The sequence below is a fragment of the Cinclus cinclus genome, chromosome 2 (genome assembly GCF_963662255.1).
Source record: "Cinclus cinclus chromosome 2, bCinCin1.1, whole genome shotgun sequence".
In the NCBI taxonomy this organism is placed as follows: domain Eukaryota; kingdom Metazoa; phylum Chordata; class Aves; order Passeriformes; family Cinclidae; genus Cinclus; species Cinclus cinclus.
In genome coordinates, this window is record NC_085047.1 from 47,692,774 (window position 1) to 47,753,721 (window position 60,948).

At 37.2% G+C, this 60,948-nt stretch overlaps 1 protein-coding gene across 1 annotated transcript; it reads left to right on the top strand.

The window, feature by feature from the left end:
* The first annotated feature begins 19,735 nt into the window (after positions 1-19,735).
* TNFRSF19 (TNF receptor superfamily member 19) lies at positions 19,736-60,214 on the top strand. Its single transcript, XM_062514667.1, has 8 exons — positions 19,736-19,801; positions 20,354-20,464; positions 29,489-29,667; positions 32,265-32,350; positions 55,441-55,605; positions 56,844-56,969; positions 57,658-57,760; positions 59,821-60,214. The coding sequence occupies exons 1-8, from the start codon at positions 19,736-19,738 to the stop codon at positions 60,212-60,214; spliced, it is 1,230 nt and encodes a 409-aa protein (XP_062370651.1).
* Positions 60,215-60,948: the final 734 nt, after the last annotated feature.

Sequence of the window (60,948 nt, forward strand, 5' to 3'; positions counted from 1 at the left end):
TATAACCTCTGCTCTTTTGTTTATATTTTTCCTTATTCGTTTGGTATTTTGATGACTGTAGCTAATATGGAAGATTTCTTAAGGACAGTAGGATAAAGCTGTGAATACTTCATACAGGAAAAGTATACTTTATCATCTATAACCAGGAAATGGGGAAAGAAACCCAAAAAGAGCTAATCTATCAACCCTTTCAAAGTAGAATATGTGGGGAAAAAAATGATGTATTGCAACTGTGACTGCAGACAATTGCTTAGGGATTAGATCTAGTTAATATTTCTTCTGAGACATTGATTCTGTTCAGATGTCTTCTTAATGGTAGTGCTATTTATCAAAGCTGCCTGTTTAAGAGTGATGACAATCTGTATATCTTCTTGTCTTTAATTTCTACAAATAAACATACTCTTCTCTAGGAGGTGAAACTCAGCCAAAAATTATACTAATGCTGCTCTTTGAGTCAGTTACTATATCATCATCTGAGGACAGGTTCTTTATGTCTGAGTATCCAAAAATAACATGAATGCCAGGCCTCAGTTCAGAAATATGGATTTATTTATGTCCTATTGACTGTCTCCTATTAAAGATATGGGCATATAAGCACTTTGCTGTATGGATGGAATTAAGAAATCTCAAGTCTCTCCCCCTTTTGACTTCTGACTATGATTATAAGTTTTTGAGTGACTAAGATTAGGCTCTTGAGTGCAGAGGGAGTAAGTGCCTACAGTTTGCAGTCATTCCATAAGGAACTTGAATTGCTCAGCACAGAAACTTGGACTTTTGTTTGCAGCATGTGTATTTTGGAATATAGTATTTGATATAGGCAGTACAGGATTTTTCATTTGAACTACTAAAGTGAACTCCCAGATGCCAGAATAATGACAAACAAAGGGAACTAGAATTGTGTCATTAAGGGCTATATTAATGCAATTTACAGGAAACTACAAGTATTATTTGAGCATCTTGACTACTGCATTCCTACAGGTTCGTGCCTTTCCTAAAAAAGTACTGAATCAAGTAAAGTGCTGACCAAAAAAATCCACCAATTTCAAGTAAAACACTGACCAAAAAAGAAGTCAATAAACTTGTTCTCAGTTTGTTCTTGAATAGTTGTGGGGAAAATAAAGATTGGGAGAAAGGGCCAATTCTGAGTAAGATGGGCAGAAATAAGGGGAGAAGAAGGGAGAAGTAGTACAAGATCTGTGAAAATAGAAATAGACTGAAAGTGTTTGATTTAAATGGGGGAAATCTGAACTGTGAAGTGAGAATAAAGGGCAAAACTGAACAAATGCTTGAAGAGAGAAGTGTGGTGATGTGATTGCAGTGTCTCTATGATGATACATATGTATTTATAAACATATATATTTTGTCTAAAATAAGAACATTCTTTTTAGTTGCAACTAACTTCATCATCTTTTAGAAATCATTTTGCTAGAGTTTCCTTAAGGGAATTCTTCTGAAACTCTGTGTTTTGATAAGAGCTAGGCAGGTGGCCAGCTATGATCTCTACTCTGGATCACTGAATTGCACATCCCAGATTTGTTTCTCCATTCCCTTTCTTTCCACTTAGGCTGATTTCATTGCATCTTCTATTGAGCAGTTAGAATTGGATTTGGAGTTTGGGGGGTTTCTATTGTTTTCTGCAAAACATGACGCCTCATGGATGAAACCTCAGTATGCTTTAAGAGTAAAGGTTGGATAATAAACTGCTTTGTAGGAAAGGGTGTGCTTCAAGGTATGTAATTTTTCTTTAAAGTAGGATGAGAATACAGTGCTTCAAAAATATCTGCTGGCTTCTGAAATACAAATTACAAAATCATCAAATGTCCCATTTCAGCTGCATGAGCAATATTTCTAATCAAGCTTCAGCAGCCCTGGGGAAGTCAATTCACTGACAGAGCTCCACCTGCACCTCTGGAAAGAGTACCAGGTTATTAAAGTTTGCAGGGTGGTGCAGAACTTCTGCAATCCTAACAGGCAGAAAACCACAGTAGACCATTTCAGTAAAAGTGAAAAACTCAATGTAGAAGAGGGAAGAAACTTTGTGTTTTAATTTAATGAAACAATAAAGAATGAAGACATGACAGAAGCTTCTTTCTTCAGCTCTTGGATGTGTGTGAGGACAGATAAGGGCTGTGAAACTTCAGTGCACAGTAAAGTGAGAAGCACACTGTTGCCCTAGGGATGCTTGTTATTCTTATTAATCTTCAAGAACACTTTCAATATAGGAACTTCTGAAGTTTCAGAACCAGATTATTTTGGTTTGGAATGCATGAAGAATTGCTTTGCATTATTTCAGGTATGGTATTACAAATAATTATTTTTACATAATTCTAAATGGATAGGAAAACGTACTGAGGAGAACTGGATGGCCAGAGAGCATAAACTGACACTATTCCTTTGATTTCATTTTACCTAAAACTTACACGACTGAGGATCTAACACAGTGAGAAAAAGTAACTTGCCTCCAGTCACAGCCATGTAATAGAACTTGGAATAAACCCACAGTTTCTGACTCCCAATCACAGGTAAATTAGTTATTACTTCCTACAGCATGCATCTACATTATCCTTGAGGACAACCTCAAAGCCAAATTCCCAACCTACCACGTTATCTAGATGTGGCAATGCCCCTGAGGCTTCCCTTAGAGTGATCCACCTGGTGAGCCAAGAACTAAAAATCTCCATTTTGCTTAGATCTTCAGGTACTCATAAGGGAACTAGTCAAAGCTGTCTCCTGTGAAGACCCATGGAGGGGAAAACCCACAGGCAAACTGCAATAAAAATTGAGGACCAGAGACAGGCAAAACAAAGCTGTTTTCTCCACCCAAATCATGAAGTCAGAGACCTGCTATTGCAGAACACATAAATGACAGACAGAATTTTTCTCCCTGAAAGTAAAAAACTGATGGAACTACATCCAAAGCTAGTATTAACTAGAGCAAGTTGCACTGCCATTGCCTGTGCAGAGTGTTGCAGATCAGGGTGAGTCTGATGACACACTAGGCGATAACAGTGAGCCAGTTTTTCAGGAAATGCCAAAGGGTCTTGATTTTTCTGCCTAAAGGTGCTGTATCTGAAGTTCTTAAACATTATGACTCTCAAGGAGCTTGTAAGTGCTGAAGCAGGAAGTGGGAGTAGGTATCAGCAACACCTGAACTAACAACACCCATGTGATACAGCAGAAACAGGATGTTAGCTTTTATCAGGGTGGCAATGCAGATAATGCAGGAGGTTGGATTTGGGTGTTCTAAAGCACCTCTCCTGACCACAGGACTGACTTGCCTCAAGGAACAATATCCCCCTAATGCTTTAGGAGAGTGATGATCAGCACTTCTGACATCAGCTGGGACCAGGATAGATAAGCATTGCTTCAGAGATAATGCTGATCTGCCATAAAAAGTTCTGAAAATGGTCTTCCACCTCAATAAATCAGCATCTCACCACTTATCATCAGAGACAACAGCCACAGTAGATGTGCACGTTGAAAGCTTGTAACTGCAACATTGCTGGCTGTGTGATATTTATAATAGGGTATCCAGCATTTATGCCACATTTAGAAAGGCTGCAGCTAGCACAAACAATGGCTGCATGGCCAGTGACCTCCTCTCTGAAAGTCTTTTGGAGCTCCTATGTACTGAGGGAAAGCAAAGGGAAGAGGTGCAGCAAAGAGGTGCAGATAGGATGTGTATAAAGCAACATGATAAATCATTTGATGTATATGATACAAGCGTATAAGGCATAGTTTGAATATTAGATACGTTAAGAACGGAGCAGGGGTACAAACCCCTTTATTTGGTTTCATTGTTTCTTCTACAAATAATTTTTCCCAAGACTTTAAGAAACATCTTAAGGAACATCTCCAGAAAGTTCTTATTTCTATCAACTGACTATCTTTTATGGCTTTGACCCAGTTAAGCCCTGGCTATGAATAGCAGCCCTGGACTTTGTTCTGTTTCCCTAAAAATTCCTAAAAGAGGAATCTAAGAGCCTGAGATCCTCACATGGTAAAAAGAGAAGGATAAACCCACTAAATGTTTCTCAAGGAAGATTCTGTCTGGATTTAGAAAAAATTAAGCAATTAATTAGGAAGAGAGCATCTCCCTCTGCAGGACTTCAGAGAGACCTCTCTGGTTTTGCACAGGAATCACAAGTGCTTCTTCCAGAAAAGATTTTCAGATACCTGAAGAGTGAGTAAAAGTTGAGTCCTCAACTCCAGTGTTCTCTGTTCATACCTCAGTAATTTGAGTGATTAGTATCAAGTATCTAGAGAGGAACCTAAAATTTTCAGACCAATTGTGCTTTAATGCCTTGCTAGGTTAGTGACTACAAGAGAAAGCATGAGCTGATGATCAAAAAGTGTACAAGTGAAGTGTCATCTTAGGTAGGTTCTGTTTGTGGCTCTGATCTGTCTTGTGCTTTATACAAATCACATTATTACCTTAATTTTATGTAAGGAGAAAAAATTTTTATCATCTTTTGGAAAAAATATTTAGAGACAACCATGACTGTTATTATTACACACACCTGGCCAAATTTTGAGGAGTCATAGAATAGGAAATAGCAGATAGTTCAGGCTGACAGGTTCCCCAGTGAAAAGTGGTGCCATAAATGCAAAATGAAATGCTTAAGCTGTAGAAGGTTAAATTGGCAAGAATCAATCTTACTTCCCTTTTTCATACGTATGAAAAAAAAGATTGAAGACCTCTAATAAGCCCTCAGGACTTGCTTTTGCTTAAAATACAGAGAAATAAGAGGTGCTTTCTGAAGGGCATTGGTCTTAAAGCACCATTGAAATTAAAGGGGTTATTTCAATTCTGCACAGCTCACTCATAGATTTTATTTCAATACAAGCATTTCCAGTTTTATCACAAAAGCTACAGATGGAATCTTGTCAAAAAACCTCCTGGTGATAGAGGGTTGTATGTCAGAAGAGCGCAAATTAATGTTGAAAGAGAAGTAGGCAGCATGGATAATTTTCTTTTACTTAAAATAGATGGAAGTGGAAATTAGAGAAAGAGAGAAATATATGGTTTGTTCACGTTTTTTTTTCCAGCAATGTATACCTGAAAGTCAGATTCATGACCTGCACCATACTCCTTTGTATATGCATCACCTCTCCTCCATCTCAGTTACCAGAACATCCCTCAAAGGCCTGCCTGGATAGGTGATCCAAACCAGTATTTAAACTTCCTCCAGCTAGCAACAAAATTACATTCTGCATCACTCTTTGTGAGGTTCTCGAGTCTTTCTGGAAACGCTCCTTGCCATCTCCGGGAGGCAGAGCGCTCCTTGCCGGCCCGGCGCTGCCCACAGTGCGCCATGCCACCAGCAGAAGGCTCTCTATCCCACCGAGTGCTGCGGGAGCATCATCCCCGGGAGCTGGAGCGGGAGCGGCAGCGGGAGCGGCCGGGGTGCGCAAGGCGGGGCGAGGAGCGGGGGGCGAGCGCGGAGAGCGAGGAGGCAGAGCCGCAGGCAGAGCCGGAGCCGCACACGAGGGGCAGAGCGAGGAGGGATCGCCACCTCCCCCGGGCTCTCCATCGCTCCAGCGCTGGGCTACCCAGCACCCCTTATCCGCTGACTGCTTGCTTTTGTCTCAACGCTCAAGGCAGCCGGGTCTAGCCTACTGCCTCTTTTTACTTTTGCCTTTTAAATGAATTCTCGGTTACTCGGTGTGCAAATATTTGCATGCGTCTGCCAGTTGACAGGCTCGTATCGCTTTCATCTTGCACATGTGGTGCGCCAGAAGTATGGTGTGTGCGCGGACGGGAACTTCATTGACATCTTCAATACGGCTGATTATCCTAAAATCCATCCCGCTCGATATCTGTATGTTTTATTAACAGCTGTACTACAGAGGGCTGAATTGATCTCTGTGCCAAAAGCTAAGTTAGCCTCAGATCACAGAATATGAAATTCAGTAATACATCTCTTCTGCCTTTCCTCTGCACTGCAAGAAAGTCGCAGCAGCCTTGAGGATTCCCCTGCTCGCCAGGGCTACGCAGGAGCCTCCAGCAATGCTCGGGACCGTGCCCTGCAGCAGAAGCAGCAGCAGCACACAGAATGTCTGTCCATACACTTTCATGCCCCCAAAAGCCTCCCTCTGCGGAAGCACAGCGGTGACCGCTTCAAATCTGCTCTAGCTAAAAAATGCCTTTACACCGAAAGACATTTCTGTGAGTTACTTATGGCTGCTTCGCAGCTCATTTACGTAAACGAATCACGAGCCACAGATGAACCAGGCTCAAATAAAATGATTTGCAAAAGGTCACACAATAAGCAGCAGGGAGGACGTGAGCCAGGGACTAAGAGCATGCTCTATTATGCTTGGTTTTGCCAGTGCAAAAATTCAACGCCAGCCTGCAAAATACACCATTTTCCCTGCTCCAAATCTGGACAAAGAGACGAACAAAAGTAGTTTTCTCTCATGTCTTACAGCTGCCTAGCAAACCGACCTTCATGTCTGACTTTCAGAACTTTATGGAAGATTGTAACTTCCTTTTGCAGACGAAATTATAAAGCATCTTTTAAAGAAAACTTTATAGCTACACTATTCTCCCTTCTCGGGAGGAAATGTAGTAGAGACTTTGAAGTGAGCCTTGAGTTTGTTACAATGGACTAACCTGATTAGAAATCATGCAAATCCTTGCTGCTCTTTAGCTGCATTCCCCCACAGGCTGTATTACAGCTCTCTAACCAGTCCCACAGCATTGAATGATGTCATGGGATCTGCAGCTCAGCGAGATGAAAGGGATAAAGCGGAACCCGCTGGCACTGGGGAAAGCTTCCAACACACAATCCACAACACAGCTTGGGAACTCAAAAGCTACAGATCCAGCCACTCAACCCCAAGCATTTCAGAATCGTGTGCATTCTCCCAGCACAAGGAACGAAAGAGGGGAAAGAGCTAGTGCAGAGCACTGAAAGGCAGAATTTGTGTGCAACTACCTGCTGGAAAAGGAGCTCTTTTTCCTCGCCAAAGCACTGCCTTTGATGTACGGCAACTGATCACTGATCAGATTACAGGCATTTGGTCTCAGTGCTCGTCTGCCTTTGATCTGCATGGTTAATTTTATTTTCCCGGATTTGGAGTTTCGTCTGGGCTTGTGCCGACATACTTTTTTTTTTTTTTTTTTTTTTTTTTGAGGTAAAAGCATTTAATACAGAAGCTCCGGCGGTGTGAAATTAAGCTGCAGAAACTCTGGCACTGGAAAACTGCATCAGATAACAGGTACTGAATTTCGGGGTTTTTTTCAGTTTTGTGGTGCAAGATTTTAAGAAAAATTACAAAGTTCACATAACCGATAATACTACACATCATTGTCTGTGCAAAGTTCAAAAGAATGTTTGTAATCTAGGCAGCATTTTGTTTGCAGCTCTTGGGCAGAATTATATTGAGAAAAGACTATCTAGAATAATAGAAAACTGAAGCAAACCCAGTATTTTTCAATGATTTGGGAGTTTGTAAGATTTTGGGTTGCACTGCTCATTCATACCCTCTATAGGTTTGTAAAATTATGTTTGAATATATGTATTACATGACTAAGGGGAGTATTTATTTTCTAAGGAAAGGCCAGCTGTATCTCCTGCACACTGTAATACTTTGCTCTCAGCATGTTTATTAAACCGTGTCTTCTTCAAACAACATTTTTAAGCCTAATAGTTCCATACTTGAGATGAAAAAAGTCTCCACTTCCACAAGTTATTAGAAGCAAATTTATAAACGTAACAACCTGATACACAAAAGGAAATCGTTTTATTTTGAGATTGAAGAGATTATAGTTCAGCTGTACCATATGAAATCTTGAAATAAAAGTAATCTTTTAACCTGATGATAGAAGTTTCCTCTAAGGCATTTTAATAAAGGCATTAAAGAAATCTTAGGTTTGTCTAGAGCCAACAGCTAGTTTTGTTGAAATTTGTATAAGTTTTGATGCATTTTAGTGATGAAATTTCCATTCACAGTGTTTTGTATTCTGTTCCTCAAACTCATATTTATGATGAGTATTGTGTTGAAGAAATTTTAAGACATCTACTCCAGAAATTCATTATAAGGGAACAATCGTTTGAAGGATTATTCACACATTTGCAGTTTTAAAGGGCCAGATCTTTGTATGAGTTTGGGCCAAATCCATGAGTGTTCTGTGCCTGCAGCTGGAGTCAGATTGTTAAAATAAGGCTCAAACTCCTTCTGTAGTATTTAAACATAATTTAGATTTTCAGAAGAATTTAGAACCCATAATTGGGACCAGACTTGCAAACATTCCAGACACTAAGGTCTTTGAAGATCTAGTCTTAATGGTGGCTAGTAATACTGACATATATATTCTTAAGTCTAAATTTAAGTGTTTATAAATCTTAAATATGTTTATTAACAAATTGCAACTAAAAGTCACCATAAATTATGGCTGTTAAGCATCACTTGAAACCTACTCTTTGAGAGGTCTACCAGGCCACAGAACCTTCAAGAAGTTCATATTTCAGTGTGTATCATAGTGCAACATGCAAACCCAAATTTTAACAGTCTTCTTACATCTGAGTAAGATCAAGTTATCAACAGTTACAGATAAATGTAGTTAGCTTTCATTAGTCAGTCTTCAAAATTTGTTTCTTGTAATTAAAACTGTATTTGTATAAAACTTCTATTTACTGAATATCAATAGATAATATGCCAGACATAGATTAACTAGGCCTGACTTGGTATCATTTAGTTTTCTCTGCCACCAATTAATTCATATTCTTACCTAACAAGTCAATTACATTATAAGGAAAGTAATTAGCACTGTATGAATAATAATATGTGTATAGCTGTCAAGGAAGAATATAATTTAAGGCATAGCCAAGGCAAAAAACAATGATGTACCAAAACATGTTCTTGTAACCCTGAGAAGACGGCTTTATTTATTAATTCTATGCTTCACTGATGAGCTTCTCTGCCTTTCCAGTCCCCTCTTGCTTTTTGCTTGTTTTCCAATATGTACATTTATTTTCTGAGAAAAATTGTTTCTAGACCTTACCTGTGTTTTGTGTAAAGTAGCAAGGGAAGCAAATTTTTTAAAATAACACTAGGAGTCCTTTTCTTCAGAAGTCAAAATAGCTCTGCAAGTCTAATACAATGAAACTATCACTACAAGGATCTGACCTATCACACAAATGGGTGAAGTTGTACACAGAAGGAACTCTGGTTAATCAGATAGATTACACTGTTGAGTAGGATTTGCATAGATAATTATTTACAATATTTGGGCCCTGAAAATGCATTTAAGAAACAAAGTTTTTCATTTTGTAAAATGTCCCTAGGATTTTAGGTAATCTCCCCAGATATTGAAACAAAAATGGGCGTCAACCCAATTAAACTGAAAAATATCTTTGCTTGTTTGTATGTAAGTGAGACTGAAATGAAAGCACACTTGAACACATTCAAGCATGGTGGGAAGAGGATTTCCAGCACTTTTGTTGTTTTAAGTAACATTTCTCTGACAGTTTAGCCTGTCATTGATCTGACTTTTAAAGATTAAATAGTAATAATTCTTGGCACTGGTAACTTTGCTTTTACTAAGAGCTATATAAACATTAATTAATCCTGAGGCTTAAGCCTTCAGAAACAAAAAGTTCACAATGCTTTTTCAAGCATATCTGACTAAGAAACTCACAAGTATATGATTTATTTATTAAAATAGCTTGAGCAATTTCTGGTTATAAATGGAGACATTTTCAAACAGTGTGCCTCAGATAACATCATAAACATATTTTAAGGTTTGTAATAGTTAAGATTATCAAAAGACATTGCACAGTTATACTGACATCAGTTTCCAACAGCTGTCATAACAAGAGTAGATCTACCTCACAGTTGACTGGGGGAACTGTGTTAACATTTGAGATATGGAGATAACAACTTCCTATTGCTGTACAATTTCTGCTTCCACATCAGATATGTCATGCAACTTAGTCTTTCAAAAGGGTCAGCTGAAACTGCTTTCCAAATATTTCCTTTTTGCTTTCTCTGTTGTAGTGTTAATCTCTACTAGTTCTAACAATTCACATCTTCAATTTCCCAAGAGGCATCATGATTTAAAACAAAGAAAACACTACAATTTTCAACATCTTTCAATGATGAATGGAACTAATTCATCCATTTTACATTCAGAGGAAAGATTTAAATGCTACAACAAAGACTTAAAGTTTTAAGTTTCAGTGTTGCAGACAACATGTTGCTCTGAGCTCATTAGCATAGTAACCCACTCTCTGATGAAAGTCTTCATGCTTTTTAATATGGTAATCCTGAGTGTTTAGTCAACACCTCAAGAACTCTGGGATATTTTAATACCTTTGTCTAACTATACTACTTTAAGACAAGTATCTGAAACATACATGAATGATTCTACTAAGAAAAGCTCATGCATTAGTTTCACTGGTGGCTCCAGAAAACAGATAATATACAAAAGATTGTCTGTAAATAGTGAGACTGTGTACAATGCTCAGTGCTGTGCAGCAGCTGCTATTCACAACAGATGCGCTGCTGTTGTGCCGCAGTATGCCATTCCTCACTGAAATTCCAGCCTTTTGCAGAGCTCCTCCTGGCAAGGGTCCTGAAGCAAAGCTCTTCTTTGAAGGCCCTTTAGAAGATAATTGCATGAAAACCCCTGCACATTCTGAGTTGTTTGGGTTATATAATTGAAAACAACTAGTTTCACAGCGATCATTTCTCTCTTTGCATACAACTTACTGGGTTTCAATAAGCACTCCTTGTTTTTAGAGAAGCCAAAGTGAGTGGTGATCTTCAAAATTTTGTCTGTGAGGAGCTCCAAAAATTCTGTTTATTTGAAAATGCTTTACCTCCCAGTATAAGCATTTGTTCATTTCTCCAGAGCCTAACCCAGTTCCTTGTGTGTCCATACAGTTGTCTAGACTGTAAGTGGATCATTAATCTTTTCATTAGAAGTAAAACTAATGACCTGAAATCCCTGCAGCAGCAGTGATTTTACCAAGGTCTCCAAGACTGGTTTCACCAATGTTGGAGCATCACTCATTTCAGAACAGCTCCTAATTTTTGTCACAGTAAGTAGCAGTAATATCCAACCTAGGAACTGTGAAAAATGTACTATCAGTGAAGGGTGGGATTTGTCCATTTCTCTGTGGAAACTTCCATTTGGTATCAACACTGTACTTACAGCTGGGTAAGATTACCTGCAGAATGAATAAAATATTTCAGGCTCTGAGCCAGCAGAAAAAAAAAAAGCTACTCAAGTACTTTAGGAAGGCAAGCTTGCAGAAAGGAGAATTTGCAGTGTGTTGTCAGAAAGCCTCCATCATGTTTATTGGGCAGGAGGGGTGGAAAGGGCTTTCCTGAATTACAAGGACTCATTCTTCAGAGGCCAAGGGCCAGTCCCTTTAGAACAGTCCAGCAACCATAAGCCTGAGCACCCTCTGAGGGGGATCAGCAATTCCAAGGCTGTGGTCCCAAAGCCAGGCAGCGTCTGGAGGCAAGGGTGGGCACAGGTGTGCCCTGCTATCCTGTCCTCCTGGTGGGATAAAATGTACACCAGCTTGGGACGCTTGTGATTCACCCTGGGCTTCACACCATTGGTATGAGACACACAACCCCACTCATGCCCTCACAGCGTGGACACACGACACCATCCATCCATCCATCCATCCATCCATCCATCCATCTATCCATCCCACCATATATCCATCCATTCACCATATATCCATCCATCCCACAATCCACCATATATCCCTCCATCCATCCATCCATCCATCCATCCATCCATCCACCATATATCCATTCATCCCTTCCTCCACCCATCCACCCATCCATTCTTCCATCCATCCATCCATCCATCCATCCATCCATCCATCCATCCCACCATATATCCATCCATTCACCATATATCCATCCATCCATCCCACAATCCACCATATATCCATTCATCCCTTCCTCCCCCCATCCACCCATCCATTCTTCCATCCATCCATCCATCCATCCATCCATCCATCATATATCTCTCCATCCATCCATCCATCCATCCATCCACCCACTCATCCACCCACTCATCCATCCATCCACCCACTCATCCATCCATCCATCCATCCATCCATCTACCATCCATCCATCCATCCACCCACCCACCCATCCACCCATCCACATACTCATCCATCCATCCATCCATCCATCCATCCACCCACCCATCCATTCATCCATCCATCCATCCATCCATCCATCCACTCATCCATCCATCCATCCATCCATCCATCCATCCATCATATATCTCTCCATCCATCCATCCATCCATCCATCCATCCATCCACCCACCCATCCACCCATCCATCCACCCATCCATCCACCCACCCATCCACCCACCCACCCATCCATCCATCCATCCATCATATATCTCTCCATCCATCCATCCATCCATCCATCCATCCATCCATCCATCCACCCACTCATCCACCCACTCATCCATCTCTCCATCCATCCATCCATCCATCCATCCATCCATCCATCCATCATATATCTCTCCATCCATCCATCCATCCATCCATCCATCCATCCATCATATATCTCTCCATCCATCCATCCATCCATCCATCCATCCATCCATCCATCCATCATATATCTCTCCATCCATCCATCCATCCACTCATCCATCCATCCATCCATCCATCCATCATATATCTCTCCATCCATCCACTCATCCATCCATCCATCCATCCATCCATCCATCCATCCATCCATCCATCATATATCTCTCCATCCATCCATCCATCCACTCATCCATCCATCCATCCATCCATCCATCCATCCATCCATCCATCCATCCATCCATCCATCATATATCTCTCCATCCATCCATCCATCCATCCATCCATCCATCCATCCATCCATCCATCCATCCATCCATCCATCCATCCATCCATCCATCCATCCATCCATCCATCCATCCATCCCTCCCATTGGCTGCCCGCGCTCGGTGACGCTGCCGGGGCGGGGCGGGCGCGGCTCGGTGTTGCCGCAGTGACGGGGCGGGCAGGCGGCGGGGGCGGCGCGGGGCGAGCGCTCCTGGGCCGGCCGGGGCGGCCGCAGCCGCGGCGTGGCAGGTGGGTGCGTGCGACAGCCGGGCGGAGCGCGGTGGCCGCGGGGCGAGCGGCGGCCGCTGTCGCCACCGCCGGGGCACCGGGGGCCGGCCGGGCACCGCCGCCCCGAGGTCGCCCCGCCCGGCGCGGACCCGCGGGGGGCGGCGAGGGAGGTGATGGCAGCGAGCTCCGCGGGCTGCGGGGCAGGGCTCCGCCGGGCCCCTTCCTCCCCGCCGTGGCTCCGGCTCTGCCGCTCCGAGCCGCCCCCGGTGGGTGCGCGGGGCACGGCGCAGACACGGAGCCGCGGCTCTGCCGGTGCGTCCTGCAGGTCTCGACGGCCCTGGAGTGGCTGCTCCACGCCCCGGAGCGCGGCGAACAAAAAGCCCTTGAGAGCTGGGCTTTCATGTTCACCAGCGCTTCTCGTGTCTGCTGCATAAATAAGCTGCTGTTTGCTTCGAACGATTGTAGAGCTGGAGTTGAAGGAGTAGGAGCTCCTAACTTTTTCTTTTGGCTGGTAAGAGGCTTAAAAGCCCCAGTTGTTGAAAAGGTTTTGATTGTTTGACCTCCTTTCCTGATGGCTGTCCCCATTTAATCAGACCTTGGACCAATAGCTTTACCTGGTGTTCGTGAAAAATCTGAATACTTATTTACCACCTTTACACTTACTGCTACTTTATATGGATGCTTTTATTACGTTTATAAAGTGGTCCAGTAGCATTTAATATGAGGTAGTGGCAAATTGATTCAATCTGTAGGTACATTTCTTAACTACTGCATAATCTCCTTCAAGCACACCTCCAGCATCAGGTGGAAAACAAGTTACTTGGGTATGTTACCTGAGAGCTTGTTACCATTAGAGAAAAGGGGTTGGGGTTTAGGTGCTGTGTTGTTGTCATTGTTGGTTTTGGTTGGTTGGTTTGTTGGGGTTTTTTGTTTGTTTCTTTTAGACCAAGAAGTAAGCTTTGTTGGTTTACTAGTAAGATGCTTAAAGTGTCAGTTGAGGAGGTAATTAGTCACTTTTTCTCACTTTCAACAACTTGCAGTCCTAATAAAAGGGAACGAATGGTTTGAATGAAAGTAACTAGTGTCTGTGGTTTTTAAGACATTGCATGCTATCCAAAGCTGCTCAAGTCTGGCTGGATAAATGTAGCATATTGGCATTGCAGCATTGCAAGGTGTTTTAGCTGTATTAACCAACCCTATGCTTTATAATTCATGATCCCTAAAAAATTACTTTGAAAAAGAAGTATTAGTATATTTTGGTGTAAATTAAGTATGAATATAGTACTGGCATTCTCAGTGTATTACTTAGTTACATATCTGAGTACGAAAGTACAAGTGCATCTTGACACTGAATTTTCATCAAGCAAACCAGTGTCTCCTAGAATTTGAGATGGGTGAGAGGTATTAAACAGAAGGAGCAACCATTTTTTTACCACAGTTTTGATGTTGTATGAGTAGGCTCATCAGCTTTGGTGAGAGTGGGAGTTCTTGTGTGAATCACAGGCTCTGATCCTCTAAAAAGCTTTGTTTATGTGTAGGAAAAATGTTGCCACATTGCACCTTTGTTACAATATTTCACTCTAATGCATAGTTAATGATAAGCTGGGTATGTTGAAGAACGCAAATGATAAACTGCTTTATCACCAGTATTCCTGTAAAGACAAGTACTTCAATTAACGTAACTTGAAGCATGTGGTACTCAGAAGGACCACAAATATTTCCTGGCTGTGTCTTGGGGCCCTGTCTTCTTCTTATCTCCCTCAGCCCCTAAAATACATCTGAGTGTTTTTGATCACCAGCAAGGTTCTAACTTTAATCTGCTACCTTTGTCTTTACAAAATTAGAAATTACTCCATAGCTGCCTAATGACGTGCGATATCATGTATGGCAGGTTTGTAAAATACAGATCTTTTTAATGTGTTATTTAATGTGATGAATGTGCCCTAGCTGACAGTATGGAGTTTTTCCCCCTGCATTTCTCAGAAAAGTTGGACCAAACGTGGTCAGACAAGATCTCATTTACTTCACAAAGGGGAAGACTACAAGGGTTGTGGGCAGGGTGTAAAGGGAAGGTGTTCTAGAGCTGTGAGACAGAAATAACAATGTGCAGCGCTGTAGTGGAAGTTCTTGTCCCTAACTTGCTCCCTTTCTTTGTCTTTGACATTGCAGCAGTGTAAGTACTTTCCCTTCTCTTGTTTCTTGCCTCTAGGGCACTGACTCTGCTAAAGCCATCTGCCACTCCTTGTTTTATTGCCTGCAGTTGACAGCTGCGGGTGGGAAGTAGGTGGTTAGAAAGGAGCTGAGACCCTATTTGTTGGATACCAGAGACCTCTGTTGGCAAGATAAGATGATTATATTTCCATCCCTCTTTCTTACCCAGAACATCTCAGAGCACTCTGCCAGTGTTACAGAGCGTGTGAAAATTGGTCGTCAAGCAAAAATATCAAATCAAGTATGGGAAATTTCTAAGACCTGGTTGTGAATTAACTGGGAATTCACAACTTCAAGTGAAGTGAATGTGAAGTTGGGACTCTTCACCATTTCTAAAGTTTCCCTTAGAACACAGATGATGTTGACTTCAAAGTTTTGATGCTTCTATATCTGAGAAACCTGGCAGTGAGCCATAATTTAGTCATGTTGCTTTGATCCTTAAGGTGGTGCGTCATTCACAGTGGAACTTTAAGGTTTTTTGGAGAGAAAAAAGAAATATTTTTCTTACATGGACTTTGAAATTAAACTATGAGTACTGTTCAAGCAAGCTGGTAAATGTAAGAATAAATTTTAGAGGGCAATGGAATCTAGAATCCTAAGAGGCTGGAAGTTGTTACTTCCACCATGTTTCTAATTAATATTTTGGTATTAACCTCTTTATGCATATGCATAGTGGGCCCCAAATGACCTTTAAATTATGCAACCACAATTCCTAATGCAAGTTCTCTATCCTGAGTTCAGTTTGTGACCAGTAATGATTGCTTTTCCCTGAGTATTTTAGGCAAGCATGTTACTTTTAACCTAATAAAATGTATTTTGAATGATTTAGTGACCTCAAAAAACTCTGTACATGGGTTTCTTTCTTCTACTAAAATTGAGTAAAACTGAATTTGGCGTTTTAAATATCAGTATCTGGACAAGAGCAAATAGTCTTTAAAGGTATGGAACCTATGTTTGCTCACACATGCTTTAGAGGGCAAAATCTTCTAACAACTTCTTACATGAAAGCATGAGGTGAATGGCTGGTGTCCAACAGACATCAGTATAATGCCTCTTGATATGAGAGAGGAAAGTTGCCCAATGGCAACCTATTATTAACCTATTATTAAGTACTGCAGTCTCTGCTTTTTAAGCAGGACTTTTCATCAAACTGGTGATTGAAACAAGAGACATGCAGCTGACAGAGTTGTCTGTCTCTCCTTTGGGACTTGCATTCAATACAGTGAGTTATTGGTGTGCCCTAACCATTAGGGCACCTTTAAATTATTTTAATCAAAATGTTGCCATGAAAGAAACATCTTATTTTATTTGTCCTCTTAACAATGGTTATTTCTTGTACACTGGCTCATTTCTTCCTCACATGTTAGTCTATATAGTCTTTGGTGTTGTTTTGGTAGGAGTGGTGACAGTGGGCACAGTGGTGGCATGATAGAGTATCACAGGCATTCATACATGTCTGCTGAAATTATTTAAATGTGTTTTGGTGCTACTGAAGTGCCCTGAAGTTTAAGGTCCATAGACATGAAAGCTTCTTTTGGAATCTTTGCTGATTATGGAAGACATACTATATAGAAGATATCTCATATCCTAGGCCTAAAGCCATAAGATCTCATGAAACTTGTAACAATCAGTCAAAAAACTGAAGCTTCGTTAAGTGTAGGATAAGTTGGAGAAGTCCTCGGTAGTTTGATGCCAGTTCTAAAAGGCTTGATGCTGAAAGTTTACTCTGGGTTGTGGAACTCCTGGTGATTAGACTTGCCGAGACTACTATAAAGGCAGTAGATTTTCTTTTAAATAGAGAATATTTCACAGCTGCGATCAAATTTCACACCTAAATGAACAAAATGTATTGTGGTACAGGATGACTTACAATGTGCTTTTTATGTTCAAAAAGTCTTTGAGGTGCTTGCTATAAGAAGATCATCTTAGGACAATTTCAAAACTGAAATACAATATGTCAAGCATGACCAGCAAGATTTTTAATATCGTTTTTTGTTCTGTACTGGCATTTGATTTTTATTCCAATTGTTACTCCAGAATACTAAAAGATGAAAATACGAAATTAGCTTTGTTTCAGTATTGTTTTTGTTAATTGTATATATACACTGACTTTTTAACAATATTGAAAATTCAAGTTATTGTATAGTGGAGAAAAGGAATAGGGTTAATATACCTGAATTACATTAAGCTAATTTATTTCAATTGCAAATAATTAGTCTGCAGGGCAGTAAAATGGGCTGTTCTTAATTTTCTTTATTTTTCCTATGCTTCAGGTGACTTGTAAAGAAAAAAATAGATATCTTAGATTGTTACAGCTCTGTATTTTAGATCACTGGGCTCAGTACAGCTCACCAGTATTTTTTGTATTGAAAATTCAATGTGAAACTTGACACAAGAGTATGCCATTATTACACTCTTCCATTTCTTTTTGATATGTCACACATCCATTAAATATTGAAACTTAAAATAACTTTTATTTTTAACCTTAGGGAGAATCCTAGTTTTGAAGTTTTGGTAGTATTCTATAGATGCTCATAATTACATTAGAACTGTACTACAATTTAGCTATTTTTCAATTATTAAGGAATATATATGACTTGGAGTAATCACTTGACATTCAAATCTAAGAAATTCAATTATAATTACAACTTTATTTCCCTTGAACACTTCTGTCAAGTTTTAACTCCTATAGCAATTAAGAAAGCACAGGAAGTATTTATTTTTTTCTTTTTAACAATATTACATGAAATAAAAAATTTAATGGGGATTTTTCTCCCAAATCCCATTAATTTCAGCATGATTCTTTGAATCACTATTTAATCAGTTTATTTCATTTAACTCTTAGACTTTTAGCTTTACTGTCTTGTCTTCTGTGAATCGAGTGAAGTCAAGCTTTTCTGTAATGCAGTGTAGAGGTGTTTATTGTATTTCAACTCTTAATTATTTTTTAATTTCTTCATATATTACTCTTGAATTTCTGTAGCATTCCAAAGGAAATGAAGAGCAAAATTGAACAGGATCAAAATAAATACTTTCTTGGTACTTATTTCAAGGTTACTGAGGTGCAAAGTCTCACAATTTGTCTCTTATCTAATCTGGTTTTACTTAGAATATATTCAGTTACTTTTTGGCCAGAAGATAGAATGTACGGCATGTGTATTTACCCACTGTGTGTGTGTTTCAAAAAACAGATGAGAAACATTCTTTGAAATTTCTGAGTTCCCATAGCAGTGTTTTTACTGTCTCTGTTCACTGTTTACTCTTTGCTATTACTAGAAATTATTTTGTTTGTACATTCCTTTTTTTTCACCATTAGAGTTGTTGGCTTCTCATGATTTCAAAACTTAAAATTTGTTTACTCTCCTTTTTCATTTTTCTGGTTGTTCTACAGTACTTTTTACATGAAGCTGTGTTTTGGTCATCCAGAACTATTTCTGAGACTTTCTCCATTTAATGTTTCTTCTCTTAATTTTTTTTTCCCCCTCAGACTTGAAAAAGAATCCTATGTCAAATACTATATCTGTGTATCTATCTATATATATATATATTAATGATCCTTGAGACTATTTCTTCTTTTTTACCCATGAGGACCTGCATTTAATCTGGTAATTGTCACTGGCCCATAGACCATTGTCATCACTAAGTGAGAAATAACCATAAAAATGTCATCTTGGTTTTCCCATGGAGTGCTGTCTACACATCTTAACCTGCTCTGTTCTTTCTAGCAGACTTGTGTTCCTTTTGTGCTTCAAAATACAGTTTGTCTTTAAAAATATCAGTAGTGACACTGAAGTATACATTCTTCTAATTGGTTAGAATTCATTAACTAGGGTATTCATGAAGTAAAATGTGGACTTGTGTGTTAATTATAGTCTATGTTAATTCTGGTTGTATATTTTTGAAAGCGTATTATGCTTGCTGTAGTTCCATGTTGAAAAGCATTTTGCAACTGTTCTTAATGTTTGTCTCTGTTATTTTCCTTTCCTTATGACCCATGTTTTGGGTTCCATCCTTTCATTTGTCAGTCTCTACTCTTAAATGATAAAAACTACATAGTGGATTTGAAGAAATTAATTTTTGTCTGTTATCGTGTACTTAGCTGAGTGTTTAACAAGCAAGAAACATGTTAGGGATATTAGATTAGTAAATGTTGATGTTCTCTAATCTAGACGTGTTGCCATCTCTTCTTTTAAGAATTAAAATTATACAGGCTTTGTGTTTATTGTCTAGTCATCAAAAGACATATGAGTTTTAAAGCACGTGTTTGTTGTTTAGCAGCTTCCAGGAACCCATCTGAAAATGTTAATGGCATTGACAGATTGTATTTTGGCATGCCAAGTGTCATGTACAATGGATTTGTGACTTCTGCAATTCAAACAATGTAAATCTAATGATTTTTTCTATTTTTCCCTTTTTATATTTTTCTAAGGAGAAAGGTTTAATCACAAGAAATGGATGCTAAAGGATTGCAAGGAGATGATAAACTGAAGGTGCTCATCATTTTACTAGCATATTTGGTAAGTTAAACATTAATATTTTTTCCCCATGTTGAAAAAATTGTACTGAACACAGAAACAGTGTCTTTTGTTTTACACATTATTGCTAACACTAAAGGTCTTCAGATGCTGCATGCAGACAGTTGCTTACACATTTCATTGATTTGAGCTTAAGCTTGGTCCACTGCTTCATATATTTTTTGGCTGCTCCTCACACACAATTACAAAATTTTACATTGTGTGAGTCTCTTCATGGACAAAGGAGTGGACTAGGACAGAAAATTTAGCTGAGTATAGTGCTGTGGAGGTGATACTGCATCACTGCAGAGGTGGCCATCGCTTACTCCAGTGTGCTGTATACATGGTTTAGGTGTTTGGAATTTCAGTTTATGGACAGAATGTAGCATAGCACACATTGCCTTCTCAGTGTATTTAACTCTGACTTGCTGTAGAACTAGGGCTAATTAATAATTCAGAAAGTTATTTTTAAGATAAAAACATGGGCTTATTTCTCAGATTTATTTTGATGAGTTTACCCTTTTTTTGGTTTTGTTGTTGGTTTATGTGTTTTAGCTGAGTAAGGTAATTTGCGAGACTGGAGACTGCAGAGAACAAGAATTTAGGGACCATACTGGAAACTGTATCCTCTGCAAACAATGTGGGCCTGGAATGGAACTCTCAAAGGTAAGGAAATAACTATTTCTTGAATTTACTTTACTTCTGATAAGTACATTTATGGATGTGATCTAAAATAGCGGATATCTGTACTTGCATGAAAATATTTACAGTTTTGGCATTTGAGCCTTTTGCAGTTTTTCAAGAACCATGTTATCTCTTTCATTTTATATAAAATGCTCAGTTCAGAAAATGATGATGCCACTAATCAAGTAGGCAGTACCACTTGGATGGGCTCTCAAATGATTGTTTTAAAGGTGAGTTAGTACAACAATGGAGGGAAGAAACTACAAAGGGGGGAAAAATTACAGGCAGTTAAGACTGTCTTCTACAGAGTAAGATTATTCAATGTGAAAAGTTAATTTCAAACCAATGATTGGTACAGATTGCTGAGGTGGAGTGGCTTAATTTTTACAATGCTGACATTCGCAATTGGATCTGGATTTTAGGTAACAAAGTTTAAATATTTTATGCGTGACCTCCTGTCTTAACAAAATGGTTTACAATGAAAAGGTCATAATTACATAAATACAGAATAAGATTCAAATGAGAGCAAATATATTTCCTTAGAACTGGAGGGAGCTAGGTCATTGTTGTGTTTTAACTGGGTCTGTGGTTGGAGCACTTTAGGAAGCCAGATTCAAGTCAGGCTCAATTTCTTTGTTTTACAATTAATTAAAAATGCTATAAACCTAATTCTTATCTTTGTGCCATGTGAAGTAATTGAAAAAGTTGAGGCCAGAAAAATACACGGTAATATTTAGAAAGCACATAAGTTCTTGTTAATATCATGGAGAAGGAAATGCTATTGTGAACCTTATGTAATTGTATTTTGCTTTTACAACAATTTCATCTCTTCCAAAAGAAAATCCCCATAAAAGTATTTTAATTACAAGGTTTTTAGGACAGTGGAAATGAATCAGTGAAGATGAATGCTGGCTGGGATTATGGGCTGGGATTCAGTAGAACTACAAAGTTCACTTGGTAAAATTTTTAACAATATTCCAAGTCTGAATGCAAGTCATGAGGGGGATCTTTGCTGTTTTCAGTTCAGAGAAAGCGGGTGCTGTGTATGAGCAGGGATAAAGAAAAGTGAAGAAAGTCATAGCTGAAAGGAGGAGGCAGGGGTATGTTGGGATTTACCAACTCAGTTACTGGAGGTGGAAGAGACAACAAAATGAATTATGTATCTTGGGAGACTGGATATCTTGAGGGAGCATGTCTTGCCAGAAAGATGAGGATGGTAAAGTAAGAAAGAATGCAGGATGGTGTCAGGAAGGGTGAGTAGACCTGCCAAGACTCATGCATGTGTAAAACTTTCTTGTGTCCAGCTCTAAACCCACATCTTGCCCATTGTTGGAGTGTGAGGCTGTGACCCTGACACAACTGTGCAGTCAGATCCGTACCTGAGAGGTGGGGTCAAAAAGAGCATGGCCTTTGCAGAAGGGCAAACTCTGCCTTGTACTTCTACTGATAGTGTAAAAAGGATGGTGAAGGTGGAATTTAGGGTGTCTAGGGGAATTTGAAATGTTTCTTTTGAAATTTTTTTAACATAAACCATTACTAAGTTTGGTGTGTATGTGTGTTCAAACTGCAGGAGGAAAAAGAAGCGTTCAGTTTATGGCTCTGTAGTTCCTACTGTGTTCAGCTCTGAAAAAAACCCACAAGTGTTTCACACTTTAGTGGAGTCCCTTTGTATGTTAGGCAGTATTAGTTAAGGTTTAGTCATACAAGCAATGCTGTTAAAGCAGAGATTTTGACATGACTTACGACATGGATGTGGCTTAGTTTGGATTTTTTTAGATTTGCCTTAAATTAGGTTCTAGGGGGTGTTTAATTTATAAAGACACTTGTAAATATGGCACTCTAAAACAGTGGGCCAGTACTATGTGCATTTATATAGTCAGAAAATATATTTATCTAGCTGGCAAATAAAACCCAAAAGCTATAAAAACTAAGGCCCTCAGTAATTACATTCAATTTAATAAAGAAACACTAAACTAAAACAGCGAGGTTATAGTTTGCAATAGTACACTATTCAAGTTATGGTTTTGCTTCACCTGTTTTTGTTTACAGTCTGATAGTCCTGATTATTAGGACTAGTTTGGTGTTTTTGAAAATATGAATGCTTGATTCATTTCACTATGTAAGCAATTACTTCTCATGGAGAGTAATAGACTTTCAAAAATATTTTTTTCTTCTATACTAGAAATGAAATAACAGATTTTGCTCAAACCTAAACGAGTGGAATCATCATTTCCTCCATAAATAGAGGTACCACTTTCTGTGAATCATAGTGAAGGATGTGATGCCATGGCTGGAACTGAAATGTGGTTGAAAGTAGTCATGTAGAAGTACAGCTTGAAGCAACAAATACATGAAGCCCAAGGTCGGGATGCAAAGGGAAGAGGCGTTTAATGATACACTTGAAGTAATTTGCAGCCCAGGAGAAGTTTTGTTTGCTTGGCTTTTTTACATATGGGAAAGCAATGATACAGCAATGCTATAGTTTAATAAAAGTTTCTTAACACTAAATAATGTGTCAGTTTTGCTATTAAATATTTAGGACTCATGGATAAAACTAGATATGCTTCTGGATGTGTGTGCATGATTGTGTGTCTAACTGTACAATAAAATACAATGTTAGTGGTGGGGTTTTTGGTTCAGTTTCCCCTGAGTGTTTTAAGCAATTGACAGATAGGTTTCTTTTTTGCTTCTAACAAAACACATCAGCCTATATTGCTGAATGCAAAAGCCCAGCTTTTATCGTCTTGTGTATGACAAATCACTTTATCTTAATTGCAACCTAAATATGTAGTTTTCTTTCTTTTCTGGGCTGTCTTTACAGAACTACAGGGCAAAAACCCATCTGTACAGAGTGCATATATTTGTGTGTGTGTGTGTGTGTGTATACTTATTTTTGTAACTATTATTTACAATTTCAGTTAGATATATATATGTATCTTTGTTCCTATACTATATGAGCATTTCACTTTTCTAAATTAGGGAAATGCTGCTGCCCTTTCCCAATTTATACATGAGACACTAACATAAATCAACTTGCCTGTTGTAATGCAGGAATTTCTTGCTAGAGCAGAGTAGACAGAGGCCGTGGAGTGGAACAGGAGGTTTCTCTTCACAAGGCACCATGTGGACAAGACAAAGGATGATGGGTACAGATTGTACCAGGAGAATTTCTTTTTTACGGTGAGAACATTCATTCACTGAAACAATCTCCCTAGAGTCCCCATCCCTGGGAGCTTTTAGGATGCAACTGGACAGGGTGCTAGATAGATCAGCTCAGGTCCCTGACCCATGAGAGTTTGACTCAGATGTTCTTTCAGGGTTTCTTCTGACCTGGCTGTTCTGATTCCATGGTGAGCGTTTTAATTTTGGTTGCAAGCCAGTGCTCAGTCTATTGGATTGACTTCCTGTACAGGTAAACAACTTCAGGAACCCTTGGCAGCATGAAATAAAACACGACCAGCAGAAAACCCAGCCTTATTTCATGTAACTAATTCTGAATCTAGACTATTCTTTTCAGCTTTTGCTGTCGCAGTTTAATGGGGTTCTCTTTTTCAAAAATGTTTTCAAAGTAATGTTTTCTTCCTTGAAGTAAGAAAGAAAATAGTACCACCCTCAGCTTTTCCTGTCTGATTGCTTATTTACTGTTCTAACAACAATACTGCAATGTTACATTAGCTTAGAACTAAAATCCATTGATCATTTACGTTAACAGTGTTTTTGTTAAGTACTTTTAACATATTGCCATCAGAAGAAAGGAAACTTTCTTACTGTATCAACAGAACTGATGGGGAAGAGAGTGAAAGCTGCTTCCCATGTTTTTTTGCTTCTATTGTTAGTTTAGAAAAAACCCTCTGTATAGCCTTTTCTTCTCATAAACATGTGTTTTTGGTAATGTTTGTGAAGCCTTTGATGCACTGAATTAGCTTAGTTTTCAGTGCGTGCAGTCTTTGTTTCAGGTTGGTTTTTTTGTTTTGGGGGTTTTGTTAGGTTTTTTGTTTGTTTTTTTTTTTTTTTCTTTTTCTGTTAATCAGTGCTTTCTTCTGGGTTGGAGACTGAAATGGTTGTGTTGATTCAGAAGGAAGTTTTTGCTTCATGTGGCTCAGCATTATTGCATTTCTCATTCATTTAGTAGATAGCAAAGCATCATGTAGTTAAGCATAAATAATTTAGTATCTTTCATTCTTTAGGTGGCTTCAGTTTGCCAGTGTCTGAATAGTCATTGATTTGGCTTGATAATAGCAGCCTTTCATCCTATCTTATATATGTTTCTGAAATAAATCAAAACTTACATATTATTGTAATGTATACAAATCACAATTAATGCAGGGGAAAAAAGAAACCCATGATGTAGTTTGCGTTTCAGCCTTTTTTCTTAAAGATGTTCAAGTATGGAAATAAGAGTCCTTCCAGTCCTTTCTCCATAATTTTTTTTTTTTAAGTTACCGTCTGAGCCACTACACTGAGGACAGTATATGACAAGGAAGGAATAGAAGCCAAGAGGTGAAAGGGAGTGCCTGAAGCCAGCACTGCCATCAATTAAGCCATGGTAAATACTGTGACCAGGAGACAGCTGCTGTACAGAGAGCTGGTGGGACAGAGGCAGCCTGGTGGTGGCTAAGGTGGGACTGTGCATCACAGCTTGCTTCCTTGCACCAGGTATATGATGAAAAAAGACGAAACCTGCATGTTTCAGAAAAAGGAATTGTGAATTAAGCAGGCAGGTACTGTTAGAAGCTGCTCCTGGATGTGACAGTCCTCACACAGGAACATCAGAGTGCTGTGCTGATGCGCTGTCACAGTGAAGCCACCGAGAGCAGCCACTGCCGTGTTTAGCGGTCACTCTTAACTTTCCAAAGCAGGACAGCTGCTTGTGAGGAAACCTGCCACGTCTCAGCTCAGGAGAGGCCAGCACGTTTCTGGAAACTGGAGCAGCTGCATGGAGGCATGTCACATCACCTTCACTGAGAATGAAACTTTTCTGACCCTAGCCGTGCACTTCGACACGGCAGCTAAGTCTGATATTTGCAGCGTGATGTTGCAGCCTGTCCTGCTCAGAGACTTCTGCTGATAGATCCAGCTCATTTTTGGATTCTAGATGAGGCTGACCCACAGCCTGAGGTGCTTTAGGAAGCTAAAGCTGTGTGCTAGTTAACAAGGCCATGTACTTAAAGGTATTAGGAAAAACTTCATTTCCCAGAACCTGCTACATGACCTGACACCAATTAAGTGTCTTAATGCCTGGAAGACTTTTTCTTGGGAATACTCAAGTATTCTTGCAATCATCATAGCATAAGTGGAACTGCTCTGGCTGTTGTCTAGGGACTTACATAGGTTGTGGGTAATCAGTGGAACTAGAAACAATTCTAAAATGTACTTGCAGATTATGATCTTAATCATGCCTGAAAGCATTCTTTTAATGAAATTTGAGGTTATTTTAATTGAAATAATGTTTAAAATCTAATTTACTGTTCATTTACTGTCTGTGTTGGATTCAACTTTTAGGGAAAAACCATACCACTTAACTCTAGCACCCTTTATAGTCTGCTAGACTTATGGTTGTTCTGTCTGGATCAGTGTTTGGATCAGTATATAGTGAAAGAAAATTTTAGCAGTGGCCTGATAGTTCTTGAAGAGGTGTCTGCATTATTCTGTGCATTTAATATTTTTAGCTAGAAACAAGATTATGAGTTTGGTTAACTAGTTTGCTGCCTTGACCAGTCACCCCACTTGATACCTCAGTGAAACACTTCTGAACAGAGCTGTTCTGGAGATACATCAGTTAAAGAGATGGCACATTGCTGTGATAGTGAAAACTGTATAGATATCAAGAAAAATGAGGTGCATTTGAATTTTGAATATTCTTTGTAACTAGCTTGAATTCAGTTTTCTAAATAAGTGTTTCAGTTTTTACGGCTTGTACTGTGTATTTTTGGAGAGGGAAAATTTTCATTAATTGAAAAGGGAAGGTGGAAAGGGAGGAGTGTGCTAAGTGCTCTTCACAGAAAGCTTTGCAATAGCAAAAATAAAGACAATGTGTATTTGTGCTCTTTTGATTCTTATGGCACAAAAATAAAGAATACCTTTTTGAAATCTAGCTAATTGATATTACAAATTTTATTGCTCTTTTCTGCAGTCCAAAGGTCAAATGCTACAGGAGATGAGGTCTCTTTTAAAGTTAAGAGTGGGAGGATGGAAAGGGTGAGGGGGAGTAGGGAACTATTTAGTTCTCATCAGCCATATAACTTGACAGCTTTGTAAATAGAACACTGAGAAAACTGGTGCACATAGGTTTTGCGCATGTACTGATAAAAGATGAACAGTCAATTGTTTGTATCTTTGCTGGACTGCTAAATTATCAAGTCCAAGATTTCAAAGGGTTTGAATCCATCATCTAAATAATATCCTTCAGTTTGGGGAATGTGGTTGATTATGAGTACAGATCTTTTTGAAGTTCTGCCTGGTTTAAAAGCTTAAATATTTATTTGCACCTGCCAGGCAGTTAACTACCTCAAATATTATATGAACATAAAAAGCACATACATAAAGTTTTAGTTATTATGAATTGGTATCTGGCAAGGGCTTAGAAGTCATCTTTGAAAAGATGGGAGACTGTAAATTCCTTGGTCAGAAGATTTCTTTGTATTGCATCCACCATTTTTATAGCTTTAAAGTAAACCATTCCTTGATGCAAAGGATCACTAGGATGTGTCCATACATCCAGCTATAGCAAAGCAGATCTGATCTAGTGAGTGAAAACATTTAACTCTAACTTTTATTTCCTGCTTGGTTTTTTTTGATCCAAAGCTTCAAAGGTAGTCTGGAAAGGAAAACTTATAATTAAGCTAATTCAAGCCTTATATTTGAAAGTGTGATAGGACTTGGGAGGGACTGATTCCAAGTGATTTATCAAAAGATCTGAATATATATGGTTAAACTGAGTTATATAATATATTCTGTAACACTTCTATTTGGAGAAGCTAACTAGAAGGAGTAGGTATTTAGAAAGAATATGTTAAAGATTAATGATATTCAATGAAAAAGTTTATTTAGATTTAGGGAGAGCAAAATCTAGCACAAGTTAGTCTGGTTCCAGTCTCTGGTGGTAATCATGTAGCTTTGTATACAGTCTTACAATTACATAAATGAAATGGAGTGTAAAAATTAATGAAGGAAGATACAGCTACAACTGACATGGCTTTGGCATTGATTCCTGGTAGAAACTTATCAATTTGGAAAAAAATGGTACAAAATCTTCTACATCTGAAGAAAGTAATAAAAGAAAATAAATGCTTTTCTATTTTTTTAAGACTTTTTAACCTACCAGCTTTAATATGGTCCCAGTATATTACAGGAGGACCATGCTGTGCAGTGCATAAAACTGTAGGATATTTTGTACTGTTGTTACTAACTGCAATGATTTGCCTATCTGTTCCTTGATCTGAAAAATGCTCAGTAATAATAAACTACATTTCAGCTAAAAGAAAGCAAAAGAAACCAAAAATTATTAAGTTCACGGTTCTAGAGACAGAGGAAGAAGACTATTTTTGTAGTTGCTTTCACAAATTGTTCATTTTCTGCATACTTGAGGGCTTTTTCTTCAGAGGAAAGTTTATTCTTAATATAAAGGAAAATTAAAAATTCTTAGAATGTCCTGTAAAATGCATCTCAAGTTATTGTTACTTTATCGTTGTAGGTTAGAGGCACTATAAAATGCGTATTGGCCAGCTTGATTACAGAGCATGTCCCATAGATGCTTTCTCAGCACAAAGCTTTGGAGAATCCAAGTGCGTTAGATCTTGGAGAATCTGAGTGTGTTTCTGAAGTTTAAAAGCTTTTTTATTGCAGCAGATTTGGTTAGGTTGGTGACTTTGGAAAAAGTTGTTTATGTGCATCATACTGGTGGAAACATTCTCTGAAGTTGCCCTAGTTGAAGATTTCCTGCAGCTTTCCCACTGGGAAGATGCCCTATTTTTCCACAGAAAATACATACTGGAGAGCAAGGTCCCCATATTGTGCCATTCCTTGTAAGTTCTTTCTGGCAGTTTGTTGTTTTCCTCTTGTGGTCTTGTGGTGTATCACTAATGTGTCAAACTGAACTTCAAAGTACCAAACAAAATTGATAGGATATTTGGACGATAAGAGGGAATAGCAACTTCTAGTAACTTGATAATTCCTAAGAAGTTGATTGATAGCTCTTGGTAATCAGTTCATAGGATTCAGTCCCCAAACTATTACACGTGGCTAGGTGTTTATCTTTGCATCTTGTCCACTGTACTAGGTGTCCTTTTGCAAATGAATGGAAATAATGCTTTTGAACTGCTTAATTTGGCAGAAATAACCAACCATAACAGTATAGCTTGTAGAGTAAAATTTTGTGCCTCCCTGTAATCTGCAGATCTATCAAACTTTTCCAACAGTTTGAGAACTGTTAGAACTGCAGTGGGTTGAGTTGTTGAGATTCTTAGTGGCTAAGCAACATTTCACGCCTAGCTGATGGTCATAACCAGCTCTGGTTTATTTGGTAACAGAAGTCCTAAGCTTTTGAAGATCGGTGCACTCTCTTCGATAATTAACTTTGTTCACCTTAGCTATGAACCTTAATATCAAAGTGCTTCTTTGCTGTTTTTGTAACTGAGTAAGTGCCTTTATACTTCACTTGTCCCAGTTTCTTCGCTTTCACATGACTGACCTAATTAAAAAACAGACAGCTCAATAATTCTACCATAAGCTAGTAATAATGAAACTGTGGGAGTCCTTGAAGCCCTTTATCATTCAAATGCACAGTGGTTGCATGAATAAAGTGGATGACTAAGTATTACTTATAGAAGTAAGGGAGATTATTAGCAGTGGAAGACACATTTGAACTTGCTGAAAGGATGGCTTTTGTCTAGAGAAAGACCTACTCTCAGTAATAATTACACTAGGTCTTCATTTCATCCCAGCATTTGCTTCTTGTTCATGCTTTCAGTGAGTGAATAGCTTGCTATTGCTTGTTAATCCCTACAGGAATGCGGCTTTGGATATGGGGAGGATGCACAGTGCATGACGTGCAGGCCAAACAGATTCAAGGAAGACTGGGGCTTTCAGAAGTGCAAGCCTTGTCTGGATTGTGCATTGGTTAACCGCTTTCAGAAGGCCAACTGTTCTGCCACCAGCAATGCACTATGTGGGGACTGTTTACCAGGGTAAGATCATTTCTGAAGATGAGACTTGAACAAATTCTAACCTAATTTACATTAGAATTGCTTGTTCATGTTTTCTGGATAAATGTTGGTACCCTTTGTGTATGCATGAAAGTCCTATGTTCTATTCTTAGCCTTACAGTATTATCTGAGCACATAATTTCTGAATTGCTGTAGTCATTACCCACAAAAATGGTTTTATAATTACCTACATGGTCTGTGAGAGTAGAGCACCTGAGCAAAATACCTCAATCAATGTTACTGGTAACTTAGTTCATTGTTTTAAAGAATTAAACATTTGGAAACATACACAGCTACCTTCTTCAAAAGTGATCACATTATTTGTTTGTATTTTTTTCCCCTCCTTAGGTTGATGCCTAATAATTCTCATGCACATATGTTCTTAGGTCAAAAGCAGTGGCTGTGGTTTACTGTCTGAAATTTCCTTCACCTTTCTTTAAAAATTCATGAAGCATGATCCTGGCTGAGAATCATAAATTAATCTGAAGGAATTGTTTGCTGAAACTGCTTTTATAAATCAAGAGCAGTTCCTAGATTTTTGTCCTGTCATCCCAAACCTCTGTTGCTAATTTTATCTGTTTGTAGTATTAAATCTTAAGATCTCTAAAAGGCTGTTCTTTACATTGCTTCCAAGTTCCAATATTATAAACACCTGCCATGAATTTGTACATAGGTATTTTTGTTGCTTTTTGGAATTGGTAATTTAACTAATAGGAGTAGCGTACGAGAACTGATTTGCAATTGTAACAGCCTTTGTATTTTCAGAGTATGTCTTCAGATATGCTTAACAGTTCATGCATTTGTTTAGTATCTATATTTCAGCTGAGTTTTTTTGTTTTTTAATACCAACTATCAAATACCTGAACACTGTTGAAGCTTCTGCCATTATTCCTTCTCAAGGCGGAGGAGAAATCTCTTCGTTTAAAAGCACTTAGTAAAGGCTTGTTAACTAATCTTAGCTTAAGTCGCTGTACAAGAAGATGCAGCCCCAGGCATTACAGATATTACTCACAACCACTTTTGATACTGCTTGCAGCTATGTGGTGAATTGATTTATGCTCTTATGGCATATTAATATATATGTGTTGTAGGGCTTACTTGGTGTCAGCAGGGAGATGATTTTCTTCTTCTGTAAACAATATAAGCTGAATTTTTGAAGATGAGAAAGGAATAAAAAACAAGCCACAGTACGACATGAATTAAGGGTAAAGCTAAACCAGAGGACCTGGGAATGCTTCTCAGTATTCTGGTCTAGAATGCATCCTAGATAGGTGTGCTGAGTAAGTTTTAAAATGAGAGCTGCTTCCACAACCTGAGTTTTCTGGCAGCAAAGCTGGACATAGGAGGAGGGAGGGAGCCATGGCCATGACAAAGGTAGTCATGGGACATCTGGTCTGGATGTTTTGGGAAGCAGAGCGGTAGAACACATCACCACTCATGTCCTTCAGTTTAGTTGTTGCCCAAGCGAATGGAGGATACAGCTACCAAACCAAATAGTTTAGCTCATGTTTTACTTCTCAGCAGTATTACTTATTTCTGTTGTGTGGGTTTCCAACATGCCATTCTCTATTGTTCAGCTTCAAAACACTACAGTGAGCATGTCAGCTAAAATCAAATATTAACACATTTTGTTCAGAGTGAATGATCACAGTGACCCCTTCAGTCTTGCAGCCTATGGATCTGTTTCTGTTCACATGGTTAAGGCATGAGTTTCTTGAGCAGTTGGAAAGCTGTTTGTTTTAGCTGATAAAAGCTTCATACTTTAATGGCATTTGCAGTGCTAGGAATATAAGTAGTGTTAGTACGTTTTATTGAACGTGCCACTACCACTACGGAAAACAATTCATGTACTCATCTTGAACAGGCCACTGCTGCTGATTCTTAGTACTAATGAATGGTTGAAAGACAGACAGACCTACTTGATTAGGAGCTGTAGGTAAGTTCTTTAGAGGATGTCATACATAAAAATTTGAAATACAGCATTCTGAAGTTCTGGTTTTTCCTTTGGTGCTACTCTTGTTCCCTGATTGGGAATGTAGGGTTTTGCCAGTCACTGTAGTCAGTACATTCTTCAAACATAAGCTCAGTAATAAAGCTCTTGAAGGGTAAAATGTCACTGATCTCCAGCCTGTTATATATATTTTGGAGGTAATAACTACCTTGTAATATATAGATCAATCACTTCACTTTTATTTTTTAGACACGTAATTAAGTTTGCATAAGGTAAGTTCTTAATGCATGTCATGTATGTTGTGATCTGTGTGGAAAATGAGTTATTGATTTCTGTCTAAAAACTCCAGAACTGTTCGTTTCTTCTGGGAATACAAGACTGTAGTGACTATGCATTTGGACTAACAGATCTAGAAGTTTTCCTCAGTTTTAGATCTATCTTGTACTATTAATTAGTAGCTACTGTACTTTTGTTTACTTTTTTCCTTCTATTTCCTGATTGTTTGCATTGAGATACATATTGACAAAACTTGCAATTAGAGAAGATTTTGTTGAAACACCTGATTAGTTTAGTAAGTAGTAATAACTGGCTTTGATTAACCATTTTTTCACATTCTTCTATCTTCTAGATTTTATAGGAAGACTAAGCTTGGAGGCTTTCAAGACATGGAATGTGTTCCTTGTGGTGATCCTCCTCCTCCCTATGAGCCTCACTGTAAGTGCTGGATTTCCTTTAGGTGTTGTCTCTTTTAACTTTAAAGCTTGGGGGAAAAAAATTACACTCATAGTTACAAACTCTTTTTAAAACTCATTTTCTAGTCCGTAAATTATTTTGTTTATACATTTTAGCAGGTCCAGTACTGTCCTTGAAAAGTTCCCACAAATAGCCAGACCCTTGAGGATAAACATTCCTGTCACACCACATGGTCAGGGAGTCTTGACTCCACTTCTAAATTAGTCTTATAATCTTTTAATTTCTGTGTTAATGCCGAAAGAAAGGTAATATTCCTAGACCTTCTGCCAACTGTCAGATAGGATAGTATATTTTCCTGACACCCAAAAAGGTATTTGTTGATAGCTTTAAAAATACCTTTTATACTAAGGTTACAGTGAGGGAGACCAATATGGATAATAACTTGATATTCCTATATACTGTTAAAAGGAAATAGATAATTTGTTTGTTGTTTTTTTTTTCCAATGAGAGAATTAGAATCGCTTCCAAAGGAGAGTACCTCTTTATTCTGTAGCAGAAGCCTTGTAACCACTTCTTCTGAAACTGTTGGTAGTTACATCACGTTTTTTCTTCAATTAAAAGAATGAACTATTATTTTTGTATTTACTGCTGTCTATTTTATAAAATGAAAAATACATATGATTCAAGATAATTATGTGGAAAATCTTGGGTTTACTTGTTTGTTTCTGTAACTGTGAAGTTATGTTTTTGGAGATTTTTCCCTCAGTTTAAACAGAAACATTTGTTTATAGAAAGAATAAATAGTTAGGTTCCTAAAATACTTTGTGCTGCTTTAGTAAATGCAGACTGTTTCTTATAAATACCCTTTTTTTGTTGTGTAAAATTAAAATAGAACCAAGAGTATACTATTGTGCATTAAACCCATACTTTTCAATAGTTTTATGTTGTGTTAGCTTCAATGAAATCATTCGTCTTCTTCAGCATTTTGTATATTGCTTAGATAGTCTTTTTTCAAATAAACCAAACTTTCTTCTTTTCTTTCCATCCTAGTTTTAGTGCCTTTTGGGTAATAAACTTATAAAACCAGATTTTCAAACATTTTCCACATTTATAAAACCTTTTACGTTTAAGGATTGCAACATTCAAAGCCATTAATTCAGAGAACAAGTCAAATAAGTTCTAATGTTTGCAGCAGTAACTTATGCCCATGTATAACATAAGCCTAGAAAGTAAATTCAGAAACGTTAAACTTTTCTTGTAGTCTAGATAATATCTTAGAGTGTTTAAAAAGAATGTTCTTCATATCAAACAGTGTTGGGTTTGATGCCAAGAATGAAATGCTGATCTCATCTTACTGAAATAAATCACTTAAATTCAATAAGTTGCAGAATTTATTTCTGGACAGAGTATGAACACAGACAGGCCATTTCATACATACATGTATTTTAACTCCTTCAAGTGAGCAAATTCCATATTATCTCTTTATTCTGTTTTTGCTCCTTTTTTATCTGCAGAAACAGAAGTTAGTGAAATGCAAAGTGCAACAATGTTATTCTAATGCAGGCTCTCTAACTCATTAATTCATTTTATTTTTTTTTTCTCTTTTCTTGTTTGCTCCCTTCCAAGAAATTATGCTCTTCAAAAATGAATTTTGTTCTCTAGCATAATTGAAGACCGGGAAGAAGCAATTATCTCCCTTATCATTTAGCTTTGACTGTAATTAGCAATTTGTGTGCTTCATATTTTTCAGAGTCACATACTATTTTGAAAAGGTGATGAAAGAACAGTTGCCAAGTCTTCTGAAATAACTCAGATTGTTTAGTTTATAGTGATTTGGCTTTTGTAATTGAGCCTAAAGCTTGGATCCTAAATTGACCCATTAGGAAGCTATTACTCATTTTAAGTGGACAACAGGCAACCCCGTGGAAAAGAGCATTTTGTCTGGCACAAGCTGCAGTGGGAAATTCAGATTAGAGACTTCTTTTTCCCTAGTCTCATGGCTGGCACAACACCTTTGGTTAAGTAACAGAAGTGGTAACAGCAAAGTTGTGAGAATTGGGAATTATATCTAGCTTTTACAGAAGCAATACTAAAAGGTTTGAAGTCATTAAAATGATTACTATTTGCATACTAACTGCCCATTAAAATCCTAAAAACCAGAAATCCTACCCTGAAGTATGATTGCCATATGTCACTGTGGTTTTCAGAAGGATTTTGTTCAGAATTTGTGTGTTGGTTCTTCAGGTTCTAGCAGCAGCTGCCTCAGTTTTGGAAAATATACATGCCTTCCTCAAGCAGCCTAGGAAGGTTTTCCTGAACAGTAGCTAAATGAACTGAAGTACCTTTCAGTTTTACTTAGCATCATATAGGGGGAAAGTAAAAAACATGATTCTGTAAGGATACATAAATAATGGTGTGTGGAACCTTTTCCATGTAATGCTGAAAATGTTAGTGGTCTATTTCAATAATGGATACATTTTTACAGTTAAGACTGCATTACTTGAAGCTAAATGGAGACAGACCATTAAGCTCTCAGTGATCAGAGGACTAGGTTCTGATTCTCTGCCTTTCTTATCCTCTCTCTTTCCACTGAAACAGAAAGTCAAATATTAGTGCAGCTAGCTTTTACGTTACAGATGAAAAGGAAAAGTTTAAATGTCCTGTTTCAATGAATTAATTGTCCTCCAAGGTGTGTGGCAATCTTTTGTTTGCTTAAGAACATTACCATAAGGGCACAAAGGCTCACAGCCCCCTACCTGGACTACATGTTAAAGCTGAGACATGGATCAAATTCTTTCTAGTAGCAGTTGATTATTACCCAGTTAGCTATAAATCTAAATACTTGCTTTTATCTCCTTTCTGTAGACATTTTAAAACAGATCTGGTTTAAATATTTACTCACGAAAAAATGAGTTTGTGAATTGCTAGAGGCAAAGTTGAAAGGATTCTATAATGAACAAGTAAAGAGAGTATTAGAGGCCAGGAGAATGGCTATCACCTTTATGCAAACTTTAAAGGGGGACACAATGACTTATGTGTGTTTTTAAAATGTCAGAAAATTAAATACACAATGATATAGTTATATTTTAATTAGTTCAAGTAAATAAACTGCAAATACCAATCTTATGTATAGGGTCAGCATCTAAACATTAGAAATGAAAGCATGTTTTTAAAATTGTGATTTATGCTCACTTTGTAAACTGAAGACTTTTTTTTTCTCATCTGAATGACAGAATATGAATTCTTTGTACTGGTAATTAGAGCAGAATTAGAACTTATCAAAGATGTAAATTCTGTAATAGAAGGTAATATACACTGTCCAAAAGTGTTGAAACAGTAATGTTGATATGGTTCAGTGATTCTTGTTTCTTAGTACCAAATTAGATGTGCAGAGTTCAGTCTGCTGTCTGCTCAGGCCACTGTTGTGCTTTCCCCATGGTTATGCTTAAACTGTTCCTGAAGCTGCTCAGTAAGATAGATTATGAATCTGTGTGTGATAGAAAAAGAATTAAAATAACTCCCTTCTTAAGGTTCTTTTTAAATCTCATGAGCTCGTTGACCTCAAAACACTTGTGGTGGCACAAGGTAAGGAGAGATGTGGGAATGGTTCAGGTAATGAGCAGGTTTTCCGAAGATACCATTGCTTTCTTGGAACAACCATTATGTTTTCACCTAGTCTGTCTTAGCAAATAAACAAAAAACCCCCCATCATTAGAAACTATACTAATCTTCTTTCAGTCATAAGAAGATGGTAGATTAAAATCGAAGCAAGAGAATTGTTATGTCAGCTGCTCTTACAAGTGGTTCCTTTTGTATTGTTCAATTCGAAATGCAAAAAAGCTCCAGAGTCACAAGAATCCTTTAGTTTCTAGACAGGCTTTCTACTAAGCAGAAGGGCCTGTGATGCGAAACTTTTTTGAGAGGTATTACAAAAATAGTTCCTAGAACTTCCTGTTCCTTTCTGTATCAATCTAAAATCAGTGGTGTTCCCCTTTTGTGTGTAAATTCAGTGTAGAATTTGGCTGTTCAAACAGTTAATTTGGAATAAGTTATGAGAATCAAGGAAATTAGAAAATTAGCACTTAGGCACAAGAGGAAATTTTACAGCCAAATGGCCACCAAAAGAAGAGACTTGTCCTCTTTTTTTTTTTTTTTTTTTTTTTCTCCTCTAGTAACCACACTGCTACATTTATAAAAATGCTAATTTTTTATACCTTGGAAAATTGCACAGGTGTCCAGCCAAATTAATTCTTTCTTCTCCAGGACTATTTCTGCTTGTCTTCATGGCATAGATCAAGGAGCATGGGAAGCTGGGGGGTGTGACAGGATGGGGGAGGGATGCCATTCTGTGTGGAGCTTGGGAAACTAGCCTCTACATGTTCCAGGAAATAAGCACATTCTTTGCTTCAATGAAGCAGAAATGGTTTGTTGAATAAGTCACAGCAGTAGACATATCTGCAGTTTGATTGTAACATCATGTGCATTTGAAATAAACCGGCACTCAGGTCTAAAATTGCTACCTTTTTTCCCCGTGAACCATACTGACTTCAATTACAACGAATGTCTCAAACTAGAAAATAAACAGTTTTTTACTAAGATAAGGAATGAAAGTAGAGACTTGTTGAGAAAAAAAAAATACATAAAGAAGATCATTAAATGTTAAAACATTACATTTTCATGAGGCATCTATGTCTTACCTGCAGCTATGACCTAAGATTGATCACAAAACTTCCTTTAGAGTTTTCTTGTGTAGATTTTTTTTATTAGTTACTTTATGTATTGTTTACATTATTATTTTTTCTGAGAACTAAATGTAAGTGTTTTCTGGAGCTGAGTGTCACTCTTCGAATCTACAAGGTATGTTGTTTCACTAATGAAAAGTACTATTTAAGGGACGAAATCTGGTGTTAAAAGTAGATGGTGTAGGAGAAGTAGGATTTCATATAAATCTACTTATTTACATTTATCAGATTAGGATCTGTGACTTTGTAAACTTTCATGTGAGTGTAATGGGTATTGGGGGTATGCAAGGACTAAACATCAGAACAAAGACAGAAAGCTAGAAATTGCACTCTGCAAGGTTATAACTTACATTGTTTTGTTAGGGGGGAGCTGAAAGCTTGCTGGCTACTCGTGTATTCTGTAAAATACTTTCACTAGTGGTAAAACAAAAAAATAGTCCCACTGTCCCAGCTTTGCTGAAGCTTTTTTATATTATTGCATTAAACATAAATACAGCTTTTTAACTTGACAGTAATTTTTGGATAACATTCAATTCCACATTAGTTCCACTGTTTATACAGTGGAATTTTAATTTATTTGTGTCACTTTCTTCTTTTGGTTTACAGAATTTTGTGATTTTAAAGCTGTCAGATTCCAGATAATGTTTTTCCATCAATTAAGTTTTTCTCTAATTGTATTTGTTTGCTTGGTACAGTAAACTTTGTATTACTAACGCAAAGCAACCTTTGAAGGAAGACTGCTTACATGTACATGAGGCAACTGGCATCTGAAAGTATATAGCAAGTGAAATTATTCTTAATTATTTGGTTATGTTCCAACATATATCTCCTTCTTATTTCAGTATTTGTTCTGATTTGAGGTTACCTAACAGCATCTCCCATAATCCTCTTTGCCATTTTGAACACTGTGATAGAAAGCAGCTGGAATATTGTATAAAACTTTCACAACATTCATAAGCAATGACAGCTAATTTAAGTACAGATAATAGCATAATTACTTTATCAATATCAATACTGTTTTATTACAGAGACATTGACTTCCCATTAGTTCAAAAGCAAAATGTAGACTTTTGTAAAAATGTGGAAGTCAGTCTGGTATTTTTCATATGTGAGCTGATGGTAGAGTAATTTCAGGAAGTCTGAAACAAATTCCAGAGGGTGTTTCAGAGAGATGAGAATTCCTGTTAATGTCTTAAAAAGTTTGATTACAATTTTTCATCATAGAGTTAACCTAGGAAACCTAAATGCTTTCAGTTCACTGTCCTTGATAATTGAGATTGGCTTCATGTATAATTTAGAGTCAAACAGCTCTTCTCTTACTGTTCTGAATTTACTTTATATGTTGGGCTCCTCTTCTAAAAAAAAGTTGCAGAAAGAGAGAGGGCATATTTTTCTTTATTTTAATAACAGAGGTATTACTACTAAAATTAGTTAAAATAGTTCTGAACTGTTACTTAATGGAGAGAAAATTCAAATTGCAATTTAATCATGTTCTAAAACTTCCCCAGCTTACTCTCATCAACTTTCCTTGCATGTACCTCTCATTTCTATGCCTATATGTATGGAAGGACTTTGTTATGAGGCTTGTTACCACTACATATATATTATGGTTAGTAGACAGAAATGGACAGAGTATTTCCCTCATTCCTATCTACTATCCTGTCTACTCCTCTTCAAAAAAAAATTAAAAAATAAAACCAGGCCTAAACAAACCAAAAAACATCACAAGTTTTCCATAGAGGAGAATTCAGCTTATGAATTGAAATGACATTGCAAGGAGGTGCAACTCCCAAACCCAAGAGAATTTCTGTTAAGTAAGCCAGACACTACCAAGGAATCAAGATTTGGAAACTGAAGCTCTCAGGGCATCCAATCAGTTTAAACTGTTGAGCCCCTGCCCACTTCGTTGCACTATCCTTAAATGTTTTCTACCATTCTGCTTATTTTTTGCAGTGGGAAAATTTTTTTATCAGAAAGATTTCTAATCCCATCTATTACAGCCTAATTCTGCAAAACTGTAGGTGTGAGGGCTCTTCCAAGGAATTGATTCGCTTGGTAGTAACTTCTGTAGAACAGAAGTGCTCAGTGTATCTTGTCTGCTTTATTATGAAAGTCCACAGTAATCTCAAGTAATGAGTGTTTGAAATTTCTTGATCTTCTTTGAAGCTCTTACAATGACAATATGCAGGGTCCTTATTTTGTGCCTGATACCTAAAGTCTAACTTGGATTTCTTTGCACAGTGAAATTTTATTTCACTAAGTGTGTTTCAAGTAGCCCAGTTCAAGCTGCAAACTGAGAGAACTAGGCTAGTAGTGAACGCTTTAAGGATATCTTAGTGTTGGTAACGTTAGCCCTGTCAAGTATCTAGAGGTATGTAGGGTGTAAATATCCAAATAGACCCAGGATTCTGACTCCAAAATTGCATCAACAACTGTCCTGCTTGGCAGCTACCTAACTCTGACTCCAAAATTGCATCAACAACTGTCCTGCTTGGCAGCTACCTAACTGTGCAAACATTTAAAAGCCCAAGGGACCTACATTTCCTTTGGTCTCCAGGAGTATTCCACTAAATCTGGGTCCAGGTGGCTTGGACACATTGCAGCTTTAGTTTAGGCCAAAAGGTTTGTGACTCACCTGTTTTGCCCCGACTGCCCCGGAAGGAAGAACACGTGCCTGGACTGGGCAGGATGCTCTGAACAGGTGTATACATGGAAAATACTGGTCCCTTTCTCTATCCCACCCGATCCAAGAGGTAATGGAATTGGAATCTAAGGAGGCACCTCCGGATTTTTCTGTACCCTTCAGTGGTCATCCAAAGCCTTTTGCCACACTGAGCAGTTCGTGTGCAGCTGGCACTGAAGCCATCAGGATCTACGAGCTAAGTGCTCTGTTGCTCATCTCTGAAGTCTGTTCTATGGTACTTTCTGATGCCAAACTCAGCAAAGCAGGTTGGGATCATGTCTGGGAGTCCTTTCCTTGGTGACTTCTTTGAGTCCAGAATCCTTCCCTTGTTGTGCGTACTGACTGTGTGTTGGCTCCCTGTCTTTACTCTGGTTCTTGAATCACAAGAGTGCTCCTGTGTTCCCTGGATGGGTTCCCAGCACTGAGGATGGAGCCCAGCTGTTGCTGTGCCCGGGCCCATTTGTGATCCTGGTTTCATGCCTTCTCAAATTAGCAAATTGCAGTACAGCTCAATGGCTCTAAGATTGCTTTTTGAGATAATTACACTGTTTATAATTTTTGCATTCTGACTGCAACCCAGTCGTGGTTAAATAATAGAGTCTAATTTACTACATACAGCTTTTCAAAATGAGGGGAAAAGCACATCTGCTGTGTTTCCTGTTTGGATATCCTGACAAAGGTATACCAGTAAGTCTTGTTTTCTTGAATAGAAATTGTTCAAACGGTCAAGAATTTGAGTTGTGTTTTTGAAGTAAAGTTCAGGCTATAAATTAGTGAATTTCCATTTAAATTATTGTCTGACTAATCAACTCAACTCCATTCCCTACTTTCTGCTTTATGTGTGTAAAGTACAGGTGACTGGGTCAGACTTTCTTTTTCAATTATTCTGCTCTTTAATCTCAAATAATGGGCAATCCTCTGTTTTGGTTGTCACTACCTTTGTATTATCAGATGCATTGAGACTGACCAGCATATCATAAAGGAGGTCTGTTGATAACGTCCAATGGAAACTTATAAAGCTGAATATGACACTGTAAAAGCTCTGCAAAGGTTTAATGCATTGCTTCATGCACTATTACGAGCAATCCTCTACATCAGGGAATAAATCTACACAAAAGAAACACTAGAAGACATTCTGTTGTGTTAATTGGTGTGGGTTTAGCCCCTTTTAATTCAGAAATGTATTGTCTTCTTGTCTTTCCTTGGTTTTAATTTATTTACACTTCTGAAATGCAAATATTTTCTGTGTAAAAATACAAAATATCCTTGATATACAAGTAAACTTTTCTGTGAAGTATGCAAGACCACGGTATGGTTCAGTAACAGAGTTCGTAGTAGAAGTACAAAGCTAAACAAAATTTGGATTTTACTGTATTTATCTTAGTAGTAAGATAAAGTAAGATGGTCCTTTCTTTCTGGAGGCTTTAGAGAACTTGCTTTGAATCCTCCTTTTCTGTGTGTCATTTTCCAAGCAAATGGTTAAACCTTTCCTTTAATTACCTGTGGTAATTATGTGTTTTCTCTTTTGACAAAACATGGTTTGCTATATTGATTTCACATAGATTTCCATAATTAGAGCTGTGAGATAGATTGTGATACATTCTTCTGGATCAAAATATACATAAAAAGTTCCCTACTGAAGAGTTTTTATATATGAAGGAATGCTGTAGCCCTTGCAACAGAGGAAAAACACCAAATTGGAAAAGCCTAGTCCTTTCCTAGTCTTTTCCTGCTGTTATTTTGTGCAGACTTGTGAGGTAACACAAGTGGGATGCAGCCATAAGGTTTTCTCTTCCACAATTGGATGAGCTTGTGTCCCACACTGTGCTGACTGTCTCCCACAGACATTGCTGGAGTTATAAAAGGATTTCTTGCTCACAGTCAAACATCTTCTGTCATTCTACATCACTCTCTTTAAGTTCTGAGTTAAGAACTGAGTTGGCTTTGTTGATTGAACACCTATCAGAGCACTTGGTGGTTAATATTGAGGACATAGATAATTTCTTTAATGCCTGCATCACACCAATTTCTGGATCTCTACAAGAATTTTCCTTCCTGCCAGTTTTGTATACTTTGGGGGAAACTGCTTTTTCCTTCCTTGCCATGGAAGGCTAGATTTCTGAGAACAGGGAATTTGCCTTCCATTGCTTTTAACTATTAGGCATTTGAAGCATGGTGAATGTTGCCAGTGGCCCATAGGTGCAACAGTTTTCTTTTTCGACTGCTAAAAATAATTTCAGAATTGTAAATTTAAGTGTTATTGTGAACTTTTTAAGATGCATGATAAGAATAGAATTGTGGGTTTTTATCAGTTTGCTTTCCTAGGGGAACACAGTGTATCCATAGTGTTGTCATTTATCCCTTTTTAACCCTTTTCACCATGACAAGTAATTTCTGTCTGTGCTGACAGAGTAACAGAAGTATCAGACAAAGAATTTTCAGATTTTACAAAAACAAATAATTCAGTAGTGAAGATAGAGCCACATTAGTGCACATACTGAGATGAGAAGGTTGTGGCATAAGCTCCTACCACATTTGTTGATGGCAGAAAATGTACAGAAAAGAAAATAATAGAAAAAAAATTATAATTTCTGGACCTTTTGAAGCTATCCATTTATTTTGATTGGGGGGAAAGAGAAAAATTTGAATACTAAAGTTTGAAACTTTCGGAAAATCATCTACTCTAATATAAAATCTAGATTAGTATTAGCAATCCCTACTTAGTAAGGTGTCAGCAATATAAATATTAAATTATTTCAGAGTGAGCAGATATAATATAAATATCTCCATAATACTGATGGAAATCATAGAATAAATTAGGAACAGAATCTTTTTTACACTACTTGTACATAATCTCTAGAAATGTAAAATATAAAATATATACTATATATGGTCATAATCCAGTAAAATTTAAAGTAGGTTAAGTTGATGTGATGTTTGACCAAGATGAACTGCACAGAGGCCTTGGCTGTCAAGTTTCAGCATGAGAATTGCACTAATTTTATGTACTCCATTTTTATCTACTAAAGCATGTATTAATGCATTTTAGAGAGAGCACATTATTCCACACTGTTCTTTGAAAATACATTCCTTGCTATAACATGATAGAAAGCATATATCTTAAAATGAAGTAGGAATGTTGACATGTGATTATTAAAATAAATTGAATCAAATTTAATTTCTTTCATGAATTCACCTCACAAGCTCATGCAGCTGATCATAGGAGTTCACATGAGCAGTGCCCATCTGGGGCTCAAAAGGTTGGATCAGATCAGTTCATGACAACATACAGGGCGTATTTTGTATCTTTGTTCTTACTCACAACTGGCAGGTCTCTCTGCTAATCCCAGTGAAAGCTGCAACTGAAAATGCAAAACTGGTTTTGAGCTTGCATATTCTTCCCCAGAGATGTCTGAAGCCTTGGAGATCTGTTTATTTTATCATTCCTGTTAAATTAGGGAATGAATTGTTGCATTAAGAGTGAAGTCAAGCAATGAATCCTCAAAGACTCACTGTAAAACCACGTTTTATATAGCAAAAGAAAACTAAGAATGACGAAAAATACCTAATTTTGCATGTTTTCATGTAATAAAAATTCACTGTAGACCTCACTTCATTACATTAAAAAAATCCTTATTATGGAATGATGCAGTCACTGTATTCACTTCCATCTTGTTCATGTAAAATACAAACAAGCATTTTACAAGCATATTTAGTGTTGTTTCTTGACATTGTTAAGTACAGTTAGAACATTAAATTCTCAACTGCAAAGTATGAGAATTTCAATGTGTTTTTTTCAAAGCAGCTTACCATATTTCAGTTTCTAGTAGTAACTTGTGTAACCTTTCATCTTATGAGTCAATCCTATAATTAGTATCCTTCTTTGCCAGAGGCATGCTGCATGTTTGTTTTAGGTACAGAAAGTCTGCAAGAAATTTAACTTAATCATTACTTTTTAATGTAAGAGCTGGTTAGCTCAATTACACTAGATTAAAGTGAACTTGAAATTCCTGAGTTGCAGAGAAGGGGCTAATCTGTGACCTGTAGTGAATAAGTACTATTTCCTATGTTTTTTTTCCTTATGTGCACTTACTAATGTGGGTAGCCCTTCAGCCCAGGCTTGCAGTGACTATAAGCAATTATCTATTTTCTGTATGGTGGGGATTTGCAAGGTTCTTATTTCACTTGACCATTAGGTTATTCACAATTATTCCAGGACTGCATGCATTGCAGTAAAGTTGGGATTTCTTTTCAGTAAACTTTTGCTTTATTGTTTTTAGGGGTAATCTGAAAAAAATAAGTAGTGGTTACAGCTTTTCAGTACTTTATAACAATTTCTAATTACAGAAGCATTAGACTTTTAAATATATCAGTTTAATAACATGCTTTAAAGCTGCATTTAGACTGAAAATACTAGTTCAAATTTAACTCTCATAATCACACAGGGAATGGTTCCATTAACATAATTTCAGAATCACTGAGTTTTGGTACCTCTGGTATTAATCCATGCTGGCTGCTGTGACTTGAGGTACAGAGTCTAAGATGTGACTGGTATGTGAATATAAAATACTGCTAAACAAGTGCACTGTAGTGTGTTGGGGTCTTTATTCTACCTGGTACTTATTGACTCAATGATCTTAAAGGTCTTTTTCAGCTTCTAAGGATTCTATGATTCTAAGTTGCTAAGCTACAAAATTCTTTTGCTGTGTTCCACTTAAATTTCTTGGTTTTAAGAAAATGCAGTAGAAAATGTGGAATCCATCTAGGCTCAAACTTTCCATACTGCCAACTCTCTATTAAGAAAATCATTGTCAAGCAAAAGAACACTGAAATACCACACCAGAGGACTGGAATTACCTGGAGGACTGGAATGTATTGGAAGTAGGATAAAATGCAATAGCCTTATAACAAGAGCTGTGTGCTGAGGACCTTAGCAGTACTGATTCATTATAAGCCAACACCTCATGAGCTGGGAGCAGCCTTATAGAATAAAGGCCTAATGTTCCTACAGTTCACTTGTATTCTTTGAATTGTTGTCCTCTACTTTGCTCGCCTTTAATTTTTTTGGGTGACAGACCTCACACATTCTCACTCTTACCAGTTCACTTGCGCTAAGGCAGTGTACTACCAAATTCCTCTTTTTACAAAGATCATAGAAAAATCTCACATGTTATTTTGGACAGTGACATGTGCCTTTGAGGTACAGTCTGTGACTGTTTCCTAAAAACATGAGCTTTTTTAACTAAAGGGTTGCGTCTACCAGTTTTAGTAAAGTTTCATTTCAGTCCAGTGGTATGATTCTATGTGCCTATTACTGAATGTGATTTATAGTTATGCTGTCTGCATGTGGAAATTAAAGATGGAATTAATGCATGCTAATTTGGGCATCTAAAATTTAATGCTTAGCACTGAAGTTGTCAGCCCAAACTTCCAATCTGGGATGAAAATAAGGTACCTCAAGGGTTCAAGCAAGCCAGATAAGGTAAGCTTCAATGACTAACACTAAGCTGTCTTTCAAGCCTTTTCATAATAATAATTTCTCAGGAGATTCTGTTCCTGGCTTTGCTTTAGAAAGACACCATAAAGTGACCAGCTCTGGCTTTGTCTTCAAACCATCAGACTTCTACAGTTATGAATTTCACCAATATCAGGTTAGATGAAAACTGCAATTCAACATTGAATGATTGTGTCTGACTCTCTAAAACCTGATCTTACTCTTTTTTCTTTTTAATTAATTTTAAGGAGGAAAATTACTTTTTAGAGTATAGATTTTCATTCCTGCTAAATAAAAAACCCACAAATAACAAATTTAGAAAAAACATTTTTCTTACTTTTTGATAAAATGTCTCTTAGGAACCAAAGTCCATATTCTAAGAGAACTTGCTAGAGTTAGAATATGCCAGAACTGAGGCCTGTAGCCATAATGAGATTTCCTCATGTATAGTTACTCTAATACAGAGTTGTTTATGTTGCTGCACATTATTTCCCCCTGGGCCTTTGTTCATTTAAAGCACAGGATAGGCAAAACCTATAATTCTGTAAGTCTCACTTTATTTGCTACACACTATTTTGTATCCTGTGCAGAATGTGAGGTATTAAATACTGCTGGACTTTTCTGGGGTTCTGCCACTGTAAAGAAGTTGTTACAGATTTTGCAGTTGTGACTGACTTTTATCTTTCGATGGAAGTGGTGTAAAATGTTTAACATCTGTTAACAAACTGAAACAGAGGAAGTCAAAGGCCCTCAAAACCCTTCATTGTTTCTTGACAAAACCAGAATAGGATGCAACCTTCTTGACTATGAATATATATAATGGCTACATCTGTGAGCTGGTGATCTGAAGTACACTCTATATTCAGTGGAGAGATCAAGGGTGGTGTTTAAAACAAATCAGACTACACCCTAAAAGAGCCCTTCTCGTACCCACACCTCCCCCCAGCCCTCCCCATGCCCTGTAGAGAAAGTTCAGGTGATTCCCTCCAAAGCAGATTTTTGCTTTGGTCAGATGAAACTCACTTGCAGAGCTTGACTTTTCAAAGATAACTTTTCAGAATGTCTTCTGTGTTCTGTGGCTAATTCCTGATTACTTCTGTTAAAGAGGGGAGAACTTATGCTACAGATTAAGTAATATAATGAAGCAAGGATCTTGTCTATAGCAGACTTTTGCTCTATATAACTTGACTTTATCCCCACAGTTTTAAGTGGTGAATTAATAACTGCTTTACATAAGCTATTGTTATTTCTGATGTCAAAGCCACAGCTGCTTCATTTGTAATGCAGTTTGCATGTGCATGCACACTGATACACTGTAGGGAATATCTTTCCAGTAAATCACATTTATGATATCTGCAGTAATACAATGAGCTGGGGATGTATGGCCAAATTCTAAAGGTGTTAGCTTCTATGATACAGCATTTTGAAAATTTATATTTAATTCCATGTATTTCATATTACTTACCCCTCCCCCCCAAAGAGTTTTAAAAATATCCTGAGATTGCAAAGTCAAAAATTTAAAAAATACTAGTAGTGTTGGTTATGCAACTCTTAACCCTAATTCAGAATTGTAATTCAGCTCAGTGGAGTGTATTATGAAACTGTCTTAATTACATAAACGTACTTTCTGTTTTCCCTAGTGCAGACTTATTTCTCCCCCCAACATGTGCCTTTTGTGGAGAATTTAAGGTAATTTAGTGATATTTAAACATAATTGTAAACAAGAAAAAATAAGTGCTGAACAAGCCTAGGTCTAGTTTATTTAATTTTATTCCAGTCTACATAGCACATAACTGTCAGCTGTGCAAAGAGGGGTCCTTACTACTTCTGCCAAAACTTTACAACTGGGCAATTTCAACTGGAGAGAAGAAATAAGCTTTTACCAAGCTCAGCTTCTATCCTGGTGGCTGAAACCATCTCCATGAAGGTAGTAAAAGAGTCTTCATGTCGTACTTCTTGGCAAAGAGCTCTAAATCTTTCTCAGAAGGCAGAAACCCCATCACTACCTCCTCTTTCAACAGGCGCATTTGAAAGGCATTACAAGCCATTGTCTCTTAATTTTAAAATAAGAGCATAGATTTTTGTTCTCCATAGAGTTTTAAGAGTAGTGAAAGCTCCACTCTACCTCAGAGTAATTTATGGGAAGAGCTAAGTACATTATCCTTCCCTAGGTTTCTATATCTGTTGACTGAGCACAGTGACATAAGGAACTGTGTTCCTCATATGACAGGTATTTCAGATTGTATTCTGTATTTAACCTTTCCTTCACTCTGTAGAGGAAGTCAGTGACCTAATACAGGCCTCTAGTTTCCCAGACAGATTTGGATTTTAAAATTGCAGATTTTACAGCTTAATTTTTGCGTACTTAAGCCTTGTCTCTTTGTCACTTTTCAAAACGGATACCAAAATACAATGGCATCAATATTTTATGTGTTTTGATTTTTATATTGCTCTGGATTATCTGCAGTATTAAAGTTGTAGGTCTTCTGTATTTTGTTTCTTGTATGTTCTCTCCATTTAGAAATAACCTTTTTAAAATTTAATGTAATAAATTATCCAGTGTTGAATACACATGCATACACACCTGTTTTTCCAGACCTCTTCGAGTACTGATCTTTTACTAGTCATATCTAATAACTAGGCTCTTTCTGCATGGTATCTCTAATACTTGGAAGAATTTCCTTAGCATTTATATTTTTCATATTTGGTAACAAAAAATATTAGTTCATTACAGAGAGTTTGAAGAGTGAAGATGTTTCTAACTACCCGGATTTCATTTTCCTTTCCCAGTTATTTCAAATTTTAATTTTAGGCCAGGAGGCAACAAAGGAAAGGTAATAAAACTTTATTCATTTTCTGGTAGCTGCTGGAATATCTAGCTGTCAGGACTAGATAATTATTTGACCAATTAAAGAAGTTGCTTTTTTGAGCAAAGTAAGGAAATTATTCCTGCACCTAATTTGATATTCAAATATAGAGTAGTTTTTCTTAATATATCACTTACTGATATATTTGTTTTTGAATATGCAATCACTATTTTCTAAAGCTTTAGATACTTTATGAATTAAATTTGTCAGAGTATACTCTGTTATTCTGATGACAGAACAGCTTGCAAACAAAAGTGACATGGCTGAGTCGTGTTACCTTCACAAAGCCTTTTTAAAGCAAGGACAAAAGCCATAGTCCTTGAAAATTTATTGCATAGACTATTAGTGAGTTTTATGGAAATTTGTGTCCGCAAACTTGGGACACAGGCTTGAAATCATTATGAAATCTTTTGCTTTACTCCCTGGATGTTGCCACAGCTGAACCAGGTTAAGAAGGGAAATATTTTGGATAAAAAGTGAAGTGATAGAAATTACTTCTTGTTGAATCAGAGAGGGACAAAAACTCTTTTAATACTGATTTGCATTTCATTTCTTTCTTTACTGGGATTTTTACAAATAAATACATGGATATATATGGAAGGGCATGTATGTTCCCTGCCTAGGGGCAGGCTTAGCTGCTCTACCAGCCCTCAGTCATGGTCACAGGACAGAGCTTTCCACACTGTCATATTTCAACCTACTGAAAATCAATCCATGCACCAATCTGCAACCTCATCACACAGCAGCTCTAAGAGCTTGTTTGAACCTTTTGGAACAGATCTGCAAACTGTATGCATGGGATTCCTAATAATCAAGTACAGTTTTGATTCATGATAGTGGGCTGTTCTCTATTGGCTAGAGAGACAACTTTCAGACAAGCTTATTCTTCTATTTACCTGCATGCCATTGTCATTTAACTAGTGAATATACAGGTAGATTCTGAAGGGTTCATGGCCCTCCTTTCCTCCCTTAGCAAATGGGTGATGACAGTAGCTGCCCACATGAACAAGGTTTGCTTCTCAGCAATGCAAAGTCCTCCTCAGCTTATGTGGGCGGTGTCTTGTGTGTTTTGGGACTGAGAGCAATAGAGTGTGTAGAGACACAGAGTACAGAGACTGAGGAGAGCAGAAAATGTCATAAACAGACCAAATTGACTCATTCCATTCAGGGAATGTTTTTGTTCTCTGAGTAGTCCTAAAGATTAAATGGGACTACACATACAGAATGCCAAGTACAACAATACAACAAAAACTTCCTGCTTTCATTTTCTGTTGAAAAGATAAAACAGTTTTCATAGCCTGTGTGGGATGGATGCATTCTATATTGGATTTGAACAAGAGAATAGCCCAAAACAGTGTGTTCTATTTCACAGAACATGTATGGCAAAGAATGTGGTTGAAAGTACAAGTTAAAGGTAATGTAAGAAAATAGACGTTTCTGCTGTATTTAGCAATCTGATATGTTCTCACATAAGCTTTATGGGACTTAGTTTTAACACATGAAAACACCTAAAAAGAAGTTGCATTTTCAAGAAAATAGGTGCTGCCCACCCTCAACTGCCTGAGATGTAAAACTGGCTTTTATAAAGCCAAAGGTAATTGACAAGGCCATAGTCATTAACAGCAACACAGACTTGGTGCCATCAGATCACGCTGGGTATTTCCAGTTTATCGAGGAGAGAGCTGTCTTTTCTTGTTGATAACCAGTTATGTTGGGAGGGGGGGGTAGAATGTGTAGTTCACTGGTGACACAGATTTTATCCCACTTCCTCTTTTTTTTTTTTCTCTTAGGTTTTTTCAGGTTATTTGAGGTAGCAGTCGTCTGAGCTGTTACTCTCATGGACTTCTATTTTCACATGGCTAGACAGTTCTCCAAGTTGGAAGTTTTGTGTATGAAACAATGCTACTTTTGTGTTCCTATAGTGGTTCAATTTAGATCACTATGGTAATACCAAGATTTCACATCTCTGAACTGCTAAAAGAAAAATGTGTAGTAGAGGTTGGCTATGCCTTACAGACATTGTTGTGTGTACCCTGTACTGTGGAGTTCATATATATTTTAAATTCACATGCACAGTGCAATTGTTCTGCCATTTTAGACATAAAAAGCTGTCAGCAGCTGGAGTTTGTGAAAATTCACAGTGCAAGAGAAATGGTCTTGGAAATGAATAAATCAAATTTCAAAGATTTTAATTTAGAAGCTTATTTCTCAGGATTTCCAAACAATGGATAAACACTTGAATAGCCATTTTCTCCCCTAGGGCTTTTTGGTACATTTATTTAAAAAATAACAAAACCAGCAAAATAAAACAAACAAAAAGAAAAGAAATCGTAGGCCATTAACTAAAGGCTTTATAGTCAGCACTTGGAGCACATTTGAAACGTGTGGTTTGACACAATGAACTTTTGGGTGTAGGCTGTGCATGCAAAACGCTGTCTTTTTACAGATGTTGGGAGACTCTGTCCCCTCTGTTTACCACAGTCTCCAACAGTAATGTTTAATAAAGTTTCTTACCTCCTACTTGAAAGATCAGGAGAAGGGAGGTAATCTGCTGCTTTGTAAAGACTCAGAGGTATTTTTGAGGAAACTTGCTTTCCATTTATGTTAATGCTCCAGAGCATATAGAAATATGTATTTTATCTATATATACAGGTCTTATACATGTAGTATCTGAATTGTCTATATCATATATAATGATATATAATACATCCTTTTGCTTATTTGGGGTTAGAAAAACATACTGCCTTCTGACTTTTAAATTAATATAAAGATTCTCTCTCTCCCTTTCTCTCTCTCTCTCTCTCCCTTTCTCTCTCTCTCTCTCTCTCTCCCTTTCTCTCTCTCTCTCTCTCTCTCCCTTTCTCTCTCTCTCTCTCTCCCTTTCTCTCTCTCTCTCTCTCCCTTTCTCTCTCTCTCTCTCTCCCTTTCTCTCTCTCTCTCTCTCCCTTTCTCTCTCTCTCTCTCTCCCTTTCTCTCTCTCTCTCTCCCTTTCTCTCTCTCTCTCTCCCTTTCTTTCTTTTTTTCTCTTTCTTTCTCAAAATGAAGGAATCTCAAAGTGAACCACATTGCTTTACACTGGCTCACCTTGTCTGTGGATCAAGAGCACATGTACAAATAGCCACTGCAGTTCAGCTGACAGGACACGCAGTAACTTGTTATATTACATAACTTGAGGGTATGTCTGAGCCCTTAATTCTTGTCAAATTAAGCTTGATACCACTGAGTTGGGCCATTCAATGTATAAGTAATAGGCAAACAGTTTTTGTAATAGGCAAATATTCCTTCCCCCTGTGGACCAGGAGCACCCATGTTCCAGGAATTAACAACATTTTAACCTTTGCATCTTTCTTCCATTCCTGATTGTAACAGATGGCACTTTGTCTAATGTTACCCTGCTACTGCTTTTGAAGGGCAGTTTGGATTAGTTTAGTTATTTTGAGAAAACTCTCTTTAGGTTACCATTGACTTGACATATTAAGAAAGAAACCCAAACACAATATTCCAAATTTTATTCTCCTCAACTTTACTAGCTAGTATATATTTCCTGTATCCATAGAAGAAACATAGTGTTGCAAGTTCTGTTTTCACATGGTTGATCTACTACAAAAAGGCTTTCTTTTGGGTTTGCTGATTCCAGTAGTGACTGTAATTAATCATGGTTCTAAAAAAAAAAAAAAGGAGAAAATAAATAAACATTAAATCAGTGACAAAGGAAGTATTTTTACATTTTCCCCTGTCTCTTGTTGTTTGGTATAATAGGCTGAAAATTCAGCTATTCTGTTTATTGGCAGAAATTTTAGTGATACAGCTGGGATTCGTATGTTCCATATTAGCTGATTTACTGCTGTTTAACTGTCTTGGATTAACAGAAACTTTACTTGCATTTAAGGACCACACCTTTGCATATACTGCCATTATAATGTAATATTGGTTAATTAGGGGAAGAATGTGTATTTAGGCTTACTGCTCAAAATTTTGCAGGAGACAGTTTGATATTTTGGGTAATTCTTCTTCAAGATTAGCACATATTCAGAATGTGTTAGAACTAAGACTTAAAAAAGGAAATCAATTTTTAAAATAAAATATGGACATGCTTTCCAGAATCAGAAGAGTGTGTGCACCTCCTCCCTCCTTTCTAAATGCTCACAAAGTGTTTAGTTGCATATTCAAATTTAAACATGTAATCATCTAATAGATGTAAGTACAAGTTTAAATTTAAAATGCAACTCCTTGCTTTACTGAAGGGGGACCATTAAGTCTGTGAAAAGAAAGAGTTTATGAAAATGCATACATGTCTGAGTAACACTGAAAGCAGAGTTCAGCAATGCCCAACGGGCCACTTTTACAATAGCAATCCACTTCTGAAATGTTGGTCTCTGCAGGGAAGATCACTATCATTATAATTAGAGCTAGACTACAATGGACTGCTCAGAGTAGCTATTCCAAAAAGTTCTTTGAAGGTGAGGATGAGTGGTAGGCATTCTCAGGAATAGAAAATTGCTTTCTCAAGTGAAAAAAAAAATCAACGAAATAAATCTTAAATAGCTGGATGGGTAAAAAAAAAATCACTTTTTCCATCCCAATTTAAAATGAAATCACTCTATTTCCAGTTTGAATTCTGCTGTTGGGCATTAAAGAAATGCATAATTTATATTTTCCTAGAATATGTAATAAGTAACCATTCTTGAAAATAGATGTATTCTGTGAGCCAATGAAGAGGGACAAAAATATAGAAGCTTCATCTCCTCCGCTTTATTTCTTTTTTTGCCCTACAAAATTGACAATTCTTTTTTCTGCAAATTATGAAGGCCTAATTGCTAAGAACTGTTTAGTGCTCACATGCACATTAATGCAAATAGGTGTACTGATATAACAAATATTTGAAGATGTTCTGATCAGTTATTTTTTTATTGTCTGGTTTTTAAATACTTCTCCAGTCTGTCTTTAACCTTTGAAAAACTAGATCAGACTAAAATTGAAAGCCTGATACCAAAGCACAGTCTGATCTTCACACCAGCGCTGTATAGACAGGCTTTTATATAGATTTACTTCTTCTCACAGGTATCCTGGAACTTTATGCAGAAAAATCTTCAGTCTGCGAAAACTATAAACTTAAAACTTCAGCTGCAAGAATCCTAGAAACTGAGTGAAAAGTTTTCTCTCTGGACCATTGAGGTGCTCCTGCCAAGAGCATTCAAGTTATGACAAAATGATTGTGACACTTACTACATTTTCTTTAAAAGTAACATTGGAGATTTGGAAAAGAGGCCATAGAACTTAGCCTTGTGAGTAGTAGGAATAATAGAAGAACATGAGGAGAAGGGTAGGTAATAACTATGTAAGAGGAAACGAGTCTGTGACAGTGGTCAGTCAGTCTCAGAGTTATTAAAGAGGTTATTATGTTCAGAGTTATTATGTTCAGAGGGTACCTCCCGTGTTTACTTCGTGTCCATCACCTCTGGTCCGAGGAAAGAGCCTGGCTCCGTCCTCTCTGCACACTCCCTCTAAGATTTGTGCAAATTGATGAACTTCCCCTGAGCCTTCTTGAGCTTGAGCCATCCCAGCTCGCTCAAACTTTGATCACAGGAGATAGAATCTCCAGTTCCTCAGTCATTTTTGTGGCTCTTTGTTGTGCTTTCTCCAGTTGCTCTGCTTGGTGCAATTTGGCAAGTTGAAAGCATATAAAAAAGATCTGCTGTAAATTTGCTCTTCAGATTTTGATGTGACAGTGGAACATAATAGTGGAAATTGAAGGCAAACGGAAATATTTAAGCAGACGTAAATGCAGTAACACTTGCTTCTCTTCATACTGAAATCAGGAAATGAGCTTCTAAACTTTCTTTCTTTCTTTCTTTCTTTCTAATGGCCATGATCTGATCTCTCCACCTTTTTATATTACCCTATTTACTAGCAACTACATGATACTATAAGCTGCAGAAACTGTTTTTATTTAATACATTTGGTGGGTTATTTCTTTAATTTTCTTTATTTCATAGAATACCGTGTTTTCTTTGGCATCAAGTGGTCTAAAGTCTTAGAATTAAGTAGATTTTTCAAAATGCCTAGGTTTTGTCAATCCCTATTGTCATTATAACAAAGCAATATGGTATTACAAACCCTTTGGTGCCCATGTTTGATGTGTGCAGAGGAAATACCATAACTATAGCAGAAAATAATTCCTGAGTAATGCTATTCCACTGATTGCACTAGCTAATTTTGGCAGTTCTCTCCTGCCATTATGAAATTGCAGTAAAGATATTGAACAATTGTATTTATGTACAATTTGATTAGAGGTTTTCATATACCCTGGCAGACATTTATCTCACAATTTAAACTTAAGACTGCATGGACCATTTCTTAGGATATTATAGTCTTTAGGTTTTTAACCAAATGCCTTCTGGGGTAAATAGGCACAGTAACTTATTTTTGTAAGTTAGTAAAATATGGTTTGTGGTTTCTTAATATTTTGCTGTCACAGAAGTATTCTATGTTTTATTCCTTTTTCTCATTGAATTTAAGAGGACTTTGAAGTAGATTGAAATAGTTGGGCTGTCAAAATTTGGAGGTTGTTTAAAAATAATTTAATTTTAAAATACAAAAATGAAGACAGTTTCAACAGTTGTAGTTAAAGTTTTGATCATTTAAAAATATTTTTCATTTTCCACCTAAAGGTAAAAATGTTTGTAGCTGGGAACATTGCTTAAGTCTTCAGTAATTTGGGTATAAAGTCAGTCTTTTGAATGTTGACTAGAGGTATTATCTAGTACAAAAAAAAAAAAATCCTGAAGAAAAATAGCTGAAATCTTGGGTTTGATCTTGGAAATGACCGTGATGTTAAGACATAAACAACAAAGAAGGATCATAATTTTGACAGCATTTGAACTTCTGTGGGTGTCTCAGTGCCCAGCAAGTTTCCTTATTAAGGGAAGTTCATGTATTTGTGACTCCCTCTAGTGGATCACTCTCTCAACTCTACACTAGGAAATGTTCTCCATATTAAATTCATGTGACATTAAACATTCATATGTCTTTGTTTTCATGGTTACGATCTCATTCCATTCTCATGGACCATCTGAATAATGTGTTTATGTGCATCTCCGCTCATTTGCAAAGTATCTTTTCTAAAATTGCTTTTCCTACCAAGGGTGCTGATAATCATATCTGTCTATATGTGCAACTAATAAATACATTCTCTATCACGCCTTTTTTTTTTTTTTTTTTTGCCCCGTGCCATAAACCTCTTCTGTTTCCCAGATTTCCATTTACATGACTATATTCTGGATATGTCTGCAGTTTGCCTTAATTATTATTTAATTATATTTCAGGTACCACCAAGGTAAATCTTGTGAAGATCCCTTCAACTGCTTCCAGCCCTCGAGACACTGCTCTGGCAGCTGTCATCTGCAGTGCACTTGCAACAGTGCTCTTGGCCCTTCTCATCCTTTGTGTTATCTATTGCAAGAGGCAGTTCATGGAGAAGAAACCAAGCTGTGAGTTTCCAATTATTACTGTTCCTTGGTAATATTTATAGAGTGGTATTAGTTTGGAAGGTCTCTCGTAGACATTTCACTTCTTTATCTACAATAATTTAAGCAAGTTTAGCAAGAGATGGTTAATGTAGGACCCCACCCAAGTTTGCCAGCTCAGTGTGGAAGTTCCAGCTGCTACTGAGAGAATGCTGTGTAAATGCCCAGAAATACTCCAGTTGCACCAATTCTGTGTCATATTCTTCTAGATGATGCACAGATATATTTGGACTATTCAAGATGGGACATCACAGAGTTGCAATGTCAATGTGGAAATACGAGTTTGGAACATCTGTGCATCAAATGCTATTGTGAAACACAGATTAGGTCATCAAGATAATGAATGTGGCCAGTGTAGATGAGAGATTTGTCCTTTACGGTTTTGGTTTTATGGCCATATTCAAGATTAATTAAATGACTAAGATTCAAAATTTTCTTTTAAACCCATAAAAACTAATCAAAGTAATTTGTTTATAATTAACATTTTTCTGCCTCTTAATTTAAATTAAGAAAGAAGTGAAAAGTGCTCTAGTTCCATTTATAGTTTTATGAAACTTTTATTAAAATATGTTTGTAGCATCTAATGAACCCTGGATGCCAAACAAGAATACGATCTAGGATTAATTTATGTTATTGATGCTTTCAGCACAAGCAGAAATTAAAAGATTTACAAAGGCATTGTAAGAATTGTTCCTAACGTAGGATTTGCTTTACACATGAGTTTCGAGAAATTCTGACACAGTGAATTCAGACTTCATTTAGTGAAGTGCAGTAACTTGTTTGCCTTGGCCTACAATTATAGAGATTAAAGGAAGTCTGCTGCTAATATAAAGCTCTTTAAGATAATATAAACAAAATCCCAGTGGCTGAAAGCTGACTCTGGAAAATTTCAGATGGGAATCACTGAGAATCATTAAATACTGCAAAAATGTAACAGTGAATAAGATATACTCTTAAATCACCAAAATGAGAGCAGATGTCTTCCTAGAAGAGGCTGTAGTTGAACCAGCTGTTCTAAGGTTTGTTGCAAAATCTGTGGTTTACATTATTGGAAGCCCCATGGTCACTTTGGATCTTTCAGTTGGGAAATGTATGGACATACTTAATAGCATGACAATTGCACATTCTGTGGAGAGAGAGGGCTCTGAGCAGGAAAAAGGGTTGCACTTACTGACGCAGATTTTTATTCACTTTGTTCCAAGGGTCTCTGAGATCACAAGACATTCACTACAATGGCTCTGAGTTATCATGCTTTGATAGATCACAGCTAAGTGAGTGTGACCGCAGAACGTGTTGCCAGTGCCAAAGAAGTACATCACAGACATGTGGTATGTTGGGTCTACTGAAAGGTGACTTTATTTTATCTAACACTTGAGTTGTGGCAATTAAATTTAACTACAGAGCTAACACTGTCAAACTACCTTTTGTCCTAGGCTAATTTCTTAATAAGCAGAAAGGGTTTTTAAGTAGCTATTTGGGGTTTATTTTTTGTTTTTTCCTGTATTTATTTCAGTGACTTCACTTGAAAAAAAAAAAATTAAATGTCTATCTCATTTATTTCTGATGAAAATAGCACTGCACCTGGCTTTGAGACTTAAATTAGTGCGAAGGATTTACCAGAGAGTATCTAAGAACGTGGTGTGAATGCTAAAGAACATTAACAACCCAGACAATTCAAATCGTTGCTATTTTGTGGAGTCATATCAGAACAGATGCATTTATGACATTAAGAAAACACAAAAGCACAGGCTTAGATATCATCCTGATAGCTTAACTCAGAATGCTTGCACTTAATGAAAAGGACTTGGTTTTTATAAATATTTCAATTTTAAAGGAATAAAGATATTTTTTAAAAATGTTTTTACAGTAAGAAATCTCTTTCCTCAATCCATGTATTATTATAACATATTCTAATAAAGCTGGCAAACTAATACTCAAGTTTGAAAAAGAACAGAGACTAAGTTTATACAGAGGTTTGACAGTTTTAACACTATTAAATTAATTTTCATTCTTTAGGACCAGTTCACTTGATTCCCTCACTGTGCTGTGATGAAACCTATAGCATGGAGCACAGCAGTCACAGTTGTGCTTTCCACTCACAGACCACGCTCAATGAAAGGTAACTTAGTTTTACAAATGTGTATTAAACATGAAGTACATTTTATGCAGTCAAATTAATATTTACACAGAGACAACAGCTGCTTGAAGTGGAATGAGGGATTTTGATGAACAGTACCCATATCATCCCACATTGTGCAAGAATGGCTTTATGGTGAAAAAATTAAGTATTACTTAGTAAATGCTGACTTGACCAATGGGTTTCTCTGAAGAAGTGGCTTCTCTCACGAGCAGATAATGTTCCTTTTACTCTGTGACACCTTAGAGGCTTTGGCTGCCCCCTCTTCTGCTAGAGGTTAGCAAGTTGCTGCATAAACCCATGAATGTGGGGGGACTGAAGTACAGTTCACAAGTGGCAGGAAGATTTTTATTTTTTTTTTTTAAGAAACTCTTTAGGATTTCAAGATTAGAAATATCTATTATTTCAGAATTTCTAGCAGGTTTTAACGTTTATTTTCTCCTGATCAGCTGAGTATAAGTGCAGTAGTAGGGTAGTTATTTTTACAGCAGGGCCATGAGCTAAATATATGAAATTTATGGTTTCCTTCAGAGTTTCCTGGTTGCAGATTTTAACACAGGATGTATTTATTTCTTTTAGCTAGAATAATTTTCCATATGAGGTTTAAATTGATCTTCAGCTGTTTTGTTCTTATGGCAATATGTAACTAAAAAAGTAGAGACAGCTTCTTCATGAGTGTTGTTTGTGCAAGGTGACTCAGTGACCTAAGTACAAATATCTGAGTTTTCTCTAGCAACTTGTTTAAATACAGACAAGCTCAAGTCATCTTTGTATACCGCCAAGGCTGACAAATTGAGAGTCATGTACTCTTTGAGGAATCTTTTGGTTAAGGCTTTAAAAATAACTGTAATATCCATGTTATGTGGACATCAAATATCCTGTGGCTCCTTCCAGTAGAAATGGAGCTTGTGCCAATTTCCTTTACCAGAATAATGTACTTCCTTCAATTGTGGTGCAATGTTCTGACTTTTGGCCTCATCTCAAAATGCTTTGTGTGTATTATCAAAGCTATTAAAGCATCATGTTTTGGAAATGAGTAAGGCTACTTAAAAACTGTTTTAGGCATGTAAATGTGGGACAAGTTTTGTCACACTGTATATCAGACTTAATATAGCCTTTGCATTTTTAAAAATCTATAGACAGTTTTTGGAAATAAAACATATTAAAAACCATAACTTCCTGTGTTTGTTAATACTTATTTTGGTGTATATATAGTGAAAAACTCTACTGGCTTTTCGACAGTGTTTGGCACATGTCACTATTATCACGCACTTTAAATAGACTCAAGGTAAATAATACTGAGTTTTCACTTCTACTTTCTTCCATTTTCCATAAAATAAAAATAATGCTTACTCTTCTTTAACATTATATCCTTTCCATGTAAAAGAGAATAGAAGAAAAACTTTCCACATTTTGAAGGCTACACAGAGCAAACTGAAAAATCGAAAATGAATGCATTTTCAGGTTTAAAAACACCAATAAGTTTCAAGAAGCCTTGTTGCCTATCCCATTACCCCAGTCTGAAGCCACTGTACTTCTTTTACTTCCATTAGATATTTATCTATCTACAGTTTGGGGGAGAAAAAAACCCAACCAAACCCCCGCACAGTGTTGAAGATTCTAAACTCTGCCCAGCTATCTTTGCTGCTGCACTTTAAGCCTGTTATATCTTGTCTTAATACTCCCCTCTCCACGCACTAAGAAAAAAAATCCCTTCTTCTTTGTGACAGTGTTTATTATCTGAACACTACTACAGTATTTTTTGTCATGTTTCTAAACAACCCCGACTGTAGCTCATGTTTTGTGCAATCCTGGATTCCCTGTCTGAGGTAGTGTTCACCAGAGCTTTTGTCATTTCCAGCCAGGGAACAAACTGTATTCCTTCTCAGTAGAATTCAGGATGTACAGGATGTCTCTAGAGTATTCATATAGCACTGTTAAACCTTCTTGAAATACCTATAGTTACAAATGACAAGTAATTAAAATACTGATAATATTTTCTGGAATGCTTTGTAAACTATGTACCTTTTATCCTTCTGCAGAGCTTCTGATTCTGTTGGAGAAATGATTCCTGCTTTCCTTGGTTCTCTTTCACATTCTACCTGTGGAGACATTCCAGATGCTTGGCCTCTTATGCAAAACTCAGCTTGTTGTGACAGCATTTCTATCTGTGAATCATATTCAGAACTAGCTGGAGGATCTGCAAAATCCTGCAGCCCTGAGACTGAAAATGCAGCTGCTGTTGAATTGGATAGTAACCAGGAACTAAGTGAAGTACTTATTTCAGCTATGTCTCTTGATGGAAATGTTGCAAAGTCCTTTGAAATCTCTGAACGTAGAACGTGCACAGAAGCTTCATCACTTCAGAACTCGGTGACTGCTGAAAGCCAGCCAAAGACAAAGTGTAATGGAACAACAAATGACTCTACGGACTGATAAACAGGTAAAAAACATAGCTACAAAGGAATGAGAATGAGTGCTCCAGGCAGGCAGAGCTAGATAAAAATAGAATTGTAAGAAGTTGTGGGGTTATATTTCTCCATAGGTTACACCTAGCTATTGCTGAAATTAAACCTCTACAAGAGATCCAGCAGTTTCACATTTTTAAACCTTAAACTGAATTTGAAAGGTGTAATTACACAAACTGTGGTGTTGAAATAATATTAACCAGAATACAGGGGTAAATCTGTACACCAGTCAGCTTTTATCAAGGAATTTTTTCATTCAATTTCAAGGGAAAAATTCCATTTAATAGCTAAATGACCAAACCATTGTGTGAGACTAGGCTTTGTTTATGAGTGAGAACTTTGCCTATTGCAAACAAAGCATAAAAGATGTACAAGTGTTCACTTAGAACTATTTACAAAGCCTTTCTGTGGAGTTACTGTAGTAGTAGAAACACAAGAGCATCTCAATTGCCTTATAATGCCATTTATATTCCCATGTCATCAGATAAAACATAAGTTAGTCCATAAAATGCAACTTTATCTTTAGAAGCTCAGGGAAAATCCAGGTCTGAGGTCAAAATGCAGATATGTGATAAACAATTATCTCAACTATGTAACAGTGGAACTGTTGCAAAAAGTCACTCTGATACTGCTTCATCATTATATCTTTTTGAATACTAGCTGCTCCATATTTTTTAAATGGAATTTTCTACTTTTGGAAGT

Bases quoted from the DNA above. Each gene is read 5' to 3' on its own strand.
- TNFRSF19 (XM_062514667.1), top strand. From the start codon at position 19,736: ATGGATGCTAAAGGATTGCAAGGAGATGATAAACTGAAGGTGCTCATC. The intron at 20,465-29,488 runs GTAAGGAAATAA...TAATCCCTACAG, and splicing joins CTGGAATGGAACTCTCAAAG to GAATGCGGCTTTGGATATGG. The intron at 32,351-55,440 runs GTAAGTGCTGGA...ATTATATTTCAG, and splicing joins TCCTCCCTATGAGCCTCACT to GTACCACCAAGGTAAATCTT.